Consider the following 72,089-nt stretch of genomic DNA (forward strand, 5'->3'; position numbering starts at 1 on the left):
GTGCATCAAAATGGCATATTGTGGTTAATGTAGCAGCATACTAACCCCCGTTAGAGCAATGTAAATCACCGGTCGTCTTCGTCTAGCTCATCTGACGGTAGGCCCCGGAAACTTGCTGTTCCGACAAGTTGGGTCCAGAGCAGGAGAGGGGTGTTGGATGAGTTGGTTTGATGGGACATGTGAAAAGTTAGTTAGTATCACATGCTCGACATATGTTTGGTATGTTGGGTCAATTGTGGATACGTAGGAATTTCATCTCTTACAATACCAAAACATAATTGTGCCAAGGTTACGTGGGTCTCTCGGGGTAGCTGGAGCTCTTCATCTGCTGTCGATGGTGGTTGGACTCCGATTACGGCAAGAGTCCACCGATGAAAGTCATTTATTGTCTGCCTAAACACTGTCTGGTCCAGTAGTTTTCGATTTATTGTGTCCTGGATCTCGTCGGAATACTTGGAGAGGCATGCCTGAGTGGCGGCTCTCGTTCAAGCAGGTGTCTACTTGGGCATCCTAGCATGCTCAATAGTTTGTTGTGCTTCTTCTGAGGGCGCACGTGTGCTATATTATGTAGGTGTCGTAGAGGGGACATCAGGAGGCATCCCATCGCAGTGTTTTGGCATGTCTGAAGCTTTGTCCACTGCATATCACTAGTTCCAGGTGACCGCACAGGTGCAGCGTAATTTACATCCTGCCGACCAATTGCCTTAATTGTCACCAGCAAAATTTCTTCGCCTTTGCCCCAAGTACTGCCGGCTAGCGATTTGAGGACCTTGTTGCGATTTGGGACTTTAGTGGCAATTGCAGTTGTAAGCGCAGAGAAGGAAAGTAAACTGTTGAAGATTAGTCCTAAAATTTTGGGGTCTACAGTCGGAATTCACGTGTCGTCAACTTTGATCTTGAGCTGTAGTTTGACCTCCGTTGTCCAGGGAGGGAAAGTTGGAGACTCCTCGCAGTGGGGAAACGAGAAAGCTTGGTGAGATAATCGTTCACTTTGCCGCACGGGCCATCAATGTCATTGCCCGACGCCATTATCGTGCAATCGACCAGGGCATTTTTGTGGTAATTGGGGCTGGGCTGTGTAACTTAAACAACATCTCCGCCACCAACATATTAATTGGAATGGCATTGGTTGGTGTATATGGTTGCCTAGTTGGACAAGAAATAAAATTCGGGCCGTGTAAATTCAGTACAACCTGTACCATAAAGAGGCCTTTTGATATCGAGACATTGGGTGAAGAATCAGAAAATCAGAGACAGTGGCGTGCTCTTTTCTAAAATGAGACAAGAACTATAACGAGAGAAAGCCTACGAAAGCCAATAAAAAACTGACTAACCGCCATAGAAACCAAATAAAAGAGGAAGCAACAAAGAGTTTTCAAATTCGACTCAAATAAAATAGAAGCTGGGTCTTCCAGCGCATCACACACATTTTACGCAACACAGATTACGTAAAATGAAAAAAAAACTGGCGTGCAAGTCTGCGCTGAAAACGCATCACAGACAAGTGCGTTTAGACTTCGCTCAAAAACGCATGCAGTGGGAAACGGAGTGGGACAATACTGTCCTCTTCGATGAAAACAAAATTCAACCTAGCCTTGGTACGATTTGCATAACAACCGTATACGTTTGTATGCCCAACTTTGGTGATGGCATCGTTATGATGTGGGCGGAATTTTCATCAAGAGTAAAAGCAAATATTTGTTTTGTGGCTAACAAAATGAATTCTAAAACATTCATGGAATTGCTGGACGATGCTCTCACTTCATTTTTGGATAACGAAATGGATTAAGCCAGCATTTTCCAAGAAAAATCATTGAAATGGTATGAAGAGCACAACAAACCGCTCATGAAGTGACCTTCATGCAATCCCGATTTGGATCCGGTTGAGAACTGCTGGTGCTGGACAAAACGAGGAAGGGCACCAGTAAAAGACTGTACTAGAGCTCGAATTGGCCATTAAGGAAGCTCGCGGAGATTTGGACCATACTTTGCTTCATAATTTTGTAAAAATCAAAGCCGAAACGTATTTTTGAATATATTAATAAAAATGAAGGACCAATTAATTATTTTCCTAAAATAAAATGGGTGTATTAGTTTGGGGAAAAAGAAAGCGAAACCTGAGTACTTTCTTTGATTTCATTTAGGCTGGGTTAGATGAGCTGTCTCTAATCACTTGCGAGACTGCGCTTAAATGGTACAAATTCTCGCAGAACTTATTCCTGAGGAATCTGCAGCTATACAAAAATGGTTTTGCGGTGCTTTGTCATAGGTTCAGTGCCTCGTTAGTTTTCCAATAGCAAGTCGTACATTTGGTATTTCGAGCCCCAATAATTTCAGTCTTTTTTGTTCACTTAGTGTTGGGTGACGAAAGCTGAGTACTTCAGAGGAGCTTCAGACTAGTTAAAGTCAATCAATGTTTACCTTATCTTTAACTTCCGAAAAGAAGAATAGGTTAAATACAACTACCTTTCTAAGACTCCTACCTCTGGCACTTTTCTCGGCCCTTTTCCTAAACAAGCCCTTTGCTTATGAACGTCTGTAGAAAAGGGCAGAAGAGTCTGGAGATGATTGGCAGTTGGTGCTGTACGAATGGGCTATCGGCAAACCCTACCAAGACTGGTATTGTCCATTTCATCAGAAGGAGGAAGTTTGATGGACTCGTTCTGTCTAAGCTAAAAGGAGTCACAATCCAGCTATCCGAAGAAATCAAAGCACTGGCAGCCTTTTGGTAGTGCAAAGGTCCCTTGGAAGGCACGCATCTGTGTTTCAAGCGGAGGTGTAAGCTGTTCAAGAAGCGATGAACTTTATTGTGGATGGAGAGGCAGATCTGTATGTGTGTGCAGCGACAGCAAAGCTGCGCTCATGGCCTTACACAGCCCTTTACAACCTCAAGGGTAGTTGAGTCCTACCAATCCAGGCTGAACTATGTCGGTAGACATAATATTCTGAGGCTAATATGGGTTCCGGAAAACGAAGGTATCGCGGGCAACGAGGCCTCTGACTCTTTATCTAGAATGGGATCTGAGGCCTTTGTCCTGAGACTTTTTATCCCGGAGCCCGTTTTACCACTCTCTTCTGCAGCCATCAAAGTCACGGTTAACAAAAGGGTTACTCCAACCCATAAGCGAGCTGGGCAGGCTGAGAGAGGCTTCAGATGGACACGTCCGACCGACTGTCGCAGATCCTCCTGTCACTCCAAGCAGAAGGGACAGTAAGCAGCTGGTTAGACTGATGACGGGCCACTTTTTATGGGCGAAAATGTGAGCATCTCAGACAGTGCCCAGCATGTGGAGAGGAGGATGAGGCGGCGGACCACTTTCTATGCGTCTACCCAGCCTTGACTCGAATCAGGCTTGAGGTCTTTGGCACTGATGTGTTAAGAAGCAACCACCTTGGCTCCTTGCCACCACAAAATCTACTCAGACTTCTTCGGAGATTGGGCAGATTTAAGGGAAATAAAAAAAAACTCGAGTGCAGTACAATAGACATAATTGTGTGGTGCTCCGAGGCACTTTAAACGTGTTTTTAATAATTCCGGACAGACGCACAGAAGGTGTTCTAAGGTTTCCTCAACATCCTCTCTACATTTCCTGCATTTGTCCGTGTTAGCAATCCCTATCTTGTACGCATGTGCAGCCAATAGATTATGACCTGTTAGCATACCTGGTTTACATGTGGTCAGATTAGTCCACCTAGCTTCCACTCGCTTTTTCACGTAGTCGTCCATTTCGTTGAATACTGTGTTTAGCAGTTGCTCAAAAGGTAGTCTAACAGCAATTTTTGCTATCTCATCTACTATTTCGTTCCCCATAATGCCTTTGTGACCAGGTACCCAGTAGATATGCAGCCTACTGTTTGCGGCTAGCCTTTCTATGGCCCCCCTGCTCCGTTGAATAAATTTGGACTCAATACATATGAACTTATTGCTTTTATTGCTGGACAGTCAACGTATATATTAATTGTTGAGTTCTTCCTTGTTCTAGTGTAGGCTAGCTCCGCGGCTTTCCCCACAGCAGAAACTTCAGCTTGGAAAATACTGCTGTGGTCTGGCAGCTTGATAAGCTGGCTTATTCATAGTTTTGAGCAGTAAATACCCGCTCCCACTCCGTCTAAAATTTTAGAGCTGTCTGTATACTTGGCCAGGCTTCATGCCTTTGTGTCATCCCTCCTCTTCAATTGCAGTGCGAAATCTTCTCTCCCAGTTAAAAAACGGAGTCATGTAGTCTGTGCGACTTGAGCTCCACTTTCCTATTGAGCTGTGACCGAAGGTTCTGCAGGTCGCTAACCTCCTCGCGGATTTCGCTGCCAGGTTTTCCGCCATAAGGTCAATAGGTGGCATGCTGAGTATCATTTCCAGCGCCGCCGTTGGAGTGGTTTTCATCGCTCCTGTTATGCACAGAGCAGCGAGTCGTTGAATCCTCTCCACTGGTATTAAGAATGTCAGTTTTCTTGTCGCAGTCCACCATACTAAGGCCCCATACAGCAATATCGGTACAACTACTGCCGTGTAGCACCAATGCATTAGAGAGGGTGATAGACCCCAAGTAACGCCCAGCATTCTTTTGCGCGTTTCTGGACTTTTTCAGCCTTTCCTCAACATTGCGCTTCCACAGCAATTTACTGTCTAGTATTACTCCGAGCTACCTCGCATGATCTTTGAGAAGTAGTTCGTTGTTGCCTAGCTTCGGGAGGTTCCACGCCGGGGTCTTGTATTTCCTGGTAAAAAGTACCATGTCCGTTTTTCCGCGTGTATCCCTAGCCCTGCGCGACAGGCCCATTGGTGTACCGTTTTAAGCGTGTTGTTCATCACATTACTGATGGTGTCCAGGTACTTTCCCGTAACTACTATAGCTATGCCATCTGCATATGCCACTAGTTTTGATGCCCCTCCGTAGCGGCGATAGTACCCCACCTTGCGGAGTGCCTCTGCATGCATATTTGGTGACGCTCGTATCTTATCTTTCTGCTAGCTAATAGCTGCCTTATCCATAGATAAACAACGGGTTGCACTCTAAGTGACTATTTAAAATAGCATCTTTTGTCACGTTGTTAAATACCTCTGATATATCTAGAAATACTCCAAGAGCGTACTCCTTATATTTCAACGCCTTTTCTATGTTTAGTACAAGTGAGTGAAGTGCTGTTTCAGTAGATCTGCCTTTGGTGTAAGCATGCTGCGCCTTGGATAATACGCCCGGCGCAATTGTATCTCTAATGTATGTGTCTAGAATCTTCTCTAACGTTTTCAGGAGAAATGAGGTCAGACTAATGTGCCTTCCTTCGAGTAGAGAGGGTTGCTTTTTACAGCTTTTGGAGTAAACAAAACTCTCGCTTCTCTCCACAATACAGGAATATAGCTGCACCTCGAGCATCCCCTGAATATCGTTCTTAACCATGGTACCACAAGATGGCTTACCTTTTGGAGCATGGCTGGGAAGATTCCATCCAGTCCTGGCGATTTATATGGGTCGAAACCGACAAAAAAAAAAGGAAAAAAGCACGCAGTTGAATAACAGGGATACGACCATCATAGTTTGATCATTCTGTTTGACCTACAATCAGCAGATCCCAGGTTACTTATCACTGCGAACATTTAAAAAAAAATATTTACTAATTTCGGTAGCAAAGCGACTAAGAATGGAAAACCTTCGAGTGCATTTCTGCCATGAATAGTCTTCACAGAAAAAATATCTGCCTTTCATGGATGGCATAAAATTGTAGGGACCTACTTTTATGGAAAAATTTAAAATTTAAACATTTATTTTTACAGCAGATTTTCATTGGTAACTTGAGCAGCTGCTGAAACACAACAACTTGAAAAACTTTCATTGCTATCTGGTTACCCTCTATAAGAATATAAAAGCAAATCACTATTATTATTATTCATATATGCCTGTATGTACGTAAATTACTCGCAATTAGTTGCACGCTCAAACGCAAATACGTGAATAATTGGTCGTAAAACAAAACAAAAAAGAAAACAACAAAAAAAAACTTCCTATATGCAGAGAAATATTCATTCCTCAAATGAAGGCTATAATTAAATTCTAACAATAATACTAAATTTTGAAAGTTTCATGAGAGTTTTTGTTGAATTTAATGAATTTAATTGTACGTACTCAGTTATTTATATACCCAAAATACATATGTACGCATGAATGCTTAGAGGACACAAAGAAGTGGAATATGAATTCACTAACGGCAATGAAGGTCACTGGAAAAAAATGAATTTTTCGAATGAAATTTGACTGTGAAATTTAGGTAAATACATTTGTTCATGCTTGTGTACAAATATGAAGCTTTATAAGCCAATTCCCAGAATTTTCACTGTACCCAAACGTGCGCGCATTTATAAAATTTAATACAGCCAACTAAAACACGCTGAATGCAGTAGCAACTGGGCATACATATGAACGCATTTTTAGGTACGTAACTTTGTACGCACATAGCTGCTTATTATGATGACAACTAAGGCAGCGCAATTTTCAAAAACCACAGCAAGCCACCAGTACAATACAAATGCATCCATATGCTCGTAGTTGAATGTCAAGTGTGCACCGGAGCGTATGAGTGATGTGAATGCTTGAAATGTGCGATTGGGATTTTCGTAATCCTACATTGGTGTTAGTGCACACAAATCTAGACAATGTTCGGACACATTTCATTCTGACATTCATTAATTTTGTCTCTACAAATTTGGGCTATGCGATTTTTGTGATTTCTTCATGCGTAAATGTGATTCTTATGACTTTTGTAGTTAGTCAGATTTATTTGAAAAGTTTGATTGACGAACATGAAGTAGGCTGCATTTTTATGGAAGTATACTCGTGTATTTATTTAGATACTTGTATATGTATATGAGTAGATTCCAAGCAAGCACTGGATACTGTTGAACAGAGGAAATGCTAGTTAATAAAATGAAAGACATGGAGATAAAAAGTTTGCTGCCATACTTGGATCGCACGAAATGGATGTGACTCAAAAACACACAAAAAAAAAAACAACCAGACATCACACGAGCATAGTGGTAGTAAACCGGTGCTAATCACTAATTAGAATTTCAATAGAAATACTCAACCACTTCAACAAAAACAACAACATCTCTCGCCTCTCCTCTGTCACTAGCACAAGGGGGTGACTCAAAGTGACCCACTTGCTTCAACTTTATGCGTGTTTGCTCTGGAGAAGATTAAACGGAAGTGTGGTATAGGCCTGAATGGCACTGCTCTAGTTTTCACGGGTCACATCGATGTAATATACAGGAGCACATCTGCTTTGAAAAAAGATTTTCTAAAACTTAAGAACGCAGTCAGAAGCCTGAGCCTCCGCATAAACGAATAAAAAATAGAATTTTTGTGCACTAGAAAATTTCCAAATAAATGAAAATCTGTCGAGAGTTACACTTTTCAGCGGGTGGCATCGCTCAAATATCTGGAATCTATAATCTCTGCATGCGCAACATCCAAACAAGAAGTAAGTGCGCGGCTCCAGGCAAGAAACGTGGTCTTCGCCAAACAAGGCTCTAAGTTCCTCGTTTCCCATTTAAACGAATGAAGTTGAAACCCTATAAAACTATAATTAGGTCTTGCGTTACTTATGCCACTGAAACTTGGAAGATGCGTTAGGTGGATGAAAAAAAGCTTAACATATTTGAGCGAAAAATCCTACGCTGCACCGGTGCGTATACAACACATCAGCTATCGCCTACGTTACAACGATGAATGTCTAGCTGAGCTAAATGACTTCCACATTGCCAACTGCATCAGACTTCAGCATCTTAATTGAGCTGGACAGTCGGTTTACTGACGATAGTTTAACGTGATAACGTCATAAGAAAATACTGATTGAATGGTTGCATTTTTCAAAAGAAAATTTTAATTTTATTTGTTTGATAGATATTTTGTATGGATATAGAGAATGAGTTAACATTAACATAACATAATATAACATAACATAACACAACACAACATAACACAACACAACACAACACAACATAACATAACATAACATAACATAACATAACATAACATAACATAACATAACATAACATAACATAACATAACATAACATAACATAACATAACATAACATAACATAACATAACATAACATAACATAACATAACATAACATAACATAACATAACATAACATAACATAACATAACATAACATAACATAACATAACATAACATAACATAACATAACATAACATAACATAACATAACATAACATAACATAACATAACATAACATAACATAACATAACATAACATAACATAACATAACATAACATAACATAACATAACATAACATAACATAACATAACATAACATAACATAACATAACATAACATAACATAACATAACATAACATAACATAACATAACATAACATAACATAACATAACATAACATAACATAACATAACATAACATAACATAACATAACATAACATAACATAACATAACATAACATAACATAACATAACATAACATAACATAACATAACATAACATAACATAACATAACATAACATAACATAACATAACATAACATAACATAACATAACATAACATAACATAACATAACATAACATAACATAACATAACATAACATAACATAACATAACATAACATAACATAACATAACATAACATAACATAACATAACATAACATAACATAACATAACATAACATAACATAACATAACATAACATAACATAACATAACATAACATAACATAACATAACATAACATAACATAACATAACATAACATAACATAACATAACATAACATAACATAACATAACATAACATAACATAACATAACATAACATAACATAACATAACATAACATAACATAACATAACATAACATAACATAACATAACATAACATAACATAACATAACATAACATAACATAACATAACATAACATAACATAACATAACATAACATAACATAACATAACATAACATAACATAACATAACATAACATAACATAACATAACATAACATAACATAACATAACATAACATAACATAACATAACATAACATAACATAACATAACATAACATAACATAACATAACATAACATAACATAACATAACATAACATAACATAACATAACATAACATAACATAACATAACATAACATAACATAACATAACATAACATAACATAACATAACATATCATAAAGCATTCACCAACAGCTTTCATTTGATACCCATATTGTACATACACGTCCGAAGGTTACGCGGGTCCACGTTTTGACCTATATCTCTAGCCCTATTTCCAAAATAAAATATAATCCATGTTACTCGTGGATGATGTAGCTTTCGAATGGTAAAAGAATTTTTAAAATCGGTCCAGTAGTTTTGAGCCTATTCATTACAAACGAACAAAGTTTTCCTCTTTATAATATGTATTAGTATAGACAACATATCTTATAAGATATATGGTAAATATTAAAATACATTTTTTCCTTCATATATAATAAAAAAATTAATAATACAATAATAACATTAAAACAACAGGTATTATTAACAAACTTGGTTTTATTTTAAATTCTTCAAGTGAATTAAATTAATAATAATCAATAAGAAGGCATATGCAAATACAAATACGTGAATTTATATATGTACATATGCGCATATACATACATATATACGCTCACTTAAGTAGGAGAGAGCAAGATGTCGAACGTTGCCGTTCGTTTGCTTTGTTTGCTTTGTCGTTCGTTCCGCGCTTTCGCTTGCAGTTCATGCAATGAGCAAGGTAACGACAAATGAGCAAGGTAACACTAAATAGCAAGGTAACACTAATGAGCAAGGTAACACTAAAGAGCAAGGTAATACTAATGAGCAAGGTAACTACATATGAGCAAGGTAACACTAAAGAGCAAGGTAACGACACATTTTTTCGTGCGTGCAGCCTGTTAAATCGAATTATAAGACGTTATCACGTCAAAAAGATCTAGAATAAAAAAGGAATTGCCCAAGAAAGACCTGAATTGTTACAGTAAATAACGACGCCAAGATTTCTAGACTGAAAAACTGGAAGATGTCTTCAAAGCATGTTGTCGGAGGCCATAACAAAACGCGAACCGTCACGCCAACAGAGACGATGATTTTACCTATATGAGCGAAATTTTTATTGATTTTTCATTTATCCCTTATTTACGAATTTTTGCGTTTTTTACTTTTTTATTTATTTCTATTTTTGTTTATTTTATGTCGCAATTTACATTCATGAAGCTAAAGTCTTTGTTTGTTCGCTGAAATACAATCAAATTATTATGCTTTCGCATTATGAATAAATGCAATGTATGATTTTTGGATTTATTAGGCTATTGAAATATAAGAAAACAGTAAAAGGAAAGGTGAACACATTTGGATGGCATAGCTGAAGCTCACAGGATTATTTAATGATGCAAATAATGTATTATTCACCCCACGCAAACAGAGCCTGCGTTATTCAAGTTCTTTAATAAATGGCATACCTCCTAAGGCCTATGCGAGGGTTAATCCAAGCGGTTCGTAATCTGGTAGCCCCCTTACAAAGCTTGAAATTGAATGGTGGGCAGGTTAATGTGGTCAGAACGCTTTAGGTCCGAGTATTAATTGTGTTGCCTAAATTTAGTTGAAGAATTCATATTGATCTAAAAGCGAATAATAATCAAAACAGCGCATTGAGCAACTGAATTCTTAGTGATAAAGGCCTACACTTTTCCACTATTAAGCATTTTCCATTACAAAGAGAAATCAAAATGGCCATCGTTCGCTAGACGATGTGAATAGGTGGTTAGTATCGTGCGGAGTACCTTCATAAGCCGAAATTATATTTAAAGGGTGGTTAAGATTCAAGGGCCGGTGTTGATTTTGAATAAAATACACATTTTTTTAGAAATTATTGTCATTTCTCTCTATTATGATAATATTAGTATAACTCAATTACATGTAAAACAAAATATCAGCCAAATGGTCGCCGCGGCCTCGGCGGCACACCTCCATCCGATGGTCCAAATTTTCGATGACGCTGAGGCATAATTGAGGTTCTATGCCGTTAATGTGCCGAATTATCTCATCCTTTAGCTCTTGAATTATTGCTAGCTTATCGACGTACACCCTTTTTTTTACAAATAACCCCAAAATAAGAAGTCCAACGGTGTCGTTGACGTTTAGATGTGGTTCACATTCAACATCGGCCCTTGAAATTTAACCACCCTTTATTTATTTATCTTATTTTAATAATCTACAGTTCAAATTACCTTACAGACTATCAATGTAAATACAAAATTAGACAACTTAATTTAAAATTTTTACAAAATAAATTTAGATAAAGCGAAATCAAGCAGACTGGAATTGCATAATGTATTATAGTCTCTAATTGCGCGAACAATGAGTGCATGCATCATCATCATCGGTTCCCGTTTCTCCCACTGGAGCATGGGGCCTCAGTAAAACACCTCCATCTGATTCTATTTTTTGCAAGAAACTTGATTTCGTTCCTAGTTGTTTCTCACGGCCAACCTTGTGAGCATTCAGTGCTTGGCGACACATTTCATTTGTGTCCTTGCGAAGCGTATTCCCAATCCACCTCCATGAGTGCATTACTCACAAATTTAGTCTTAAAGTTTTCCACATAAACGGGGTAAACATTTCGAAGACCTCTCTGGAGAACTTTAAAGCTTATCCGCTCAAGTAGAACTGGACAGTCGTCGATGCCATTAACAGCACTAAAAGTGAAAGGACTATCCGTCACTTTTCTAGAGATTAGCCTTAGCCAAAAATTATGGAAACATTTTAATCGAAAGTTGATCATAAGGTCTCCAAATGATAACTGCGTATTGTAAGTGAGAACGAATAAGAGCCTTAAACATCAGTTTATAGTTATACGGTACCCAGTACGATTTTGAAACAATAATTTGAATGTGACCATTGAAGGGGTTATATACAGATAGAATTTTCAAAACATCAATTTGTTTTATTTATTTTTCCTTAATGTACATATATTTAAGAATACACACGGAAAATTTAATATCGTGCCGGTGAATATTTTCGAAGTTATATGTAAATTTGAAAAGGCGCTTCAGAGTGCTCGAATATATTTTTTAGTAATTAATCGAAGATTTTTTTCCACCGATAAATAACTTTTTTTTTACAAACTATTTAAGACCGAAATGTTGCTCAAAAATCGAATTTTCGGTTTTTTTTTATTTTGAGAAACCGCCATTTTGTCAAAAAAAAATTATTTTGCTTATTCCTTCTGTTAATTACTAGATTTAACATTACTTTAACGAAATCTGTTTGGTTTTTTATTTTCAGAGGATCCAGTTCAGAGATATAGTGATCACTGCAAAACGGCTTTTTTGATACGAGCTCTCGGAGATCAGCGATAGCTCCTGTCCAAATAATTATTTTTACTAATACTAAATCTTAAAATACAATCAAAAGATAACATAATATGTGTACACATTTTTAGGTCAAAGAATTTAAAAGGCCTTCGAACTGTATATAGCCCCTGAAGGAAAATTATGTATCGAATAGAACTTCAAGATCCTTAAACTCTGTTACACTTTGTAGTACATTATTAGATATGCTGAAGGATGCGTTGAAAATGTACTGACGCCTCGAAAATGTTAAATGGAGACATTTTTTAAACTTCAAAGACAGATGCGACAGAATATTGTTCAAGTCGAGTTGAAGCTTCTGAGCATCCAGAATTAGAGAATAAGAAATGAACATGGGGAAATTTTTAAATCGTCCGAAATTCGAAAAGGAAAAATATTTGCATTGAGGGGGACGCCTTAAGTAGCAACAAAGTGATTCGGAAAACTCCATCAATTTTTACCACGCAGCATCTGTCCGCCAAATATGACTTAAGCCACTGCAGAAAGATGAAGTGAACACCCAAGGAAGCAAACTTTGTTAGTAGAATCTCTTGCGACGCTTTGTGAAACGCTTTAGAGAAGTCAGTGTAAACGCAATCACTTGGAGTTTTTTGGAAAACGAGGACATACAGAATGCACTAAAAGCAGCAAAATTAGTAGCTGTAGAGCGGCCAGTTACAGAACCATTTTGGTTTAGATTTTGTGAAGTAAGCTTAGAAGAAAGCAATGTTAAGTGTGCACTGGAACATCTGCTGGGTCATTGTCTCAGATTGCGACCTAGCTGTCTTAGTTCTACGCACTTCCGCTCATTGAGAGATGGTATGGACAGCAGAATTTGCAATTTACTAAAACTACAGTAACAATGCACGATGAATAGAATCTGTAGCTTACTGATTCATACAACCTTTTTACAATAGTAGAGACCATTTCTGGTCTTTGTGAGATGAGTGCTGATAAGTGAAGTGGAGACATCAAATTCCTAGCTAATAAACTACTAAACGAAGAAGGGAAGAGCTAAGACTATTCTGGACTTACCTTCGAGCACCTTCAAGCTCTTCAAGACAAGTATACCGTCAAGAAGGGAGTGGCAGACACCAAGGCCATGGAGAAGGAGGGAATTAAGTTTTTATACGGATGGTTCCAAGCTAGACGATAAAGTTGGCTATGGAGTATTTTCGAAGGAATTAGGACTGGAACTATCCTTCGACTACTTTAGCTATAGTATAAAAGAAGTGCCATAAGAAAAACTATAAAAATATATTCTCGGACAGCCAAGCGGCCATTAAACCAATGAATGCGGCTATACTAAGATCAAAGGTTGCACAGGAATGCCGGACAGCCATAAATGATATTCGCGTTGTATTCAGGGTAGCCTTATTTGGGTTCCGGGACACAGAGATATTGAGGGAAACTGTAAAGCTGTTGAGCTAGCCAGAAAAGGTACTGCTCTCCAACTGCTCAGTGATACAAGTACCATTGGAATACGCATGGTCACGAGTAAACTAATAATAAAAAACCACATTACCCATGAGGCCAATAGGTCATGGGAGGATGAAGATACATGTGTAACAGCCAGACTACTATGGCCGCAAAAAAACAAGAAAAAGACAAAGGAATTGCTTAGCCTCTTAAGAGAAGATATCTCGAAGGCCGTGGTTTGTGTAGACTAGGAGTTTTCTCTCTTGAATATTGTAGAAGTTGTAGAGATGAGGAAGAGGAAGAAACAGTTGAGCATTTCCTTTGCAATTGTCCAGCCTTAGATAAAATCAGAGCTGGTTGTCTAGGTAAACCCTTTTTCAATTCTCTTACAGAACTATTTTTCGCGGGGTATAGACCAATCCTGCACTTCATAAGAGCCTCAAATTGGTTTCACGAAAATAAATAAACAAGGTATAAGCATAGGAGGTTCAGACAACTCATAACCCTCTGTGAGTATAATCTTGGAATGCTCACGGACCTTTTCACAGGTCACTGCAGACTGCGTAGTTACGTACATAGGACTGGGATATGTTTTACTGACTCCTGTCGTTTCTGCGACCAGTCCCCGGAGACTTCAGCATACCTTCTACTCGAATGTGGTGCTCAAGCGCGAAGAAGGTTGAGACATTTCGGCTGGAAGAAAGGCAGTTATAACATAAATTTATAAGGGAACTGGGTTTGGATGAAGTATTTTTATGAGTTGAGGGCGCAAAAGACCATCAGGTTTAAGTGCAAACCTCTTTTTGATTCATTCATCCAAACAATTTAGTGGATTGTCATCGCTAACAATTTTTATCTGAGAAGACCTCTACTGAAATTGTTACCGAAATATTTTTTATGGAACTTTTCAACCCTCTATCGATCTTACCGATTTCATATTTTTGAGATTTTCAAAAAGAAGGTAACAAGCCAAGAGCTTGATTTAAAATGTGCCACAAAAATATGCGGAATAAAATTTTATTACCGAGTCTTAAAGATAGTCTTAATAATAAATGTGCTCAGGTCAACTTGAGACCAATATGGGAAACTTCAATACACTGTAAAAAACATTGTGACGATTAGTGATAAAACGACGGGTGGTCCAATATTTTACAAAATTGTAATCCTCTTTTTACATCCCATTTAGTCGCACAGTATAATGAGTCTGCAGTGTAGGTTCACCGAGTCACTCTTTGTCATAGTTTTCGTGTTTTGACAAGGACTTTCTTAGCATTGAAAAAAAAATCAATCGAGCTGAACCTAAAACTTACACAAAACTAATTTTCATTTGCCAAATGTGATTGCTCTAAAGACACGAAAAAGGAGGAAGTGCTGTATCTATCCTCTACTCAAGCAAAAATAAAATATAATTTTAAAAAAGAATAGAATACCCTGTTTTTTTCTCCTTGTTTTCTCCGCTCGCTTCAAGCTAAGAGCGTCGAGAAGACTCTTCCATCGTTCGTGGTTCCGGGCTGTTCTTTTTGCGCCGTCCCATGAGAGGTCGGCATCTGCTAGTTCGCGCAACATCGACCTTATCTTAGTGTTTTTTGGTCTACCGCTACCTCTGCTCCCTTGCCGGTCCCAGTCCAGTGCCATTCTTGTGATGCTATCTGGTGGTTTTCTCAATGTGTGACCTATCCATCACCACTTTCTGTGTTTGATTTGCCTAAGGATGGGTTCCTCGCTCGTTAATCTCCACAGTGCGTCGTTACTGATACTGTTTGGCCAGAATATTCTGCAGATAATGCGGAGGCTTTTCTTGACGTAAGACTGTAGCGTCTGTGTGATGGTGTTAGAAACTAGCCGTGTTTCACTTTCGTACAACATTACTGCTTTTATACATGCGCCGAATATTCGTAGTTTAGTGCGTCTGGATATTTGCGAACTCCCCCATACTATTTGCATTCGCCCGAATGCCGCCATTGCTTTGTTTAGCCTGCAGTTGACATCTTCATCTGCTCCACCATCTGCCGTGATGATACAGCCGAGGTAGCAGAAGCTTTCGAAAATTTCCACTGGGCATCCGTCAACCAATATCTGCCTTGAGTTATTGTAGTTAACTCTCATGGCCTTGATCTCAGCGATTTTGACCTCCAGTCCAACAGTGCGTGCCAGCGCGACTAGTTGGACCGCCTTCGCTTGCATGTCAGAGATTTTGTGAGAGAGCAGACAGATGTCATCGGCGAAGTCCAGGTCCTCAAGATGTCTGGTGAAACTCCATACGATGCCCTTTTTGTGCAGGGTCAGTGGGATCATGACGTCATCAAGGACGATGGCGAAGAGAAGGGGCGACAGGGGACAATCTTGCCTTACGCCTGCGTTGGTAGTGAATGGACCGCTGATACCGCCTTTGCGAAGCACTACCAGTTCGGAGTTCTCGTAGAGGGCTTTGATGAGGCGGATTATCTTGGCGCCTCTGCTCTCTTACGGGTTCCAATCCATTCCATTCTCACCCTTTATTTCTATGAAATTGTGTCTTGCAAAAAACTCAAGAGTCGATGCCAAATCGAAAAATGCAAGCAAAGTCTTTGTCCTTTATGTGAATGTGTGTGGAAATTGACAGCCAATGATAGCCCAAGTATATGGCAGTAATAAAAAAAAAACACGTAAACATTCATATAAAAATATCCATTCACTTGCGTCATTCGTTTCGAATATAACCTGTCATAAAAATAAACATTAAAACGCAGAGTTCAACATGTCCGAGCTGAAGCTCAAGGAAAAGAGGATGGAAAAAAGGCGTCAAAACTGCTTAACTGGGACAACAGCAGCAAAATAACGGAAGTTGAAGGGGCACAAATAACAAAAATAACTACATATTACAAGTATGAAGAAGCAATAAAAAAATTAAAACAACAAAACAAAATACGAACACAATTTTAGAAATTCCTTCAGCAACTTTGCTGCGCCACCAAGCAATCAAGCGAGAGTAAAAGCGTTGTTAACAAATAATGCCAATCGCTTTATGATTTAAGGTTGGGGATGCGTTGCTTGTTTTGCGACTAAGAGTTATACACAAATACATACATAAGTGTTTATGTAAATATCAGCATGCGACGGTTAATACGCAGCGGAAGCTGAAGTTCAACGGAAGTGCGTGTCTCCTTAACTCTGACTCTCGCACAAGGAAAGGGAAATTGAAAATTTCCAAAATAGGAAAAAAATTTAAGGAGTTTAACAGGAACGGGAATGGTAAAAAAGTAACTTAGAGTCGATGGTAACCTTTACCACTAGTGACCTCTAGGAGCTGATACTATGGCCAGACTCATTAGCAGATTTACTGACGCAAGAGGTGGGAAAAGTATAAAGACGCATTTTTCGCATTGATATACAAGGGACGCAAAACTAATCACCCAATTTTGTTTTTAAAGAACTTTTTTACAAAATATTTCTATTGCTTGAGTAATGGAAATCTTTATTTTGATCTTTACGCGCCCCATTTGCTTTTCTGTTTATATTTTTCGCACAGATCTCTCCATCCGCAAACCAGGTTTTGAGGGTTGTGCTAGGGATATATTTCCAAGCAGGCTGGATTGGAGAAGGGGAGTGTCTGCACGGACATGGGTAGCTTTGTTCTCACCGACGTATCCAAGATGGAATCTAAAGTTGAAGCGGAGCTTTTCTCTAAATAAGCCAAAATTTCAATATCCTTTAAACTGCCGAAAACTAGTAGTGTTTTTCAAGCAGAGGTCTTCCTGTCCTTGCAGGCATGCAAAATGCTTAAGGGATCACTGTTGGGAGAGAGACATAAATATTCTTGCCGATAGTTAAGCTGCAGCAGTAAAGTCCTCTCTCGACGAACAAAACTAACACTCTACAAGGCTATCATCATGTCCACCCTAACGTTTGGCACAGAAGCTTTGACGATAACAACATCCGATGAAGCGACGCTTGGAGTATTTGAGAGAAAGATTCTGCGCAAGATTTTTGGACCTTTGCACGTTGGAAACGGCGAATATCGCAGACGATGGAACGATGACCTGTATGAGCTTTACGACGACATAGACATAGCGCAGCGAATAAAGATCCAGCCGCTACGTTTGCTGGCTCATGTCGTCCAAATGGATACAAACGCTCCGGTTCTGAAAGTATTGGATGCGGTACCAGCTGGTGGTAGCAGAGGAAGAAAAAGGCCTCCTCTGCGTTGGAAAGATCAGGTGGAGAAGGACTTGGCTTCACTTGGTGTGTCCAACTGGCGCCGGTTAGCACGAGAAAGAAACGACTGACACACTTTTTTAAACTCGGCGAAAGTCGCGTAAGCGGTTATAGCGCCAATTAAGAAGAAGAGAAGTCAAGCTGTGATTCGGGTTCTGTCGTCGCTGTTCTAGTCAACTCCTGTGAGGTGGAAATCAAACCTCTTGGATGTGGAGGTAACATTTATGTGGTTTATATAAGTTTCTATCATTCCGCGAGGCAAAGGAATATTCCGGTGAGCTTGCCAGGAAGGGTCCATACAATCGGCTTCAGGTGTCGTCATCTCAGAACAAAACTAGTTTGGTCTCAGTACGACAAAAGCAGGATGCCCAAAGTGCTGGGAATTCCCCGCCGTACAATTTTCACTATATTAGCAGTGTACACCGCTGTTCACAGGGTGAACCGAAGTCATGTAGAGAAGCTTGGATATTTGAATCTTAGCCCGATGAGAGTAGGTCAGCTGAGGAAAAGGTGCTGAGGTGATTCCACCTCCAAAGACCATCAAATGTAAATAGTTCCTTATATAAAGGGTGGTTAAGTTTTAAGGGCCGGTGTTGATTTCGAATAAAATACAAGTTTTTTAGGAAATTATTGTTATTTATCTTTATTGTGATAATATTGGCATGGCTGAATTAATAGGTCTATTAATTAGTTCGTGCGGTTTTACAACAGATGGCGTAACTTGATTATTATTCCATCGATCCACATTTCCAAACATTCATTGGAGAGCTACTGTCGTAAGGCACAAACGTCAGTATAAGTTTTTTATTTGAAGCGTAAACAACAATATTTTTACCACACTTGAAAATGTCGAATTTCGTGCCAAATAATGTGTTTTTGCGGGGAATTCTTCTTCATTATTTTAATATGAAGAAAAAAGCAGCCGAAAGTCATCGTATCTTGGTGGAAGTTTATGGTGAGCATGCTCTAGCTGAGCGAACGTGCCAGAAGTGGTTTGCACGCTTTAAAAGTGGTGATTTTGGCTTGGAAGACGAAGAACGCGAGGGTGCGCCGCCAAAGTTCATGGATACCGAATTGGAGGAATTGCTCGATCAAGATCCGGCTCAAACGCAAGAAGAGGTTGCAAAAACTTTGGGAGTTGATCAATCAACCATTTCCAAACGTTTAAAAGCCATGGGAATGATCCGAAAGGTAGGCCATTGGGTGCCGTATGAATTGAAGCCAAGAGACGTTGAACGCCGTTTTATGGCATGCGAACAACTGCTTCAACGGCACAAAAGAAAGGGTTTTTTGCATCGAATTGTGACTGGCGATGAAAAGTGGGTCCATTACGACAATCCAAAACGTCGGGCAACGTATGGATACCCTGGCCATGCTTCAACATCGACGTCGGCGCAGAATATTCATGGCCTGAAGGTTATGCTGTGTATCTGGTGGGACCAGCTGGGTGTTGTGTATTATGAGCTACTGAAACCGAATGAAACGATTACGGGGGATGTCTACCGACGACAATTGATGCGTTTGAGCCGAGCACTGCGAGAAAAACGGCCGCAATACGCCGATAGACACGACAAAGTTATTTTGCAACATGACAATGCTCGGCCACATGTTGCACAAGTGGTCAAAACATACTTAGAAACGCTCAAATGGGATGTCCTATCCCACCCGCCGTATAGTCCAGACCTTGCGCCATCCGATTACTATCTCTTCCGATCGATGCAACATGGCCTGGCTGACCAGCACTTCCGTAATTACGATGAAGTCAAAAAATGGATCGATTCGTGGATTGCGGCAAAACCGACCGAATTTTTCACAAAGGGAATCCGTGAATTGCCAGAAAGATGGGAAAAAGTAGTAGTAAGCGATGGACAATACTTTGAATATTAAATTTGTAACCATTTTACGTCAATAAAGTTTAAAATTTCGAAAAAAAACCGCACGAACTAATTAATAGTCCATTACGTATAAAGCAAAACATTGGCCAAATCGCCGCCGCGGCCTCGGCTGCACACCTCCATCCGATGTTGCAATTTTTCGATGACGCTGAGGCATAATTGAGGTTCTATGCCGTTAGTGTGCCGAATTATCTCATCCTTTAGCTCTTGAATTGTTGCTGACTTATCGACGTACACCTTTTCTTTCAAACAGCCCCAAATAAAGAAGTCCAGCGGTGTCGTTGACGTTTAGGTGTGGTTCACATTCAACATCGGCCCTTGAAATTGAACCACCCTTTATTAGCGCTTTTAGATTCTCGATCATTTCACTCTTTGCATCCTTGTCGACATCCGATTGAATTTTGTCAATATAGAATTGTAGGAAACCGGTACGAGCGACCGTCGTAACCGAATTGGTTGGTGCGTGACTACCATTCAGAAGTGCACAGATTCGAAACTCCAGACACGAAACACCAATTGACAGAAAAAGTTTTACTTGTTTCCTAATAGCGCTCGCCCCTCGGCAGACAATGGCAAACCTCCGAGTGCATTTATCCCACGAAAAAAACTACTCATAAAAAACCATCTGACGTTCGGAGTCGACAAATTGATCGAATTCCATTCTTGCGCAGCCCTATTTCTTTTTCATTCATAAATTCTAACCTCCCTAATTACTCTTTTCTTTCTTATTTTCATCTGCCTTCAAACACTAACTGGCATATGCTACTATTCAGCTCACCCCTTTTCATCTTTATTTATAAGCAATTCATTAATTCAATTTTATTGATGCCATTCAAACTGTCAACTTTAGTTTTCATAATTCCCCTTCAATGAATTTGCTTAAATCAAATTCAAAGTGATAGGCTGTTTAACCATACAAATTTAGTGTATGTGTGTATGTGTGCGTGTGTATGTATGCATGTATGCATGTATGAAATACTCAGAAGCCGACTGGCAGACGGACTGATAGGCAGGCAACTATGTAGGGACGAATAGAAAGACATGGCAGGCGAGCAGCTGTTGCGCATAAGAGCAAAACAAACAACAACAACAGCACTGAGTAAACAACTTCTCAAGTGGGCAATGCGCATAAATAAAAACAGAGTACGACGAAAACAAACTAAAACTGAATCGCAAAAACAAAAACAAAGCACAAAAATGAAGCACAAAAACAAAAACAAAGCACAAAAATGAAGCGCAAAAACTAAAACAAAGCACAAAAACATTATCCACTTGTGGGTGTCACAAATAGAAGCCCCTGAGCCGCCGAGCTCAAATCGCAACACGTAGGCTTGACAACTTGCCAAAGATAAGTGGACGGAGGTGCACGTAGCGGGTGTGGGGTCCAGTCTTCTTTAATGAGCTCGATATAATTCATCTTGTCTTTCGGCTTTGTGCGGCTCAATGGCGTTCAATGGAAATGAATGAATTGAATGCAAAACAAAAGGAAAACGAATTCAAAGAAATCTCCTGGATACTCACTTGACTGCCTGAATGGCTGTCTGTCAGACTGTGAACATGTAACTACTTTTTTTTTTCTTTTTTTTATTTGTTTTTGTTTTTATATCCATGTGTGTGTGTACGTCTGGTTGTCGCAGAATTCGTGTAATTCCGTCTTAAAGATTTTTCTTATTTATAACAGCCACACATGCAGACAAATACCTTTGTCAGTCTGGATACTACAAGTATGAATAGAGGGTGCTCCAAATATAAGCATTTGTTTAAAAATTTAATTAAGGGTACTACATACATACTTATGTGCCTCTAAATTTGAAAGTGGTTTTAGTCACTAAATTTCTTGTTACGAGATTCTTACTCCATTTAGGTAGGTAGGTGAATTGGTTGAAGTGCCAGTCTGGCACTCCTCAAGTAGCACTGAAGTGCCGTTTTGATACCGTTATGAGATCTGTAACAGGCAGATATCTACAGCCAGCCGGAGCTGTTGGTATAATGGAGAATATTGATTTGATTTAAGCAGGCCCACTGCCCCTGGCTGTCGAAGAAAGGAGCTCCCAGTGACCTTAGCCATCTAACTGCCAAACTCGGACAATTGCAGGGCAATTTCTCAACAAAAAGATCTCCACAGCTTCTACAATGGGGGTTAAATGGTAAACCTAGCTTTACTGCGTAAGTGCCAATTGTCCAGTGAGCGGTAAACACAGGTAAGGGTTTGGAAACTGCCTTATAGCAGAACAGAATTCATGGAAGAGTTGACTGAAATGGCGTTTCCAGCTGCATTTAGAAAAAAATTAGGCATCTATCTTTCTGTTTTAAATCTACACCAAACTGGCACTTCTTGCTTTTGCATCGGTCACTCAGTAATGACATGCGGGTTATCAGAAGTCCAGCTGCAGCGAATAGAGTTACTTACATACAGACATACATATGTATGTATGGCCTTGGGATTAGTGACGATGATGACCATACATTTTACGACGACGCCGACGGTGGCTGATTTGCGTTCGTAGTTAGCCGCAACAAGCTACTGAAGAATTTCAACAAATTTATGATATTTACACCGGCTATATCCGTAGGCGTAGCGAAAAAGTAAGTGCCCAGATGTCTAAGTCTTTGCCAGACGGGAGTAGGGCTGCTGAGAAGAAGGTGTTGAGATGATTCCACCTCGTCTTCCAGACAGTTTCTGCAGAACGGACTTGAGGCAATCCCAAGTCTCACGATATGAACACCTAACGGATAATGTTAGGTAAGGATACCCACCAAATTCGAGAGCTGAGGCTTTGTTAGCCGTAGGAGTTCACTCGAGCGTCCCCGATCTACCCGTGGCCAGGAGGATCTCGTGACCTTGCACGTTTGCGCACTCGCCCAGCGCTTGCTGAGTTGATTCGAGGCCCATCTTTCCAGGAGCAGACCACAGGTTCTTAGAGGAACCCCAATTCTCTCACTTCGCGACGAAACCGTCTCCAAAGTTCCCTGTCTAGCCAGCTCATCAGCCCAGCAGTTCTCTCTATGCCGCTGTTACCGGGAACCCAAATGAGCCTGATGACGGAGTATTCGAATGCAATCGAGAGAGAGCAGCCAGACATTCCCCGACCAATCTCGAACGCACAAACAGTGAGCCCAAGGCCCTAATTACCGATTGGCTTTTGGAGTAAATATTCACTTCCTTAACGGTACTTACCGAAGTAAGCAAACAGTCCACCGCCTCCCTAACTGCGGATACCTCCGCTTGGAAAACACTACAGTGGTCCGGGAGCCTGAATTTAAGTTTGATGGGAGCCTCCTTACAGAGTACTCCCCCACCAACCCTTCCGCCCACTCATCCCTTGAGGGAATGTGAGTAGAAAAAGGTCCGCTCGGACCTAGCGTGGGTGTCCAGTGATCCAGCACTATGGGGATGAACTCAAAGTTTTTAAGAATGCTAGAGTGTTCGTAAGTTAAGTCTAGCCTACAGTTAGTTAAGTCTAGCCGGCCTAGTTACAGCAACAAGAACGTCCAGCTTTTGGTCGTACGCTAGTCCTTTTTCTATGCTCGACAGAACCAGTTTCTTGAAATTCTTTCAACAACCTTTGAGTTTTGAGTCATTTGGATGATTATTTCCACCAAAAAAATCACGAATTTTGCGATATTTTTCCCTTAAAAATGGACAATTTTCATATCACACCCGTTGACCTCCTTTCGTAACCGAAAACACATTTTGAGGTAGAAGAAAACTGTCAGTACCACAATATAATAGTCACCAATATTTGGACAACCCTGTGTTTATATGCACATATGTATGTATTAAAATTTCTTTCTTATAATCTTCAACTCTTATTTTTCTTTATAAATCTCTTCAATGTGTTTGTTTTTTCGTGTGTGTTTGTGTGTGCGTCCATTGATGCTTGACATGGCATTAAGTCAGATTATTTACAGCTGATCGGGCACGAAGCTGTTGTTCCTATTCATTGAAATTAATTTCATTTAGGACTAATTCATCGCGCTAAGAAAATAAATAGATTCCTGTATATGCGGAAAATGTCTGCCTTTTTCTCCCCAATTAATGGCTGCTCTTTATTGTTGATGTGGATAATTGCATAGCAAAATATTTAATTAGCGACTTTTTCTGTGATTGTTTAATTGAATTAAGGGTCAAAGAAGTGACATCGCATGGAAAAATTCCACAGATTGTAATCTAAGTTTGCTCTTGTTTCCATTTCATTTAATGTTATTATTAAATATTACTCAGAAGCACGCTTTGCGCCTCTTCGTACATGAAGGGCATTTTTTTTGTTTTTTGTCAGAGGCGGAAAGGCTTAGTGTAAATAAAATACAGAGAGATATTTTAATATCCAATGGTTTTATTTTGACAATTTTAATGTTCGAATGTTAAATGTTGCGGCGACTGGCCCCAGACGTTAAAATTTCATGCCGACTGGTGGTTTTCAAGTGCCCATATAAAATACTCCATTGTAGTTGAATTACACGAACGAAATAGCCAGTGATTTCACCACCCTATAAAACACACCAAACGGTGACTTTTTCTGGATGTAATGGTGCTTCAACAATACCATCTGAATTATCTTAGCAACTTTTACCATATTTTTTGCAAAATAAATTTTAATTGTGAAACGTTACTCCGGCTTGTATCTATTCATGATTCATTTCCAAGTCAAACTTAGCTCAAAACAGCCGAGAACTATCAAATAGCTTGGCGCCCAAAAAAAGACACATAAGCCCCCATTACTTGAAAGATTTACGTTCATATCGTAATATACCAGTAAGTATGGAATTTCGATGGATCGGACCCAAAATCAAAAATCAATCAGCCAGGGTCTTTGAACTGAACCCTCTGAGACTTTTGAAATCGTTGTTCACCGCCATTTTGAATTTTGAAAATTTGGCATCGGAGTATTCATTTTTTCATTTTATTTAAGCTAATGACTATCGAGTAGCCTGTAGATACTATTTTACTCAATAAGAGCCCTCGTAATAGGAGCAATGTAGTAGTTTGATTTAACTGTTTTGACATTAAATAGATAGTAAAAGCGTAAAGTTTTATGAGGAACTTTAAAGCCAATCTGATCAAGATCCCAGATTTATTAGCATGCACCGGATACTGTAGGGTGGTAGTGCATCAGAGAAATTAAAAAGTTGCAGAGCGAATCGAATAAAATTTCGTCGTACCATTTCAATTCTATTTTAAGGGACTGTAGAACTTTTGTTGGTGTACAAACAGGGCACCGCCTAGTTGCAGCGCGTGCATACGAATACAAGCTAAATCTATCACCTAACGATTCTTGCAGGAAATGTAATGTGATGAGGGTACAAGAGAAATTCTGGAGCATCTTCTATGCTACTGTCCGGGTCTCTCGAAAACTAGACTATGCCACCTGGGTGCTCTCAGTTTTGAAAGACTAGAATGTATCCCTGAACTAGAATCTGAGCGACTCCTGAAATTCGCGAACAGTACGCGCTCCTTGAGTGATGCATATTTACGCTATGACAAAAAAAAAACAACAAGGACTCTGGTCTGGTATCGCAATGGACCAAAATGGTCTCTGCGTGGCTTCGGCGAGCCAGTACAACATAACCTAACCTATTGTCGATCTTTAATATGATAAAACAAAATAAATTTTGTCTAAAGTTTTTTTTTTCTAGTTTAAGATAAAATAAAAAAAAATCGAAACATTTTTTTTTTTGGTAATAAGAATGTTTTTTTTTATTTTTCAAATTTCGACATTTTTGATTTTTTTTAATGTGCTTATATGTATGAAACTTTGGGCTTTTCCATTTAAATTATGCCTAACTTTTAATGACAGACAAAATTTCATAACTGATTTCGACCTTGAATGCACTCTTCCACCCTGGTGCGGTGCAATCGACCAACTCATGTATAATTAAGGGGACAGATACCTGTAAAATTTCGAAAAAAAAAAAAATTTTCATAAAATGTTAATATAATCCTTTAAGAATATGTCAAAAAATTTTAGAACGTAAATTTAAGTATTTCTTTTATTACAGATCGTCAACCGTGACGACTCTATTCTTTGCGTTCGAGCGCTGGGAGAGGTATAGTTATGTTGTATTCAAACTTTAGATGCGTTTTTCTCAAAACTATATTTTTCGAATTGGCGTAGACGATAACTCGAAAAGTTATTGACCGATCTCCCTGAAATTTTGCACACATCTTTTTTATGAAATTACTTTCAATGTGAATTATTAATTCGAAAACTTTTCGAAAAAATAATTTTTTGAAGCAAAAATTGTAGGAAAATTCGCCCCAAAATTCATTTTTTTTTTCAAGCATTTTATTCCGAGATTTTTTTTTCCATTTGCTTTTATTTCATATAGAAATTATGACATTAATAAACAAAAAAATTTTGGGTTTTTTGTATTCAAATCACTGACGCCGATGAGAAGCCCCTTTGCGACCTTCCTGGAAGAATTGAGTGTACATCCGCCATTTTAAATGATTAAAAAAAAAGTTATATTATTTTAATGTAAAAATAAACTGTGTGCCAATTTTGAAAGAATATATTGACTTCTTCATTTTAAATAATTTTAATGAAAATCAGGGAAAATATTACCGTTTACAGGTATCTGTCCCCTTAATGAGATTCCAAATCCACAATGCATAGTCGAGCTTAGAACGAACTAGGGAGTTATACAAAATTTGTCTAGTATAGGGGTCTTTAAAATCACTCGATAGCGCCTCAGAAATGCTAAATTAGCATAAGCTTTCGGCAATACCTGACTAGTATGATTTACGAATGTAAAACCAGAGTCAAATGGCACGCCTAGATCAGAAAATGCTTTGACTTTACAACGAACAGAATTTCATAAAATATAAGAAGAAGGAATAACATTCAGAGCTTTTGAAAAGGGGATTTGCAATCAGAGACCGCTGAGTAGTCAATTTTATGAGCTTGACTATTTTGTTTTTGTATTAAGCTATTATTTATATATTTTTTCGAGGCAATTTCGAAAAAGAAATTTTTTTATGCCCGAACGCTGTGTTCGATTTTTCACCTTTCGTCTAGTATATCGAAGTTTTTATCTCAAGCAGACAATTTTTTTTATTCCAAAGTTCATTGACCTCGAGTAGGGGGTACTAGTACTAAGGTGTCAGTTTCTACCACCCCCAGTTTCTTAACCCTAATGCCAGTAAATTAAAGCTCGCCAAAAATCATTAAATATTTGCTGAGAAATAATTTCAATTCGAAGACAATTTTCAAATTAAATTTGTTTAGGGAGAACATTTTTTTTATTCTTGTTCTTACCCACCATATCTCAGTTCGTACCAGGAAAAACATCGGTATATGACATTTTAGGATCCGATTGCAAATACCGAAGATACGACAAAAAATGTAAAAATATGACCCCAACGAGCAGCCAAAAAAAGCACTAAAAATTACAATTGCTTTGCAAAAATAATCCAAAACATTTGAATTCGGGCCCAAAAGTTATCCAAATTGCTGCGTTTATTGCTGCAGGCATTTTTAACGAAGGTTACACAGCTGTTTTGACGTTGAATGGACGTTGAAAATGGACGAAAGCCGAATCGAACGCGCAGAGCAACGTCACAGCGATTGCATTAAAGAAGCTCGAATTGCTCGGAGGGCAGAAAAAACTCAACAGAATGAGCTTCTCGAGAAGGCGGAAGGATGTCTTTATGGTCCAGGAGTAGCTGATTAGCCATTCATTGTTGTAAGTTTTCTATACATAACTCATCGTCTTCCGAAAACTGCAAAGCTCTTTATCTCAAAACCAGGTTTTTGAAGCTGGCGGGCAGGATTAAAAAAGCAATATTCAACCTATCGATGGGATGCATGGCTTTTTTTGTAGCTTTTTAGGTACCATTCTATGTGAACCTCCAAAAATAGTAGAAACTAACTGTTTGGACTGATATTATTGATAGAATATCGCGAAAATTACCTCAAAAAATCGATTTTCAGCTTTTAAAAGAAAAAAAAATATTTTTCAAAAGTTTTTTTGCTATTTTCGAGGTTCATTGATGACGAAAAAGGCTAACAATTAAGAAAAATACTTAATTGCATGTTTTAGACGAGACTCGTGGACGCTACGTGCGCGCTACGGAGCGCGCTACGTGCCACTCGCGATAACTTCGTCATTTAGCTAGTTTTTGAAGTGAAAAAAATACGAAATACACCTGATATGTTTGTCCAAATATTAATGAGCTGAGTTGTTTTTCTTTTAAAAAAAAAAATACCACAAAAAACACCTTTTTTGGCGTTCCAGATGGCCTGACCCTCTTAAGTTACTCACTGACGTACGTGGGGCTTGCCAGGTTCCATGAAACCAAAATATCCCAGAAAAGGCGACTTTGCCCTATGTTCCGACTATGAGCGAGACTAAATTGTATTAAATTTATTGTCAAGGAAATAAAAAAAAAATATTAAAAAAATTGGTTGATTATTTAGCGCCCCCCTGTATCATGAAATAAATTTATATAAAAAAAAAACAATATTAAAATTTATTGGTGATTTACTATTTTATCACACAAGATTCGACTTTCATATTGCTTTGATCCAAATAGTAAATAAATTAAGCAGCAATTCCACTTACCTGCCATTTAGAAGAAATTTAGAATTCGCCCACCTACACGCAAATGCGTCCATTCCTCTGTATAAATAGACATAGGCATAGATTCATTTGAGCTTTGCACTTCACGTTATGCCCTTTTGTGTCTCCTACTCCCCACAGTACATCATTTAGACCCAGTTCCCGTATTAAACTCAAGTCTGTGAGCATTATTTTCTCCCCAATTTTAGCGTTGGGAAGGGTTATGAGTTTTCTAAACTTCTTGTTGTCGTACCCTCATCTGCGTTTCTTTAAAAAGTTGCGAAATTATAGAGGCCATAAAGCATTTGAAGCGTAAGTTTATGAGTGCAATTGCTTCAAAGCTATAAATATGAGATTTATATTTATTTACTTTTTCATTGATCTTTATAAAGGTCGGTTCTGCCCAAGCTTTGGCGCATCTTTACGGCTTTTAATATCTAGCCATCCATTCATCGAATCAAGCACCGATCCTTAGCTATCGAATGACATTGAAATAAATGGCAAATGTCTACACTTCCCGTCACTAAAGCGCTGATATATGTATGTGTGTGCATACATGTGAGTCCATCTGTATGTGTGCTTAAGTAATTTACTCCCACACTTGATGTTTTATTTTTACGATACCACTAACCCTCACATAAATTCACAGATAAAGTTGCTAACGCCATTAAACACAAATACAAATACACTTACAGGGTACATATGAGTGGAAAAACACATGTAGGTATGTGTGTGCTTGCATACACAGTATCCCGTTGTAAATAAGAGAGACAGTCTCCTAAGGAACTAGTTTCATACTGTACCTATACTATATACTTCGAGCCCGCATCCGAACTAGTGCAAAGTGGCAGATGAGTGGTTTATTTGTATATGCGACAGCAGCGCCAGCAACTGTCTTCCTGATGTTGTGAAGTAAGTGGAAGGTGAAGAGAAGTAAGGCCATAAAATTTCATATCAAGAAGCAGCAGGTGCGTAAATTGACTAAAGCTTCGAATGCAGTAGCAATTTAGTTGAAATTAAAGCTGGTTTTGTTAATCTTAGAAAATTTTAATACAATAATGTTAAAATGGACATTCTTCGAAAAAAAAATTACTTTGCACTTTCGTTTGAGTTTGAGTAGGCCGGGAGATCATCAATGAAAACGCAAGTACTTAAACGTGGATACCCATTCGATTAGATTTAGCGAAACGAAAAAACAAGAAGCTTGTATAGAGAAAATGTGGATAAGCGTGAGAATTACACCCCTTAAAACAACTCTTATTCCGTTCAGGACCTGATAAGTTTGTCGAGGAATACAGAAATTAGGGAGGTGGGTAGGTTAAATGCAAAAAGTACCACGGGTACACTACAAGTAGCACCGTAGTGCCGCTTAGTAGTAGTAGAGTGCCGCTTTGATACCATAATGTTGACCACTACCTGCGGCCTCGGTAGTCTAGCGTAAGTGCACTAGTCTGCCATCCCAGAGGTTGTGGGTCCGAATACCACGTAAGCCACGGTCCTCGCTCTTTTCCAAACTTACCTACTTCTCCTAGTTTCTATATAAAAAAAAAGTTCATTCCGCAACCCCAACAACCTTATCCCTCCAACCCTTACGCAAAAAAATTAACGCATTACTTGCATTGTGGCTATTAAATAACAAAGAAAAAAAGACACAGTTACACATTGCATCAGTGGCGCTAGCAAGAGGAAGCGGGCAATCGCGCCAATAGCGGAGACACACCAAAGTTAGCGAAGACCTCAACCATCTGGGTAATCCTTCTGCCAGAAAAATGTGACACACAGATGGCGCTTCAAGCAGTAAAAAGGCATTGCTCCTAAGCTTAGGACTACCCACTACTTAGGACTGGTAATGACAGGCCAATCACCTACCCTGTCAGAAATCAAAATAGATTAACGAAACCAACGCAAGACTGAGTATTGTCGAGGCCCTATGCTCCCGAGAGGAGTGAACAAGGAAACAAAAAAAAAACCTGCGAAAACTTGCACAACTTAAAAGAAGAAAAATCATTTACAACCATCCAGTGCTCCTCCACTAAGGAGCGAAGTGGGATCTAGGCTGGAGAACTGCTTGAGGCTATCTACGAAAGACGCACTAAGGAACCTCAAGCGCCTAGCCGACAGATCTGGACATTTTCAAAGAAATTTTTCAACAGTCTCTTTCTTTCTATAGAGGTTGTACGGCAGTCCAAGCACCACCGCTGTGAGTTTGGGAATTGAATGGGAGGGAATCCCAAGCACTTCAAGCGTCCTACTTTTGTCGTACTTAGACCAAAATGCTGTTGAGAAATGCCCACGATAAGATAGAACTCCATCTGTCTTGCGCTTTTTTAAGAAAGAAATTATGGAGTTTCCCTTTAATAACGATCAAGGGGACACCGATGTCTGAGATGGGGACTACGGAAATCGGTTCTGTCGACTGCTTCCTGGAAAGCTTATTGGTAATTTCATTTCTCCCTATGTTCCTGTGCCCTAAAACCCAGGTAAGGGAAATTTTTCCTACACGTTCAAGATGTTTCATCTCTCCTTACAGGTGTTAACCATATCAAAGCTGCAACATGGCGGTTACAGGTCCTATCGGATTCCTAAGCGTTTTGCATGCCTACAGGATCGCGAAAATCTCACTAGTCGCTCTAGACGGTTTAAAAGGGACTGAAATATTGGCTGATCTAGAGAAAACTCCGCTTCAACTCCAAATTTCATATTGGATCCGTCGGTGAAAACAGAGGAACCCATGTATGTCCGTGCAAGCTCTCCTCTCCTTCCAATCCAATCCTGCCTAAAAAGATAGCCCTGATATCTGTATGAAGTACAGAGGAGGAAAGCATTCAGAAATTAGCTGATTAATTATCGATTTGACTTGAAAATGCACCACTTTAGTTTAGCAAATACTGTACTGTTACTAAACTTATGTTGTCCCAAAGGATTGTAACCCAAACTAAATTCACCTGGTTTTATAAAGGCATTCGCAGAATCGTTACCATTGGGCAGCTTTACAGCTCAGAGTGAGCTTTAGCAGCATTCACGATTCGTTTACATGCATCTCGATCCTCAGTAACTGTACTCCAGTTCCTTATATCCAGTGTTCTCAGATCCATTAGAACTTATTCAAACCATCATAGTCTCGGGAGTCCTCGAGCTTTACGCGCTACTGGTTTGTATGACACGATTGATTTGTATGGGCGCTCATCTCTCAGTCTTTGGGACTTGACATATTTAACTATGTCCTCGCCATTGCATTTTTTTCCTTATTCACATCTCTCGGTAGCATAGAGCCTCGACAAGACTTTTCCATCGTACACGGTTCTGTGCTGTTGTTTTGCACCGTCCCATGAGATGTCGGCATCTGCTAGTTCGCGCAGCATCGACCTTCTCCAAGTGTTTTTTGGTCGACCGCGACCTCTGCTCCCTTGCGGATTCCAGTCCAGAGCCATTCTCGTGATGCTATCTGATGGTTTTCTAAGCGCGTGACCTATCCGTCGCCACTTTCTGCGTTTCTTTTGTCAAAGGATGGGCTTCTCATTTGTTGATCTCCACAGCGCGACGTTGCTGATGGTATTCGGTCAGAATATTCTACAGATAATGCGGAGGCATTTGTTGATGAAGGAATGTAGCCTCTGTGTGATGGTGTTAGAGACCAGCCATGTTTCACTTCCGTAAAACAATACCGACTTCACACATGAGCTGAATATTCGCAGTTTAGTGCGCCTGGAGGATTCCTTCAAAATTTGGATCGATAATTGGATCTGGGTTCCGCCAATTCATTAGCTAGAATGTTACCCTGAATACCACAGTTTCCTGGCACGCATATAAATAAGTTAAAGCCGTTTTGCCACGATTTTGAAACTTAGTCTCAACTTATATTTATAGATATTGTTTGAGCGAGTATGAACACTTTCCAATGCCTTAAGAGCAACTTGGCTGTCAGCATAGTTTCCTTCTGTGCGCCCTCATCTCTCTTACCTAACTACGCTCCACTGAGTATTGCGTCGAGGTCATATTAAGTGCGGAAAGGAATCTGCGGCTTATCTCCGAAAGACATCCATCATCGGTTTATTTTTCGGTGGTTGAAGTTAGGTGTGATTGCCTTTAATTTTTTGTTATACCAAAGGCAGACTGATGCTGTATTTCTTCCAGAAGGGTGAATGTATCATTAAAGGCCAGTGACAGAAGGAAACTGCCCTCAGATCTTTTTAAATAACTATCTGCGTCTGAAAGCCCGATTCTCGTGCCATAAAGAATTCACGTCCACTTAATGACATTCGTATAACAACATTTTTCCTCTATTCCCACCCCCACTCCCTAAGCAAACTGTTTCCTGTGTCTACCATTGAATGAGATAAACGATGATGACAGATGACTTCAATGTGCTAAGCAGAGGTTTGAGAACTGCTACCGCAATAACAAGTTTGCTTAAGAAAAATATGTAAAATATTAAAAATAATCAGCCTTTCTGAAAAATCAAACTCAGAATCGGCCGAGTATCAAACCAATTTTCTACCCCGTTGACTGCCATGACTGCTGCCACTGGCAAGCGCTAAGTTACAATTTCATTTTTTCTTCCTACGGAAGTCTTTATAATAAATTAATTCCAAGGAAGTGAAATCACAAAGCAACCCTCGCTCTATTTGGTAGGTTATTACCTTGAATACGCAGTTTGTCATAAGTATTGCAAAAAGTGTTGTGCGGGCGAAATCCGGTACCCTACCCCCAAAGCGTCGGTTCTACGCTAGTTGCAAACTAATTTATTTTACTGCAGGGTATTTACACTTCATTTCTGCACCAGTATAGGCACGCGAATGAGCTGTTATGTATGCGTTGTGCTTGTTTATCTGTCAGATCATATCGGCATACAAGAAAAGCGCACTAAATCAAACAAACATCCAATGTTATTTATTTATTTTTATATGTGCGTATGTGTGTGTATTTTCGCACAAGCTCACAAGATTCAAAAATGCCCCATGTATCGAGCAGAGCCGGCATTGACAGCAATAAGTGTCAAATTTCAGACATGGAAAAGGAATACCAAACTACCCAACCAGGAGGAACAACAAAAAGTGGAAGCAGTTACATTCATAGGAATCTATAGATATTTTAAACAGAAAGTAATAACAACGAAATTCGAAAATTCGAAAATTGTATACAATAAATTACGATACAATAATGAGATTTTGTAATTGAGAACACGGAAAGCTTTGCTTTCTATTCTTCGCCAACAGTCAGCTTAAGGCAATTGCAATTTGCTGTAGCACACTTTTGGGGGCAAATCGACATGAAGTGTATGAGTAGTAATCCCTGTCGGGGAAAAAGCGAAACAAATTGACAGTGAATCGATTTCGCCAACAGATGTAAGTGTATATGTAAGTACGGTCGTATCTGATGAGTTTTCCAAAATTGTTTGGGGATCTTCGTGCGTGTTGAAATGGGTAATAGTTTTCGGTAATCACCTGAGCAAGAAATTGGGATTTACAAGTAAATCCACATACAAACTACTATCTGATGTAAACTGTTTACTGTGGCAATAATTCAGTCACTAATTTGGTTATTAAGTTTATCATATCGCCTGTGTTATTACGACATAGTTGTTATTATTTTGTATATAAATGCAATAGAAACTCGATTCGTGCACGTAATGAAAACAGGGATCGGTGCAAAGTTCGAGGTTGTCACAAGTTGGCAACCATGTAACCTAACCAGTCCCATTTCAGTTAATCTGGTGGCATTGGTGGTGGAGGTGTTTTATGAGTGACACATCACATCGCCAATTAGCACAAAAGATGCCATTTGCTGTGGTTTATGCAGTAGAGCCATAAATAAAAAGTAGTAGAACCATCTTGATTTGGCTATTAATCTGGCTATGTTGTTTATTTTCTTTTCTGCAATTTCTTTCAAGTTGACCATCAAGAATTCCCTCAGCATTCTTTGTCGTAGATCAGTCAGACTTGGCCACTCCCACAGATAGTGAAAGACTGTTTCGTTAGATTCTTCTCGATTGTTTCTTCAGCTTCTACATCTAGCGTTGTACACCCAACCCATCTTCTTGGCATGGCCTCCCAAAGGCTTGTGGCCGCTTATTGTTGAATTAATTCTGAATATGACTGCTCGTGGCTTTCTTAACAACTCGTCAGTTCTGGTTTAGTCAAAAGTGGTCCCTCGTTTGATTTCGTTATTTTGCAAGTATTCGCGTTAGTCCATCTGTCAACGGTCTGCTTCTGGAATAGCGAGCAGATTTCCCTTTCCCGCACGCCTTGGGGGCAGCCTATTTCTACCTCTTGGGATTCATTTTTTGATGCCCTTGTTTGCCAGCTCCTTAGCTTTCCTTCGGTTTGTATTAGATTAGACTCAGTTAGATTTGTGGGGGGTTGGATAAGTCCAAGCACTGAGTCAGGAGACCACACCCGAATAGAATTCAGTAGAAAGAATAGAGATAGGAAAGATAAAATCTGGGTGGTAAGACGGAAAGATTAGTTTGAGGTCACTCTTCCACAAATCTCTTGAATTCATTGATGAATTTTAAGAGATCCGGAAGAGGAAAAGTATGAACTTAGTCCATAATCAGTATATTGCAACCCAATATCCTAAGTCTGATTCTGGAAAACGCCGGACAGCTACAGAGAAAATGCTCTGCAGTCTCGTCACCCTCAAGACAGGATAGGCATATCGGGCTGTCGACGACCCCTATGGCAGCTATATGCTGACCACAGGCGTTGTGCCGCCCTGTGATTACACCTACCAGTACTCTCAGGTCCTTTCTGCTGAGTTTTAGGAGAATGATCGCTATTTTCCTGTTTGGTTCCTTCACAAAGCACTTGGCTACTCAGCAGGAGCCCAATTTAAACCAACGTCCTCTATAAGTAGACCTCATGAAGTCGTCAATCCATAGTTGAATCGATACAGAATTGACACCTGGAAAGCGTTCAGGGCCTAGTGGCGTACATGCAAAGCCTTAATTAGCCTGTTCACCAGCTAACTCGTTCCCTGTAATACCACAGTGTTCAGGCACCCAAATAAGACTAACTTTGTTGTGTTTTGCAACACTGTTCAGCTTTGTGTTATATTCACCGACTAACTTCGAAGAGCAGCGTGGGTTAGCAAGGGATTTCAGTGCAGCTTGACTGTCACTACAAATTTCAATACTGCTACCCCGCCACTTTTTTTCAATTATCCAGTATGCCAAGTTCAAGATGGTCGCTTTGTATATTTCAACTGTCTATCGTGTGAGATGCTTCTTGAACGGCAGAAAAGAAAAGATTTTCTGCATGATCATATCATATAATCACATCATGTGATCTCATCAGAAGTTCACGTCATATGATCTCATCACGTGATCATGTCATGCGATCACATCATGTGATCTTTATATTCACAATCAATTAGTCATGTAATATTTCTAAAATGAATTATGAATGCATTAAATCTCAATTGATTCAATCGTTGTGTAGTTGTTGTAGGTAAGTAAACAGATAGATATATAGAAGTGGCGGTCGGTCTTTAAAGCAACTCACTTAGACCGTTTCCAATGCAATGTAATACCACTCTGATATAGGTATATGATATATGTATATTCTATGTTTTTTTAATCATTTATTTTTCCATGTTCACTCCTCTCAGGAGCATAGGGCTTCGACAAGATTCAGTCTTGCATTGGTTTCATTAATCTATTTTGATTTCTGACAGGGTAGGAGATTAGCCGGCCGAAAAATGAAAGTATTATAACTCAGGGCGACACTAATTTTAAACCAGTTTTCAATCCGATCCACATTTTCGACGGTTCTTTACGCGTTAAATGCACATTTTGACTCAGAATGGGCACCAAGATGACAAATTTTTGAGATGTACTGGCTCAAAGTTGCCCAAAATTAAGACTTTTGGTTGTATTTGAGGTTATGTAGCATCAAAAATATATATATTTTTTTTTAGATCTGATGTCAATACTTCAAAGTTTTCATTCCTTTGATATAAAAAATCTGTATCTGCTTTCGGATTCATTCAAACTTCACCACTTTAGGAACCTTTGGTAAACTGTACTCTACTTCTTGGTTCTGAATGTTAACTAAATTCTATCGGCCTGCCTAAACTTTCACACTTTCTTCTTTAAAGTAAATCAAAATTTGTTTAAGGGGGGAGCCTGGTTTATAAGGTCAAAAAAATCAATTTTTTTTTCGTTTTAAGCGATTCCTAATATATTTCAGAATATTCACACAAAGTTACAGAGCCTAATTCTCAATATTTCCGTAGATACAAAGCCAAAGGTAGGCGAGCGTTAGGTAGTTACGCTGTGACCTGACAGCTATAGTACAAACTTTATCTTCTTTTTTCGACTTTTCATTTTTATAATTTCTTTGAATTGGCGTACATGAATGAAAAAAAACTAATGAACCTTTTGAAATGAATCATAGCTTGTTCCCTTCAGTATTAAAATTCTCTTTTATTTGAACTAACAAAATAGATAAAAAAAAATTTTCAAGATTTTTAAACCAAGTTGAAGTGAATTTTTTTTTTATAGAACGGCATTTTTTTCTTTAAAACCTCCAAAAAGTTGAAATTTTGGAATTTCTCTCAGTTTTTTTGGTTCATCTAGAATAAAACATCATGATAATTAGAAATCCATTTGAATTTTTTGCTTTAGATAATAATTACGAGCTGTACCTTGTATGCCAGTGCAACTCCAACGTTGCAACGCTCTACTAATTTCTATGTTAAACATGTTTTTCAACTTCTTTTAAGCAGTACAAAAATTTTTTATACTTTTTAAATGTTCATTAAAAGATAGAAAAAACTTTGCAGTGCTAAATTAATTTTTTCCTTAAAAAAAATCGCAAAGAGATGCAATTTTTAGACCTCATAATCCAGGCTCCCCCCTTAAACGCTTTCGTGTATGTTCCACCAGTTTTAAAAGCAACTGCAGCAAAGGACTGATTGGCCGAGTAGGCTTCATATTTTGCTTTTTTTTCTTAATTTTTGTTTAGTACTAAATACATAGCAGCACAAATACTTGCAAGTAAATAAAATATATGCAAATCAGTAAAATGTTAAATTTTCACTTACGCCCAATTCCACATAAATCGTGTAGATGGGATATGGCAGCGCAATCACCATGCCAGTCAGCCAAGTCGCGCAGCAACAAACAAACGCCGGCAAACGGCCCTGCAAGGGATCACTCAGCCAGCGCATGCGGTCCCAAGCAATGAGTATATGCGATATCATGGCAACGTGCAGCGGGATGTCCTATGGCAGGAATAGAAAAATGGAATTATGTTATTGATTGTATGCGCTGAAAAATAGGGAAATAACACTGGACAATGGCAAACATTTAAGCAAAATAAAAAAGTTATGACAAAGGCTCGCGATAAAGAGGACGATTTAATAAAAAACTGTCACTCCGGTTTTTAAGCTCGCAGTTTAAAGTTTTTATGAGGAATCAGCGCGCGCTCTTTTTTAGGATGAAACGGCATACGAAATCGTTACATCCTTACACAACAACATCCTGGCGCAAAGTAAATTTTGTTTTTGAATAATTTTTTTTTTTTCAAATAGAAAAAAATCTGTCATAGAAAATCAAATAAAAATAAAAAAATAATTTTGAATGATGAAAATCTTTATTTAGACCTTTACGCGCTCCATTCCTTGCCTGCTGGTATACTTCAGCTGTTCGGTTCACAAGTGTCAAATAGGATTGAGGTACGACGCCGTTTGCAAAAAGTATAAACCTTCAAATAGGGTGATTGATTTTGTGCCACATTGCATTAGTAGTAGTGGATGATAAAAATTATTATATATATATATATTATATAATTGGCACGTACACCCTTTTTGGGTGTTTGGCCGAGCTCCTCCTCGTATTTGTGGTGTACGCCTTGACGTTGTTCCACAAATGGAGGGACCTACAGTTTCAAGCCGACTCCGAGTGGCAGATATTTTTATGAGGAGCTTTTTCATGGCAGAAATACGCTCAGAGGTTTGCCATTGCCTGCCGAGGGGCGACCGCTAATATTTATTTATTATTATTTTATTTATTTATTTTTATTATTTATATTTATTTATTTTTATTTAAAATATTTTTCTTAATTTTGGTGTTTTACCGAGATTCGAACCGACGTTCTCTCTGTGAATTCCGAATGGTAGTCGCGCACCAACCCATTCGGCTACGGCGCATAAAAATTATTGCATTTACTAAAATTTGTGTTCGCGTGTTAGGAAACACAAAGACTACAAGAAGAAGATGGTACAGATGCATATCTTTGCTCTTCTCTCCACTCCTCCAAATGACTAAATTTAATTTCCTTTTGTGCGTTAAAGTTTTATTTATAATTGCAAATTGAAAATGTGTAGGCGAAGGGGCGTAAGAAATTTTGGGGCCAATTATAAAAAGTTGTATATACGAGGTGTGTTCAAAAAGTATTGCGAATTTTGTGTTTTTCTTGTAATATTTATTTATTCATTAATATCTATTTCGTCCCCCCCCCCATGAGATGTTACGCACCTGTGCCAACGTTTTTCCAATCTTCGAAGCACTTCAAAAAATCATTTTTTTTTTTTTGTCTTGTTCAGCTTCTCCTTCGATGCCATCTTTATTTCGTCCATCGTAGCGTAGCGTCGTCCTTTCAAGAGCCTCTTCAGTTTCGGGAACAAGAAAAAGTCACAGAGGGCCAGATCTGGGGAATACGGTGGCTGTGGCATCATTAGTGTGTTGTTGTTGGCCAAAAAGTCGCGCACAAGGAACGATGTATGAGCAGGGGCGTTATCGTGATGCAAGAGCCAATTTTTGTTTTTCCACAAATTCAGGCATTTCTGGCGGATTGCTTCGCGAAAATTGCGCATAACTTGCAGGTAATATTCCTTATTGACGGTTTAACCCCGTGGCAAGAACTCATGATGCACAACCCCCTGCAATCGCAGAATCGAAGAAAACGTTAAGCAAAACTTTTACACTCTACTGAACATGGCGCGCTATTTTCGGTCTTGGTTCGTGCAGCAGCTTTTATCGAGATGATTGAGCTTTGGTTTCCACGTCGTAACCATAAACCCACGATTCGTCACCAGTAATGACTCGCTGGAGCAAATTTGGGTCGTTGCGGACAGAGTCCAACATCTCATTAGCAATGTTCATGCGATGCTTCTTTTGGTCGAAATTGAGCACTTTTGGTACGAATTTTACGGTGACACAAATCTAGGTCCTCAGCAACTTCTCTAACAGTGATTCGACGATTGGCCAATACCATTTTCTTCACTTCATCAATTTTTTCGTCTGTTATTGAAGTGCTCGGGCGGCCGGCCGGCACATCTTCTCGGCCTTCTCAGAACATTTTGTACCACCGACAAACGTTGCTTTGGTCCAAAGTAGTTTCTCCGTATGACACAGTCAACATTCGGGATGCATCCGCGCCCTTAATTTCGGTTTTCACACAAAATTTGATACAGGTTCTTTGATCCATCTTTTTGAATAGGTAAAAATCGAAGACGAGCCGAAACACGTGCAACCAAAGCAGCTGTCAACAATGAACTGAACATTCAAAATGGCCGAACTCGTCGGAATGAGTGAGAGACATGAGTACCAACATTTCGCCACGAAAAAATCGAGATTCCAATATACGTAACCTGCGAAAATTCACAACTCGCGATACTTTTTGAACACAACTCGTAAATCTGCTCTTGCTTTTATGCCACCAGAGCGTAAGCTAAAACAATTGGCAGATAGATGAACTCAGAGAAGGAGCACAATTTTAAGAACTGGCGTTAAGGGAACACTAAAATAAAAGAGTGTAGCGCGTGCAATTTCGAAGAGCTTAAGCCGGGCTGCTGCACACCTGGTGCTATGCTTCCACCATTTAAGCACCCACCAGGGACCTTCGCAGTCCTATTAAGCCTCATAATAACTGAATATTTATCATGAAAAGTCTTTTTGCGAGTAGTAACACAAAAAACAACTTTGCTTTGATTGAATATTTTCCCATAATTTGGTATATTTTTTATTTTTTCTCCAAAAAGTTGGTGTTGCATCCACAACCTGCAAAGTAACAGCCAGTTGGCCACTTCAAAGCTCACTCGGCTGTGACAACAACGACTGCAAATAATTACGAATTCCAGTCAACACTTGAGTTAAGGAAATGAAAAAGCACCAAAAGCCATAACGAGGAGTGCGAAGCCAATGGCAACAAAACTAAACCAGATCAGGTCACTGAAGTACAAAGAGATGCGTCAAAGGCGGCGCACATCAACCAAGGACCATAACTTGAGTTGCTTATTATTATTATTATTATTATTTGTGGAGAATGGCAAGAATTTTCACTTCATTAAACTATTACAACAAAAACAACAACAACATAGCTAGTGATTACATCTGCTATGTAATAAGCAACACAGGCAGGCAACAGCTGCCGCACGACCAAACTTCATGGCCATAAGCGACTAACTAAGTATTAAAGGCTCCAGCGCATCGCAATGCCATTGGATTAACTTAATTTGTGCTTTTCTTTCGTAACTTTACAAAACACTTTTGTTCACGAAAAGCGTAAAAAATGCGAAAGCAATTATCGTCAAAGGTATAGTAGTATATTGCGCGTATCATAGCAACAACCGCCGGAACTGTTCACCAGACTCGAGGTGTCGAGAAGCGAAAGTGAGCGTTAATAAATATATATATTTCGCTGTTTTTTCGCGTTTTCGCTTTTATGCAGGGTAGCACGTGGGGTCGCAAAACGACAAGCTCTAACAATATGCCACATCACTCAACAGCAAAAAAAAAAGGAAAACAAGAGAAACAGAAACACAAGCACAGAAGCAATTTAATGAGACGCTGTGGATAGACGGTCAACCGGATGATGACGCAGCAACAGCGGGAGACACAAAGCAACGCTGCGTGATGCTGAAATTTTATTTCAGCACCACGTTTCACTTCTCCGAATTCACTGTTATAACTCAATTCTATGCAGGCGCAAAAACGTGGGCTTTCCGTAGCAGGTGTATGTATGTATATAGATACAGGGCGCGCCATTTTAGTCGGGTCAATGAAAGTATTGAATAACTTTTTCATGAAGTTTATCATTTTACAATTTATCTCAATTCGAATTAATTAACTGTATAAGTGAGGCAAGGCAATTTGGTTAAAGAATTTTCAGATGCATCCCCGGAAATTCGTCTAAAGCCACCACGTATTGACAAGTTTTGACTATTTAATTACAAATTTTTTAATTTACATATAATTTTTTTTTTTATAAAAGCAGAAACAGCACAAATTAAAGTTTTTAACTTTGTATACAATTTATGAAAATTCGTCAAATTTTCACCAAAATCTCAATATATTTAATCAGTATTTTTGGAAAAATATTAAGTACGTATTTTTTTACAGTCCATTTAATTCTAGTACCAAAAACTGGAAGTTTGAAGTGCTCCAATTTTTTTTGATTTTTTATAATTTTTTCTCCTGATGAATGCACAACTAAAGTACGAATGTACGAGTAAAGCACAAAATTGTTTGTATATGGAAAAACTGCGAAACATTTTTAAGGTAAAAAACTATGAAAAAGTTTTTATAAATCTTAATAGAGTGACAGTTTGTGGAAGGTTTTTTTTCAGGAGTTTGAAGCTTAACTTATTTTGGAAAATGAAGGATGATTTTTACATTTGGGGTTTTTTTTAAGTTTTTCACAACTTTCAAATTCTGCAACATTTAACACGATAAAGGGAAATCTACAGAAGGAGCTCTTCACTTTCTCGTATCAAAGATAGAGAAAGCTCATTTTTCTAAGGAAATCGCCTTATGCGCATTTTTAGATATCGAGGGTGCATTTGATAATACAGATTATCGCTCGATTGATAGAGCATTACAAAATAAAAACATTGACAAGCCGACCATAGGGTGGGTAAAGGCAATGCTGGAAAGCAGAGAAATCGGCTCATCTCTAGGAGATGTATCAGTCTCAGTCAAAGCATTAAAAGGATGCCCCCAAGGTGGTGTTTTGTCACCTGTATTATGGTCCCTGGTTATTGACGACCTCCTAGTCAAACTAAGTGAGTTAGGCTTGGAGGTAATTGGCTATGCTGACGATATTGCAGTGATTATTCATGGCAAATTCGACAGAACAATATCCAGTATTATGAATCAAACATTAAATTTCATTCTAAACTGGTGTCGTGCAGAAGGACTTTCTATAAATCCCAGCAAGACTATTATTGTACCCTTCACAAACAGATATAAGTTGGACCTTGGTTCAATTACTGTCGAAGGAACAAATATAAACTATTCCAATGAGGTCAAATATTTAGGAGTTGTTCTGGATAAAAGATTAAATTGGAACTCTCACCTTAAATCGGTGATAGATAAAGCCACCAGAGCCATGTGGGCATGTCGCAGTCTCCTGGGGAGAACATGGGGTATTGACTCCAAAATGATTCATTGGATGTATACAATGATGATTCGACCAATCATCACCTATGCGTCCCTTGTTTGGTGGCCCAAAACCACACAAGAAACAGCCAAGAAATTACTGGCAAGTCTTCAAAAGCAGGCCTGTTTGTCTATAACAGGTGCCATGCGAAACTGTCCCACAACTGCAATTGAAGCGATAGTAGGACTATCCCCACTGCATATATTCATATGGAAATGTGCAGCCAGAAGTGCACTAAAAATGCAAATCTTGTCAAATAAGGATTACAGTGACTTTGGTCATATGAGTATTCTAAGAAAAATACCGGATAAGGATATTAGCTGTTCAGTAACAGACTACATGATTCCGAAACGGGTCTTCAATAGAAATTATGAGATAATTATCTCAGACCGTGATGAATGGGAAATTGGAGGACCTTGGGTTAACCCAAAAAGTCTAATATGGTTCACTGATGGTTCAAAAACAAATACTGGAGTTGGTGCCGGGATCTTTGGACCCAACACAAAAATTTCAGAACCCATGGGCAAATGGCCCAGTGTCTACCAGGCCGAAATCCAAGCGATTTCGATCTGTGCACTGACAAATCTAAAAAGGGGTATCAAAGGGGCCCACATAACTATATATTCGGACAGCCAAGCGGCACTGAAAGCACTAATGTCTCACTCTTTGGAGTCGAGACTAGTGGAAGAATGTGTAAACAATCTTCAAAAATTAAGTACAAAAAATACGGTTGTACTTTGCTGGGTTCCAGGTCACTCTGGAATCGAGGGTAACGAAATTGCTGATGAACTGGCAAGGGCTGGATCGACATCAGACCTTATAGGACCAGAACCATATTGTGGTATCAACTGGGCGGAAGCTAAATCCAGGGTAGACCAGTGGGAACATACTCTCAGAATAGCTTACTGGGAAAATAATCTGAAACTTCGTCAAGCCAAGAGGTTGGTTAGACCCTTTACCTACAAAAAGGAACTGAATAACTTACGAAAAGTAGATATCAGGAAAATAGTAGGCTTTCTTACGGGCCACTACTATCTAAACTATCATCTTAACAGAATTCAACTCCTCAGGGACACTGAGTGTAGACTCTGTCTTGAAGATGATGAAACAACGGAGCACTTATTGTGCGAGTGCGTTGCACTGGCTAGAACCAGAATGCAAATTTTCCACCGTGATCAACTGGATCCGGAAGAAATAAAGAAAGCTCCTATTACAGATATACTAAGGTTTATACGTATAGCAGAAAAATTGTTGGAAGAACATGGCTTTCAACCAACTCCTTTCCAAAGGCAGAGAACAACTAGGCAAACTAGAACCTGAAGTAGTGGTCGGGCAACTTTCGCGGATGATCAGAAGGATCATCCATATTAAATTAGGTAGCTTGACACAAAAGATCTTTTAGGTCGCAGTGTCGGTCATTGGACCACCTACTAGGATAAATTATCATTATTATTAACACGACTTTAAGATTTGAATTTTTTTTCTGTAATTTCTCAAAATTTTGACATTCTGGAAGATTTAAGGTGATTTTTACATTTGATGGTTTTTTTTAATTTTTCAAAATTTTCAATTTGTGGGAGATTAAGGACGATTTTCACATTTGAATTTTTTTACAAAGTTTTTCAAAACTTTCAAATTCTGGACATTTAAGACGACTTTTAGATCTTTTTTCTGTAATTTTTCAAAATTTTCACATTCTGGAAGATTTAAGGCGATTTTTACATTTGATGGATTTTTTTAATTTTTCAAAATTTTCAATTTGTGGAAGATTTCGATTTCCACATTTGACTTTTTTTACAAAGTTTTTCAAAACTTTCAAATTCTGGAGCATTTAATACGACTTTATGATTTGAATATTGTTTTTTTTTTGTAATTTTTAAAAATTTTCACATTCTAGAAGATTTAAGATCATTTTTGCATTTGAATTTTGTTTACAAAGTTTTCCAAAACTTTGAAATTCTACAACATTTAAGACGACTTTAAAATTGAATTTTTTTTTTTTTTAGAATTTTAGAATTTTTTTTTTATGTTTTTTAATTTTTAAAAATTTTCAAATTCTGGGAGATTTAAGACGACTTTAAGATTTGAATTTTTTTTTAGAATTTTAGAACTTTTTTTTTTGTTTTTTGTTTTTTAATTTTTAAAAATATAATATTTAAATTCTGGGAGATTTCGACTTTAGGATTTGAATTTTTGTTTTTAGAATTTTAGAATTTTTTTTTTGTTTTTTTTTTAATTTTTAAAAATTTTCCAATTCTGGAACATTTAAGGTGACTTTAAGATTTGAATTTTTTTTTAAATTTTTAAAAAATTTCAAATTCTGGAAGATTAAGGACGATTTTCACATTTGAATTTTTTTACAAGGTTTTTCAAAACTTTTAAATTTTGGGAGATTTAAGACGACTTTAAGCTTAGAATTTTTTTTTTAGAATTTTAGAATTTTTTTTTTGTTGTTTTTTTTTTATTTTTAAAAATTTTCAAATTCTGAGAGATTTAAGACGACTTTAAGATTTGAATTTTTTTTCAATTTTTTTTTAAATTTTCAAATTCTGGGAGATTTAAGACGACTTTAATATATTATTTAAATTTTTTTAATTTTTAAAAATTTTCACATTATTTGCAGATTTGAGATGAGTTTTACATTTGATTTTTTTTTAACCATAATTCTGAATGGACTAAATATTCTGTGCCGTCGCAAGTTTTAGAGCCTGTAGAAAACAATAATAATCTATAATCCAATCGATCACCTCAAGTAAATTAAAATTAAATTAAAAATAAAAACTAGAAGATGGAAGCTCTTGACCGAATTAAGTGGAAGAAGATCGTTGTGGAAGCTAAAGTTCACCCCGAGCTATAATTCTGATGGATGATGGTGAACAAAGCAATTGTAAGACCAAAGGGTATTGAGTTTTGTTCATTTTATTTAATTTTTAAAAGGATATTTACGCTTGGATCACCTTGTAAACTCCTCAAAATGCCGCACAAATGTGTTTCTAAGGCGGTTTCTTCACAAGGAAACTACCGTTAGTACAAACGACGAATAACAAAGTGTAGCTGTCACATATAACTAAGGTTTGTGTATGTATTTGTGTTTTATGTGCCAAGCACATGCCACAGGGCGTATACTCAACATTTTAATTTTGTCTTCCAATTTCGGTCAGCCGGCCTGAACACATTTTTTTGCTGAGAAAATCTATGGTTAAACGCATGCCAATGGTTAAACGTGAATCGAAATTTTTCTTTAGTATTTTTTCCTTAAATTTTATTAGCATTTTAGAGAAAATCTAATCACCAGCAAAATCCCGTAACCATTAGCCAATTTTTGTACTTCTTCCCATTTAAATATTTTATAACAATGGCGTCTAAGCAAAAAATAATAATTTATTAATAAAATATATAGTTTAATAAAAAAAGTGTGCTTCAGAGATCCAGCAAACCATTTTTCCAAGGACATAGGTAGACTAGGTATAGTCACTGTAACTGAGTTGGGGACAACTGACATTCAAAATCGACAGTCCTCCATTTCTTAGAGATCTTCAAGGCACATAGCATTTATTTGAGTAGGTGTCCGCTAAGCACCCAACTTTTCTCGTCACTTCATTGGTTAAATTACACTGTTCAACAGCATAAAACAGAAAAGCGGCTATGTAATTCTGAAAGTTCGTTGAAGACCTTGCTAGCGATGCCGAATCGGCAGTAGGAGTAAACAACATGAGGCAGCTATACCGCATAGTTGGCCGCCTAACCAACCAGCGGAGTAACAGAAACCAGCCGATCAGAGATCTGAATGGTGCTTTGCTGACTTCCAATGATGACCAGATTCGCAGATGGAAGGAACACTTTGAAGCACCTAGCAACATCGCTCTTAGCAGTTTATCTAGCTTTGAAGTGGGCGGCACAACAACCATCAATAAAATAAGAACATCCTGCCCCAGCCAGCGGAGATAAAGGATGCAATTAAAAAGCTGAAGCTCCACAAAGCTGCAGGCGGAGAAGGCATACAGCCTGAACTAATGGCTGTCGCCCCTTCTCTTCGCCATCGTTCTTGATGATGTAATGAGCCAACTGACCCTGCACAAAAAGGGCATCGCATGGAGCTTCACCAGACATCTTGAGAACCTGGATTTCGCCGATGACATCTGCCTCCTCTCTCACAAACTCTCTGACATGCAAATGAAGGCGGACAAACTAGTCGCGCTGGCACGAACTGTCGGACTGGAGATCAACATCGTCAAGATCAAGGCCATGAGAGTTAACCACAATAAGGCAAGGGAAACATTGGTTGACGGATGCCCGGTGGAGTTCATCAAAAGCTTCTGCTACCTCGGCTGTATCATCACGACAGATGGTGGAGCAAATGAAGATGTCAACTGCAGGTTAAACACAAAGCAAGGGTGGCATTCGGGCGAGTTCATACACTAAGGGGAGTTCGCAAATCTCCAGGCACACTAAACTACGAATATTCGGCTTATGCGTGAAGTCCGTCTTGTTGTACGGAAGCGAAACATCGCTGGTCTTTAGCACCATCACACAGACGCTACAGTCTTACATCAACAAAAGCCTCCGCATCATATGCAGAATATTCTGGCCAAACACCATCAGTAATGACGCAGCACTGTGGAGATGAACGAACGAGGAACTCATCCTTAGGCAAATCAAACGCAGAAAGCGGCGATGGATAGGTCACACATTGAGAAAACCCCCAGATAGCATCACGAGAATCGCACTGGACTGGAACTCGCAAGGGAGCAGAGGTCGCGGTCGACCAAAAAACACTTGGAGAAGGTCGCGAGAGGAGTGAACATGCAAGTACATGAAAATGTTCAGCCTACTTTTATAGAATAAAGGTATAGTCCACCAGGTCTCAGTTTTTTTTTACCAGTCGATCAAAATGTCGTAATTTTGGTCGCGAATATTTTGTTTTACATGATAAAAATGTTATAAGTTGATTGCTGATAGAAATATCTTTGGCACATTCTGTCATAGAATTTCACGAAGATTGTTCTTGTGGAACAATTTAACCCTCTGGCTTCTCTTTTAACGGATCAATTTGATTCCTGTTTTTAATAAGAGCCCAACATTTACAACGGCAGGTCTTTGACATCAAAAACTCATGAAAACATAGAAAAGATTAGTCAATAACCCAAAATTAACCACCAGGGAGCTGGCAGAGGACTGTCCGTTAAGAACAGATAACAATTAGGATTTGCGGCGTATTGCAGCAAATTGCCGGACCCGAAATGTCATATGTCCAGAATTTCATGGAAAACGGGGACCGCGCTGATATCGAATATCGCGAATGACATGATTTCCAAGGCTGAATCCAATTCAACGTTCATCAATCGCAACATTACTGGAGACGAGACATGGGTTCTTGAGTACTATTACGCAATCCAGCGGTTAGGCGAGTAAATGGAGAGGTGCGAATGAAGCAAGAGTAAAAAAACCACGTCGTTTTCAGTCAAACAAGAAAGCGATACTCACGAGTTTTATGGATTATACCGTTGTACACCAAGAATATTTGAGAGAAGGTCAGACAGTTAATAAAAACTATTATTTGGGCGGTATGAGACGTTTACGTGAAGTGATTCGCCAAGAAAGAGAGGGTTTGTGGGAAAACAACTCGTGAATTTTGCTCCATTATAACGCACCGACGCACAGTGCCATGAATTTCCGTGAATTTTTGGCCAAAAACGAGACGAATGCCATCCAACAGTCCTCGGATAGCCACCTGATATGGATCCCTGTGAATTTTTCAACCACCACGAGGAACGGTTTTAAATAGCCGAGAGGAAGTAATGGAAGAAATCGGAGACGACTCTGACAGTCATACCGAAAATAGAGTTCCCGAAATGTTTCGGGAGCTCAAGCAAACACTGGCAAAAGTGCGTTGCAGTTGATGGGCAATACTTTGAAGGCGATGATTTCACTTTCGAGGAATAAATTTGTATTTTGATTTTTCTGAATATATTTTGGATATTTTTCATCAAGGTGGTTTTATAGTTCCGATGGAAAGGTAGTATAATTTTTTTATTTTCTATTTTTTTTATGGTGATTGATGAACCCACATACTTATATATTTAAATAAATTTACAATATTAATTCAAGTAAGAATTGTATGCTCACCAATCGAGTATGCAAAATACGGCATTGGAGTAAATATTTGCTTATAATTTATAACTAAGTACGAAAAAAAACAATTTTCACCACCAAAAAAAACATTTTTCTCTACTGCGATGTCACATCACCTTCAAATTTACATAAATACATAAATACATATAAACAACTCCTGGTGTACCCGCTCACACTCACCTGCAACATCGGCAGAAAGAAGCACAAAAATTGTCCGAAAATCCAATTCTGTATGAGCATCACCATCAGCGATATGGGCAGCACAAGGGCGCACTGCACGAAATGACACAAAGCCAGATTAACGATGAACGCGTGCGTCACATCCTTGTAGAGGCGATGGTACATCGCATAAGCTATTATGGCCACATTCATCGCCACGCCGCTCAACGCCAACGCTGCATACTGGATGAGAAAAATCCAATAGACGGACTTAATGCTTGCCTTCAGAATGGGCCCGTTGACATGGTCCATTGCGTCGGTGTCATTGAAATCGCCAGCGAGGAAATGGGCAATTACCATCAAATACTTCTCCGGTATATCTTTCAGTTTGAGTTCAATTTCTTGTTGTTGCTGTTGCTGATGATTTGTACTCACAGCGGCCGCTAAGTGATAGTCGAGCGCTCCATTGTTGTCCTCCTCTTCGCTCACATCGTTGGCGTGGTGATAGGAGTAGGGTGAGGAACGCATTTTGTTTTCGTGTGCGTGGCTTATTTTTTCTTTACTGTTATTGTTTTTTAGTTGAATTGTTCAATTGTTACATTCGCTATTCACCGAATAATTGCGCGCATGTATTTCAAATTAATTTCAGTTTGGGGCAAATTGGACATTTGCACGGGGAGCTGAAATGATACGGAGAGAAAAATGCGTGTGAGAAAAGTGGGATTGTGTAAAATTGTATGTAGATGTGAAACTGTAATTCGTTAAAAATATGTGAAGCACAGTGTTCCTCGGATATAAGCACCATCTAAAATGTACGATATTCGATTCCTATAAGAAAATCTTGAAAATCCTCCTCATAGGCATTATCGTCGCATCTAATTGCACGAAACGATCGATTTCTCTATGAAATTAAATAAGTTTCCATTTCTAGAACAAATCGATAGTTCATTTATTTAAAACAAATATATGTAAGTGCAATAAATTTCAAGTTTACAGAGATCAATAAAGAGTTATACGGGATTTTGGTTCATTCCTTCGGCTCTACGCATTTATACTATGTATGAATTGGTTAGTTCATAGTTAAATGTCTGTAATTTTCGATGAATGCTCATTGCAGCGGAGCCGAAATAGTGACGCTCAATATTATTAAAGTAGAGCATAAATTTGTTTGTATTGACAAGTAAAAATTTAATTTCAGTTCAATAAGAAGACCAAATTTTCGGTGCTTTTAAGAGAGAAATGCTTATAAAAATAAATAAAATAAATAATTGGCGCGTACACTTCTGTTAGGTGTTTGGCCGAGCTCCTTCTCCTATTTGTGACAAGCGTCTTGATGTTGTTCCACAAATGGAGGGACCTACAGTTTCAAGCCGACTCCGAACGGCAGATATTTTTATGAGGAGCTTTTTCATGGCAGAAATACACTCGGAGGTTTGCCATTGCCTGCCGAGGGGCGACCGCTATTAGAAAAATGTTTTTATTAATTTTGCTTTCACCGAGATTCGAACCAACGACCTCTCAGTGAATTCCGAATGGTGATCACGCACGAACCCATTCGGCTACGGCGGCCGCCGAGAAATGCTTATAAACGGGATAAATACTGTCTATGTATAATTATACATTTATAAAGTCCCACAATACTATGCACATGTTCGTTAATAACTATGAAAAGGATGCTCCGATTTGCGCAGAGTCTTTTTCATTCCCCTGTAAGGTTCTTTCCGACATAAATTACAAAAACCTACAAAACAGGCGTGTTTATAAGCCAAAATGTGTTAAAAAATCATAAAATTGATTTTCAAAACGCAACAAATCAAAAATGTCTCAAACGATTCGAGTGCTGCTTCTTTGGTAGACAACTTTGAAATGTTTGCTATCACTCTGCGTGAATAAAATTTGTCAATCTAATTTGTATTACTATTCAACTTTTCAAAAAGTAAACATTTTATAATAAATTGCTGCAGCTTCCCTTAGTACCAAATCCACTATGCGCGATAAGCAAAAATAAACAGGCAAAACAGAGATGAAGTATTTATGCTCTTTGATTTCTATATCTGCTAATTTTTTATTATGTTGCTCACTATTATTTCATATATATAAGTAGTATAATTGGCTTCAACCGCAGACAAAAAAAATTAAAAAAAAAATTATCAAAAATTATCAAAAATCAATAAAAAAAAAAATACCAGCCTAACGGTTAGACGCGATAGAAAACAAACTGAGAGAGAATGAGACGAAGGCAGCATTAGGAGCGGGATAATTATAGGTTCATTATAATATTGCTATAAAGTTCATATTTTATTCATCCTGAATGTTTGCAATTTCAACAAATGATATGAGTGGCTTATGATAGCTAAAATATGATACAAATGCTTTGGTTTCGATGTTGTCAACATATCTTTGAAATACCGTGTCAATTGTTGTTTTTTTCTGTCGATATTCACGACACTTTTCTGCATTATTTTTCGGCATAATTGCGGTAAACATTTAAAAATGAAAATATTTACGAATATAAAAATACGGACGCAATACAGCACACGCGGTTGCTAATATGAGCGTCGTACCGCGTATATTACACAGACATACTAACATACACACAAACATTCGTAGGACGCTTGGTTTGAATTTTTTATACATATGTATGTATGCTATACTATGGCCTAGCCTATGGACGTACATACATATTTGTGTTCTGAACTTCCAGCAAAACAATGCTTATTAATATACACATATGCATCTACATACAACCGCACACACAGGCCACTCACTTTATTCCTGTAAATGCGTATGTCGTCCAAAGCTAAAATTCTATGCCTAGCGACTACAAGAACAAAATGCATTAATAGGCGCAGGCGTAGCGGCCATCATCCTAGTTGCCATAGCGCTGAACAGTCGCGGCGGCGCCGAACAGTTTCAACTATTGTACTGTGCAACAAAAACTCATCATCAAAAAATTGATTTATAAATTCGAGCTCATAGTTCTAAGAGCAAGTACTTTCATTCATAAAACGAGCCGCCCACATTCTAATTTTCTCGACAATTCGAAAATAGTCAATATTGGAATATTTCGCGTAGAATTATTTGCCAATATTCAATTTTTGTCAAGTCGAGTGCCCGCGGCTCCGTAAATATGTTTGCACCCATATATGTATGTAAATATATGTTTCTAAATGCTCGACAACCGCAGCTGCCTGTTCAAGGTTACTGTACATTAGGCCGGGTCGATTTGTGGGAAGGCAAACAAATCGCCCATTGCTCTGTGAAAATCATATTCTAGGGATCAGAATAAGAAATTTTGCCGAAGGAACCATACCTCTAAAACGATTTCTGATGTCCCCCAATATGGGTCGAACTTTTTAGTTTCTTTTCTATAACTCACATTCATTCATTTACATATGTTCTGACTAAATAAATTTCTTAAGAGAAAAAATAGATAATATTATACAATATAAATAAATAAAAATAAAGAAAAAACATAGCCATTTAGCTGATTTTTTCATGTAAAGGCCAAAAATGGTGATATTTTGAAATTGGGGGACATCAGAATTCGTTTTAGAGGTATGGTTCCTTCGGCAAAGTTTCTTATTTTGATCCCTAGAATACGATTTTCATAGAGCAATGAGCGATTTTTAAATCGACCCGCCCTACTGTACATGCAACGCTGTGCCTATGAATGCGCGCTGGATTTCTTGAGAAATTTTACCGTATGTTTTGCTGTGGCGAGGCACATATGTACATACACACAACATATATACATATATCCGTATATATATATTACATACATATATAAATTCACAAATTTAAATTTGCTTATGCCATCCTTCTGTGTGCCTGGTAATGAAGCATTTTCTATACATACATATATATACGTATATCTTTTTTCTTGTTCTTTTTGGTGTCGCTTTTTCGTTTCACTTTTTCTCAAATCACTCCCAACGATTCTAAAGAAGTTTTCACTTCAAAAATTCTAACCTATTTTAATGGCGGGGCTTCTACTTTCCACTAAATGAAAATCATTGAAAAAATGATTGTGTTATTTTATAACTGAATTAAATTTAATTTCAAACGCTAGATATTCAGACCTTTCAAATCTAAAGTTAGTGGTCTAAAGGTCACACCACATATTGTCAAGTTTGACTATACTTTTTATATTAATGAAAGATGCAATAATATATAAAATATAAAATGATACACAAATACATAAAGTTTTTTTATCTTATTTTTTTATAAAAACATACTTAATTCTATAATAAAAACTATGTAAATGCTTGAAGTTTTGTTAAACTTGTTTAAACGTTCATCCAATTTTCATCAAAACTGCTCACTTTTGATTCAGAATTTTTCCTTTAAATTTTCGGGTACGCAGTTTTAGATCCTCTTCATTTGCAGTATAATAAAGTGCAATTTTGAAGCGATTCAGAATCCTCTTTGATTTTTGGCAATTTTTTTTAAATGTTATACATTCGTTATATGTAGAAAATGTGCAACGCCGTCAAAAAAATTATCAAACAGTGAAATTAATTTTGAGCTACTTCGAACAAACTATATTAGAAATGCTGCTAAACAACTATTTGTTATTGTACATATTTTATTAGTGTACAAAATGTTTAAAAAGTCAAAATATAGAAAATTAAAACGTTTGGAGAGCGCCCATCTGAGGTTACACCGAACCAAACCATTACTTGTGGCGGGTGTTGCCTTCTGGTGGCCTATCGATGACTCAAATTCTCCTATGAGCGGTCGGTCAAATAAACTCTATAGTTTAGGGAGTTTACGAATTGCTCAACTTGAAAAAGTTTCGGAAATTGATCGCTTTCGGCCAAGCGAAACAACTCCTTCGCTCTCTCAAGTCTGACTTGTTGCTGCTTTAGTGTGAGATCATGCGCCTTTTGGATCGTGTAAGGCATTTTTCAGTATGCGGTGGATGCTACGGTAAGATATTTTTAGTTCTTTCGCTATTTGATTGACACTTCGTCGGGGATTTTGTCAAGTCGCTACTTAACTTTTTGAATCATTTCACGTGACGTTGTAGCCTTTTGCTGACCACCTCTATGAGGTTTCGCGATGCTACCAGTATCCGGTATCGTTTTATGGTGCGATAAATAAAAACTTTATTAACTATAAGTTGCTCGAGCTCACGAACAATCACTGGCTGTGATGTCCCAGCCAAATATAATGCAATCACGCTTTTACGTTTGAAATCCATTACTGATTTTCTTTCTTCGCGTTTACTCTAGACAAAATGCTTTCGCGCGCTTATATACAATACTCTGGGCTGGCATTTAGCCAACTACATAACAGACAGAGCTGATGCATGAAGTTGCTTTCACTTGAGACCTACTCATATACTCAGAGGCATAAGCCTGAGACATAAATCACAGCTCAATTTGTTTTTGACGAAAGTATGACAAATTTTTACAATAGAAATCTTTCGCAACGCTTGAAACTTGTCATATGTGGTGGCTTTACAATTTTGCAACGGCATACAACCCCTTTGAATGTTGTTATCGATTTCATTGAGTGCGAATGGCAAATTTATGGTCGTTGATTTTACGCAGAAACCAGTTGCCGAAGCTAAAAACATGTCATTAAACGCAATATTACGCCATACAGTGAATTTTTTACACACTGAATTTCTTTTTCCGAATAATCACCCACTCGCTTATTACTCGAATCCCACCTTTCACCCAAGTAAATAGAAAATAAATTTAATCAGCACCAACAACAGCGATATAAGTGCCACCTACCACCTAACGACCTGGGATTTACTGAAAGCCAACTTAAAAAAAAAACAACATTTTTTTCTTAGAAAAAAAAGTACGACTATGCACACCACTCAAGTCGCACTCTGCTATGCACGGAAATATTTATGTAGAGCAGCTAAAGTACGAACCTGTGCTCAGCTGCAGCCGTTTAAACTTATGCCGAGGTGAAGCGAGCAAAACAGCGCGTGAATTATAGAGAATGGCGCTTTTCCATGCATACTCCAGTCAATTTATGGCCAATTTAGGTACAAAACCGTAAGAACGAGCAAACACAGCAGAAAAATGCTTTTCCCAGAATTTCAATTCCAATTCTCAAGTGGCTCGTAGAGAAAACCCTTGCGCGCGGCGGCTATGCTGGAGTCAGCACCAGCTACCAACTGCAAGCGCCAATCAGTATAGCCAACAACAACAAAGGTAAGGCATTTCCGTTTCCTTTACATTATACATTTAGTTTTATAGTTTCCTCATCCGTTTTACTTTTGTATGTGGAAATTGCAGACGGAATAAAGCATTTTCTAGGCGCACCGCAAAAAGTTGCCAACACTTCGCGCTTGAAAACATGAACCAAAAAAAAGGCAAAACAAAAAAATGCTACAAAAAAAAACAACAAGGAATTGGTTAAAACCCTAAAATATGCGGTGGCACCAAATAATGCAAATGTTGAAACGCTTAGTTGTGGCCAGAATTGTTGAGTCAACACGGGAATATTTACAATCGTGCGAACAAGTGGCGGAAAACAGAGGCACGTGCGACTTTCTGAACGCCTTTCGCAAATTTTTTTCGCCACCGCAAAAACAGAAATAACCGCAAACTGTGCAATAGAAATAAAAAGCAATTTTTTATTGATTCTTCAACACTTTTTTCTCTATGAGGAGCTTGCGGCTGTTCAACCAAAGAATGCCCAAAGGTATGTTTTTATCCCTACCCGGCAACTATTCACTAACTGTACATTAAGAGCGTGAGTGTGTGTGTCTTTTCTTCTTTAGCTTTGCTGCGAAAAGCGGCAACTTCCGTTCAATTTATTGCTCTTAATTTGTTGCTTTCTATTTGAGTGCCTACACCGCACAACCACTTTGGCTTTTCAGTTGCCCACATGTCCATGCATGTGTCAGTGTGTGTGTTTGTTCGCTTTCGTATTGCTTGTCAGCCTGCAGCATGTTGCATGCAGTGGCCCGTATGAGTCCATATGTATGCGTGTATGTTGGCCGGGTGACCCGTCAGCGCAGGCGAGTGCAACGACCTCTCAGCGCATTGTTGCCGCAAAACCGCCAACGTGCCCGTTGCCAACGACAGCGCCAGCAAAGACCCGGGAAATCCCATCGAAAAAAATCGACTTAAAGCAGAAAAAATGGGTCTGCCAAGTTTTCTTCAGTGGTTTTGCTTTGCCACTTTGTACTGCGTTTTGTGGGTAGTGGAGTGGTGGGCAAAGAGCTTGGCGCTGCCTGCCAACATGCAAGTCACCACAAATTTGGGTGGGGCACGTGACGTGCCTCTTGGCAGTCGCTGTACTGAAACAACTGAAACACATTACAGTCAGATAAGTACTTTTTCCATAATTTTGAAGTTTACGACAAGTAAAAGGGTGGGATCAAAAAGTTCGCGACATGAAGTGGAGGTGGGGCATAAAATGAAACATATCAAATAAAATGAAATATATCAAACAATTTTTTTGCTTTTTGGCTTTGAATGCAACCTTTTTAAAGCCGAATGCAAACGCTTCTGGGATCTTTCACAGAATTAATTTGAGCCATAAAATCTTTTTCTGGGTTTTCAAAACAAGTAAAAATAACCAACTTCAGTTCACTAGTATCAGTAAATTATTCCTCGAAGCTCGAAGAATTAAAAAAAATGGAAGCGCTAAATTTGCGCTTGAAATCTCCGAAATTTGCAGCCAATTTGCCGTCAGGTTCCGAGACTTCGGTTGCTGGAAGCTACAACAAATTAGCAAGGCGATTTTGTTCACTTGTTGCTGAGATTTGAGACAAGAGAAATAGAGGAAGAATCTGAGTACAACCTTTCTTCAACAAATTTCAGGAAAAACTTTCACAAGCGTCCGCTTTAGAAGAAACGTGAAGAGTCATGAACTGAGCTATGGTCGGCAAGTACTAGAACGGCTGCTTGAGATGCCTTGAGGTCAATGAGCTTTGAAACAAAATTGAAGGAAAAAGTAAGTCACATTTTAAGATTCGACATGAAAAGGCGAGGCCTACGTTCGCCAACAAAAACAATGTTTTATTCGAAATTGCTTTGAAAAAGTATGTAAGATTCAGGAACAGCTTATTTAAGCGATATTCTACGAAATCGCAAGCTCAAAATGTTGCGACTCATTCCGGAATGTAAAATAGAAGGAAGATGAAGTATTGGAAGAAAACAAAAACGAAATATTGGAAGAAAACAAATAACATGGCTGCGTAATATTAGACACTGGACAGGCATAGGAAACTTCAGAGAGTTGTGGAATGTGGCAAGAGACAGAGAAGCTTTTAACAAAATCATAAACAATATGTTGGTGCGTGACTACCATTCGGAATTCACCGAGAGAACGTTGGTTCGAATCTCGGTGAAACACCAAAATAAAGGAAAACATTTTTCTAATAGCGGTCGCCCCTCGGCAGGCAATGGCAAACCTCCGACCAAAAGGGGTGTGCGCGCTAATTATACATATATATAAAAGTTATCGCTGTTTGTGTGGAGTACGTTTCTCCAGAATTCCCTTGCGGTGATCATCACAAGTCCTTGGAGATTCATCTAAAATCAATCGGACAGGAGAAATTAGTTTTATTAGTAGAAAGTCTTGTGCCTGATCGAAGTTTTTTTTTCAAAATTTACAATATGGCGGCTTCAGAAAATATTTTTCAGATTTTCGAGAAAAACCCGACAATTAATTGGGTAAAAAAATCAAAATTTTGAAAAAAAAATCCTTCGATCAAGAGTTTTTTAGGTTTTTTCAAAAGCAGTGCACATTTTATTTAAATCTACCGAACGGTTTTTAAGTAACAGTGATCATCAGTTCAAAAAACATAGTTTTGAGAAAAACGCATTTAAAGTTTTGCAGCTGCTAGCTACTTTCTCTCAAACGCTCCGGAGTGCCCGAGTGCATTTAATAAGAGTCAGGAGGATGCCGTTGACTGGGCAGGAAGTCTCTGGAACCGATTTAGTCCTATTTTTGGTAAGTTCATCAGCAATGTCGTTTCCCTCTATGTTGCTATGCCCTGGAACCCAGATCAGAGAAATGTTATCTGCACACTTACGAGATTTGATCTCCTCTTTACAGGAGTTTACTAGTTTGGTTCTGCACCTTAGCGTCGTCAGAGCCTTGATCGCGGCCTAACTATTGGAGAAATTGTTAATATCTGCCTTGCTCCAACGTTCCCTAAGCATTTTGAATGCCTGCAGGATCCCAAAGACTTCTGCGAAAGAAAATAGATAAATTGGCTGATTTAGAGAAAACTCCTGCTCCAACTCCCGATTCCATCTTGGAGCCATCGGTGAAGACAGAGGTGCAATCTTCAGTGCAGATTTTCCCCTTGATCCAATCCTGCGTATATGGAAAGATTGCCCGAGCACGACCCTCAAACTCTAGCTTACGGAAGGAGAGATCTCTCCGAAGTTCGGAGAAAGACGGTTTTTATTGTCTAAAAATGCTACCGTGTCCCTTGAGAGATTCTCTCTAGAGGCCAATCTCCTTTACACCTTTTTATACCTCCTCTTTTACCTCCTGTATGCACCTTGAGCAGCCATGGAAATAATGTAGAAGTCGATGAGAAGTCAGTGCAAAAGGACATTCAGGGCAGCACTTCGGCGATGCCGATACATGCACGCTCTCCGTTCACTTTACTCGTTACTTGGTCACAAATCAGCATTGCCACTAGACAATAAAGTCCTCATATACCAAACAGTTCTTAAGCCAATATGGGCGTACGGAACCCGGCCTCAAAATCTAACCTGGAAATGCTGCCGAGATTTCAGTAAAAAAAATGTAACCCTCTTAGCAGACACACTTCGATTCTTGCATGTGTTAGGAAAAAGTTATATTTTGTTGCACAGTGTAATGTAATAAAAAATGCCATGCTCTCAAAGTAGTTTTGCCTCACCCGAGTGAATAACCCATTACGTGTTTACTGTCATTTACTTGCTAACAATGTTCTACAACTTTTTAGGTTCACTTATTTATTTTCGCTATTTCTCTATTTTTCTTGTAGTTCTTTTTTTCCCCCCTTATCCTATTTGCAATACTTTGTGTGGCAGAATTTCTGTATAGCGTCAACGTCTATCACGTCACTCTGACACATATATGTCTGGCTTGTTCGCTCATTTAGACCGCACATGCACACAAACAGTCATACAATCGACCATGTGTATATGTGTGTGTGTGCGTGTACATGTTGACACAATATAAATTGGCTAAAGCATGCATTTGTGTGCATGTATGCGAGTTTGTGTGTGTGTGTAAAAATTCATATACGAAAGGAAGTCGAGTAGCTTGTTAGTCAATTCTCTTCATGTTGTTTTTTTTTGTGGTTTTTTTTTTTTTTGTTTTGCAGCAAAGCTGCTCAGAACTCAGAACTCAGAACTTAATAACTCACATTCTAGGCGTAGAGCAGCTTTTTGACATATGCATGTACTTGTATCCATGTGCGCCTGCATACATACACATGTCTATGAGCTTATATGTATGGAAGTGCATAAAACATATGCAACACTTTGCTATCACTCCAGTTTATTATGCTGGAAATGATTTATTTGCTGCAATTTTTATGTCACGAATGCCAGTTGCAAGGCTGCAAGCACAGTTGGCATACGATAACGGTAAATGTGCAGCGACAACAGCAGCGCAGAAGTTAGTAATAGCCATGGCTTGTGCAACGACAGTTGCTGTAACTCCAGCTACTTACATACGAGGTACGTTTAAAAAGTAAGGTGATTTTTCGCATTTCGCGGGCAATGTAGGTATATTCGATTTTCATTTTTTTCTTTTCTTTTTTGATTTTGTTGATTTATTTATTTTTTAACTTAAATTTTTAAATATATATCGCTAATATTATAATAACAACAGTAATAATATTAATATTTTTTTTAATAAGTTTTATTTTAATAAAAATTAAAAATTTTTTAATCAAATATTTTTAATAAATTTTATTAAAATTTATTTTATTTTTTATAAATTTTATTTTGATAAAATTGTTTTATAAATTTTATTTTAATACAAAAATTTAATAAATTTTATTTTAATAAAATTTTTTTAGCACATGTCTTTTCAATAAATATTTTTTAGTACATGTTTTTTCAATAAAAAAAATTTTAATACAATTTTTTAATCAAAATTTGTAATAAATTTTATTTTAATAAAAAGTTTTTAGATCATGTCTTCTTAATAAATATTATATTTTTTAATCAAATTTTTTAAATAAATTTTTTTAATAAATTAAGTTTTATTAAATTTTTTCAATAAATTGTATTTTGTTTTATTAATTTTAATAAAATTTTTTTAATCAAATATTTTTAATGCATTTTGTTAAAATTTGTTTTATTTTAATAAAATTTTTTTTCATAAATTTTATGTTAATAAAATTCTTTTGTAAATTTTATTTAATAAAGAAATTTAATAAATTTTATTTTAATAAAAAAGTTTAATAAATTATATTATAAAAAAAATGTTAATAAATTGTATTATTTATATAACAAACTTTTGTTAATAAATTTTATTTTAATAAAATTGATTTAATAAATTTTATTTTAATAAAATTTTTTTAGTACATGTCTTTTCAATAAATATTTTTAATCAAATTTTATTTAAATGAAACTTTTTTAAAGTATGTCATTTTAATAAATTTTTGTAATCAAATTTTTTTGATAAACTTTTTTTTATTAAAATTTTTTTGGTAATTTTTTTTTATTAAATTTTTTTAATAGATTTTATTAAATTTTATTAAATTTTAATATAATATATAATAAATTTTATTAAATTTTTTTTAATAAATTAAGTTTTATTAATTTTTTTAAATAAATTGTATTAAATTTTTTTAATTCTTTCTTATTTCAATCAAATTTTTTTATAATATTTTTTTTTCATTCATTTTATTATTGTTATAATAAATATTTTTAACAAATTTTATTTTAATGAAATATTTTTTATAAATTTTATTTTAATACAAATTTTTGTTACATGTCTTTTTAATACATTTTTTTTTAATTGGCTAGTTAGTTTTATAGCCCACATATAACAAATTGAAATTCGAAGTGGCTCAAAATTCTCGTTGATTTTTGATAATTTTTTTCCCGGACGATAAAAAATGCATGTATTCCTTATGATATATAGATTTATGACCAGAACGGCGCTTTATTGCTACTTGAGGAGTGCCACAGTGGTATTTCAACCATTTCATTTCACTTTGTAGTACACGAGTTTACTCTGAGTGAAAAAAAAACGTTCATAATTGGTACAAGTCCCTCCAAGATGACCAAGAATATGCCAATGAATCAGGATACCTCTTTCTGTACTCCGCAACACATCGGCAACAGATGAAATCGTTGAAGAGGTGAAGAATGTTTTTTTTTTTGGAAAATCGTAGCATCACTATTAAGAAATTGATTCCGAAACTGCTTCATTTTGACCAGAAACACTGCCTTTTAAACTCAAGAACTGTTGAATGAAGTCAATGGTGATCCTAATTGGCTCAGAAGGGATGAGCCTTGGCCCCTTTCGAAATTTTCAGGTTCCCAAAACTAAGTAGGCACATGAAATTATGAAGAGATTTATAACAGTGGAGTAGATAAAAACCGCATCGCCGGAAGAAACCAAAGCCACACCACCAAAAACTCATATCTCATAATTGATTCGAAAATTTAGCAGTGGCACAAGTGCTCTGTACCTGAAGAGTACTTCTATGAGGTTGACAAAAAAAGCATACAATTCATTGACAAACATTTTTCGAGAAAACTAAAAAGCCACCTTAATTTTTGAGCACACCTCGTACATCTTCCTATCTATTTATATGTGCGTGCGTGCACGTGTCTGTACATGCCCATCAAACTCAAATGTGTACTGCTGCAGCGGCAACATTGTTTGGCATATGGAACGTCACGCTTGAATGACATTCAATAGTTTTGAATTTATTTTCCATTATTTTCTTTAGCACTGCTTATGGCTTTTAAGTTTGAAATGTTTTTCCAACGCCATGCTAACATAAATAAATGTGGCATACACTCAAATAAGTTTGAGTGTGGATGTATGACGACAAGTATCTGTGCATATGTGCTGATGCTCCCCAACAAGCCGTTTTCTTTGATATCAATTTGAGATGCATTTGAAATGAAAAAAGTTTCTCAAATCTCGAACGTTAAGTCTCAACAGCATCACATAACCATTGCCTTGGATATCGAGATACCTCCGTCATGGACAATGGGTACCATTGGTAAACTTCCAAAACAGACGACTTAAACAACTGTGACAACTGGAGGGGAACAACTTTGACAACTGAAGAGAAATAACCCTGCTAAACGTAAACTATACAAGTCTCAAAAGCGGATCTAGCAGCTCTGCTTAGATTCGCCAAAAGCGCTGACATCCTACATGATGTCTACTTTCAGTATTCATAGAGGTCCTTCTCCATCAGGTATCGCTAGGGACCAAAAGGTCTATACGTGGCTTATTGCCAACCAGACTAACCTAAACTATACATTAGCCTCAACAATTCAAGCAAGCCTGCAGCCTGTTGAAAATTCTCTAAGAGACGAGCTGTATTGAAGAAGAAAACACTCTTCGCTTCGTAGTCGAACAATCATTTGAGTGACGCTCCCCGTTTTACATGCTTTTTGTGGACTTCAAGAAAAACTTCGATTCTAGAAAACAATGCGCAATTTGGCTAGCAATAGAATAGGAGTCGCCCTAAAAATTATGCGCCTCATCAGAGCGATGTATAAAAATTCCGAGCTGGTAGTATTAAAAAACGATACTATACGCGAACTCTTCTCCACCAACATAGAAGTAATGCAGGGATGTCCACTGCCATCGCTTCTCTTTGTAGTTGCTTCATAAGGGAAACATAATGAGGAAACTCACAACTCAGATTCGTCACAAAGCACAGAGTTAACAGGCTGCCGCAGCTATATAGTACGTCGTGCTGACATCCTACTGAACATGAAACAGGAATGGGCTCATGTGGACAATGTTTGGGGCATGGGTTGACCATTACTAAGGAAATAGCTTTGCTACTGAAGCAGTAACTTTCACCACGTGACATACAAGAGGCATATCGCTGTCTACGCGCACTCGAAGTACCACATTTCCATCATGAATTGTTGTATTAAGCCCTAGTCATGACACTTGAATCCTTCAGCCATACAACTGAGGAAGCCATGTGTGAGCTACTCAAGTCATTGGATCAGGCATGCTTGGTGTTGCCAGCCGGCATGGAAGAGATGTGTAATTGAATTGTGGAAATTTAAGCGAATCCATCTCTAAAAAATAGGGAGCGTGATGTGTCGATCCGTTGTTTTATTGTTAAAAATAAAAACTGATTCAAAAAGAATTTATATTTAAAGTTAAGAATAAGATCGCCTTTGACTCCTGCATCACTTTCAACCATTTAAAAATAAAAGCTTTTTTAATATTTTTTTTTAACAAAAATTTATATGTACTTTAAATCAAAATAACTTTTTTTTTAAACAATTCTGATACTTTTCTATACAAAAACGAATAAGAAAATTGAGATTTTACATAATTTTCGAAAATAACAAAAATATGTTAAAAAATATGAGGAACGCATTTAAACCAAAAAAAAAGGTTTCACACATCTAGTGGACTTGGACTTCGCTGATGAGAACTGCCCTCTTTCATATAAGGTTTCTGACATGCCAGCAAAAGCGGACGACTCAGTCACACGGACACGCACTATCGAACTGAAGATCAACATTACCAAGACCAAGGCCATGAGAGTCAACCAAACCAGCTCACGCCATATAATGATTGGCCCTTGCGCAGTGGACTCTTTCGATAATTTCTGTTACCTTAGCTGTACAATAACAATAACCATCAGATGACGAACGAGACGTCAACTGCAAGCTGAGTAAAGCAAGGACGGTGTAAGGAACAGCTCGCACAGGCGACAGGCGAACGAAGCTTCGAATATTCAACTCTTGTGCAAAGTCGGCATTGCTGTACGGAAGTGAAACATGGCTGGTATCAAACAACATCACACAGAGGCTCCAGGCCTTTATACCGCACAGAGGAATCTTGCTGATGAAGAGCCCATCCCGCGGCTGAGAAAACGCAGAAAATGGCGATGGAAAAGCCATATCCTCAGAAGACCACCAGATCACTTAATCGAATTGCGCTGGACTGAAATCCTCAAGAAGGTTAAAGTGCGTGAACGACCCAATACCAGCTGAAGAAGATCGATCTTCCATGAGTTAACCGCAGTCAATATCATGTGGGATAGGCAAAAACTACAGCAACACATCGTATGAGATGGCGAAACCTTATTGAAGCTCTACGCCTCCAAGTTGAATGATTAAGGAATAATAAAATCTCAGCAAATGGATTTTAGTTTACTCTACTTCAAAGACCATTTTTTACATGGAGAATTTTTATATGTAAAGTTTTGAAATTATTAGTTCTCCAATTAACCACAAAGGGGTTCAGCACAGGCATTAAATGAAATAATCCTTTTTTAATTTATAATTTTAATTAGTCTCTTATTTTACATTTTACTTTCAATAAATTATTTATATTAAAAAGTAAGGGTATAACCTTTTTAAGCAAAAGTTCTGCTTATAAAATTTGTATTGAAAATTGCATTGAAAATTGCTGCAAGAAAGAGAGACGCTTTAAACTATTATTTTTTTTTACATTTTTTTTTAATTTTTTTTTTTTTAATTTTTCATTGCAAAGTTTAATTCCTCCAATATTCCACAATATCAGTACAATGTTGGAGTAAGTCTTGGTCCAGGGGAATAAGTAATTGAGAAAATGCTTAATATGAAATGATGGGGAATGCCGAAACCCAGCTTGAGAAGTAAGGTTTTATTAAACGTTGTTGCGTTTGCTGGGTCTAATGCTTAGTCAGCCAATTCAATTTCAGTTAGTCAAAGTTTCCTCCATTCAATCTCAGTTACTCAAAGTTTCCTCCATTCAATCTCAGTTACTCAAAGTTTTCCCTCAATTCAATCTCAGTTTTCTCCGTTTGCATACAAAAATAGACTCCTCAAGCAGATGCCAATGTTCGCTCACATGTGGAGCTCTTCTCCTCACAGATACATACACCCATTATCATGCACTTACGCACGCCAAGGCAGCTAAACATTTGTGCGTCATGTGAAGTTTTCAAAGAAATTAATTGATTTTCACTAAACTACTTTGCCAAAACTATCTTTTATGATTGAAATCGCCCCTGATTCAGAGTACTTACAAGGGCACTGTAATTGTAAGCTGCATACCGGAAGAGGCAGTTGCTGTTGTATTATACAATGGAAGCTCTCATAAACGGGCAGTGATGGTCGGCTGCTTTTTGCCCACTTACAAGAAATGTCGGCTTATGGAAAAGCCATGCGAAATAATATTAAAATTCAAATTAATAAAAATCTTTACATAATTACATTTTTACATTTTCGCAATCAGCCATCAGACGTCGTAAATATATCGTTTCATAGCTGCTTAGCGATTTCTATTGCCTTAGTTATATCCAGGCCAATCCAAATTAAACATTTGCTGAATAATGCTGTGCTGCATATTTTCGCCTTATTCTTTAATGCTGTTTATTTTGTAAATTTGTGTTATTTTATGACATTTTTTTATTATTTATGCTGTTAAATTTAATAACTTTATTGTTGCTTGCGCTTGCACATTTTTCATGCAGTTAGTCGAGCAGAGGAGTGGCGAATAGAAGAGGCCTTAGTTTTCCTTCATAAATTTCTCAACGGCAATATTGTGATCTCAACATGCCGTTTGACACTATTGCTATCCTTTTCGCACCTCAACCAAGTTCTCTTAAACCAGTCTCAAGGCAAATTTATGTAAGGCGGTGTTTTTTCATCAGCGGATTCGTGCCTGATTATCAAAGTTTTTCCATGAAGCAATAATTAAAGGTGATGTAAGTAGCCTAATTTTCACCCTGTGTTAGCCATCTTGAAGCTACTTAATAAATCCGTGTTGTCCTCTTGGAAAAGCTACTTTTTATTTCAGAGCAAATTCTAAAGAAAAAGTACTCAAAAGCGTAGAAATTAAAACTTTTGCTGAAAAAGTTAGCAGGCAATACTGTTTTGCCTATTCCATTTTGCTTAGACTTTCGCATCTTTCAATTCTATTGAAAGTTCTGTGAAAATGACATTGATAAATAGCTGCCAAATAGCCACATTTAGGTAAGTCTTTTGTTGCAGATTATCAATCTGATTTTTTGTTAATAACTGCTTAAAATTTATATACACAGATTAAGATTTTTCGTGAAATATCATTTTAAGTAAATTAATAAAATTGAGATTTTTAGAATACTTTGTTTATATTTAAAGTACAATAAAGGAAAACACTACAGTTTTCTTAACAATTTTCGGGGAAGATTTTATCAAAAATGCCTGTGTTTTCTTTATTATTCATTTTTGGATTGAATCTTTTAACAGACGAAATATGCCAAAACCAAGCTGTGTTTTGTGCCACAAAACGTGGCAAAAGAGAAAGTTAAGTTTGTTCATGTTCCCAAAGACGAACACCACAGGTTAGGTTAGGTTAGGTTGATATGGTTGCCCAGGGAAAGGGCACACTTGGACGAAGAAGGATTCGTCCTTTGTGATGCCATTATGGAGGGGTGAGGCGGGAGAGAAAGACCAATGGGATACAGGGAGAGGGCGGGGAGAGGTGGTGCTGGGGTAGTTGGGAGCGTGCGGATTACTAAACTATGTTTGCGTCAACCGCTTTATGCTGCTGATGAAATTCATCAGATTTTTAATGTCAGCGCCAGCTATATCAGCAGGCGTGGCAAAGAAGTAAGAGCCAAGATGCCTGAATCTTAGCCCCCCCCAGAGCAGGGCAGCTAAGGAGAAGGTGCTGAGATGATTCCACCTCATCCTCCAAACATCCAGCGCAAAAAGGACTCGAGGTGATTCCAAGTCTCACAGCATGCATTCCTCGCGCATTGTGTCCTGTGAGAAAACCCACGAAATTAGAGAGCTGATATTTTGTCAGCCTCAGAAGCTCGCCCGAGCGCCTGCGGTCCACACGTGGCCAGAAGGATTTCGCGACCTTACACGTTTGTGTAATTGCCCAGCGCTCGCTGAGTTGGTGCGATGCCCATCTTTCCAGGAGCAGACCGCAGGTAGTCAGGGGGATCCCAATTCTCTCCCTTCGCGGGGAAATCACCTCGCATGTCCCTTGTCTGGCCAGCTCATCCGCCTCACAGTTTCCAGCAATGTCGCTGTGACCAGGAACCCAGATGAGGCTGATGTTAAAGAATTCGGACGCAGTCGAAAGCGAGGTCAAGCATTCCTTGACCAATTCCGAATGCACCGTCGTAGACCCGAGGGCCCTTATTGCCGCTTGGCTGTCGGAGTAAATGTTTATTTCTTGACCGTTAATACGCATTTGAGCAGCCAATCGGCTGCCTCCTTGATTGCGGCTACCGCTGCCTGGAACAAACTGCAGTGGTCCGGTAACCTGTATTTGAGTCTGATGGGGAGCTCCTCGCAGAAGACTCCTCCGCCAACCTTTCCTTCCAACTTCGATCCATCCGTGAACAAGTTCACCAGGCCCTGTCCCCAAGTGTAGCCCTCCCTCCACTCTTCCCTTGACGGAATATGAGTGGAGAAGGTTCCGGTTGGACTAAACGAGGGTATACACTGATCCGTTGACAGAGGGATGAGCTCGAAGTTTCTGAGAATGCTTGAGTGCCCATAAGCGAGGTTAAGCTTATAGCTCCAGCCCCTCAGTCTGATTGCGGTACGCGAGGCGGCAATTCTGCCTGCGATGTCTACGGGTACCACATTTAACATTGCGTTCAGCGCCAGAGTAGGAGTCGTTCGAAGCGCCCCACTGATTCCAATGAGTGCCGACCTCTGGACTCTCTCCAGCTTCTTCACCAATATCGTCTTCTCTAGTGAGTTCCACCAGACTATGACTCCATATAACAAGATGGGCTTTACAATAGCAACACCACAGCAAGTGCAATCCGAAGGTGTTATGCGTTGGGGCTCGATATGTATCAGCCCATGGAAACTGCAGAGTTCATTGATACGGTGAATGATTGGTTCGATATTTTCAATACAAAGTTTTCGAATTTTCAAACTGTTGCTGCAAAAAAGCCCTATGGGATGGACTTGGGCCAGCAGGATGAAATTATAAGTAAGATGGACGCCTTGAACGATGAAACACGCGCTTATGGACGAATTTCAATGTTGCCTTTTCAAAGGGGCATACAACTAAGCAACAAGTCCCTTAGGGACTTATATCGTTATGTTCAGGAAAAGTACTGCTTTCAGTACATTCTGACTTATCGATTAAATCAGGATGTACTGGAGCATTCTTTCGGGGCGATACGTGCCAAAGGCGGGTTGTATGACATTCCTAGTCCTATGGAATTTAAATATGGATTACGAAGATATTTATTAGGTGAATGAATGCATATATTACTCATTTCTGAATAACTTAACGATTTCTATTAACAGCACGAAATACTTCAATATTAGTTGATCGGGGCAATGTTGAGGCCGACGAAACTAACTGGCTCCGTCTCAATGATACTTCTTTAGAAACTTTACAAAGTTTGCTAACAGAAGATGAGATAGTTTCAGACGACTCTCTCTTCGCCAACGATTCATTAAATGAGGACGCTGACTTTGATAGCTTACACGGAGATGCCCTTGAATATATTGCCGGTTACATAATACGCAAATTAAAGTTGACCGATTGTTCATGCAATGAGTCTACATTTACTTGGGTTGACACTTTATCTAAGGGCGGATTAGTTAAACCAAGCACCGAGTTCTTGGACAAAATTAAAATGTTGGAATCAGCGTTTAACCAGTTCAACGGCAGGGAGCTTTACGGTGGGATATCATTTTTACAAAAATTGTTCAGATTAAGTGAGAACGTGAGTTTACGCCGGATGCACTATCGAATAAAGCATCGTAACCGGTGCAATAAACAAAAGAAGAGAACAATGAGCATTCGATAAGATAATTGTAAGTAAAGTATGCAATGCTTTGGGCGTCTACTTGTGTTTCTGCGTATATATAAATTTATCTTTTTTTAACACATATTTTATACTTGTAACTTTGCAGGTAATCTCGTTAAAAAATCAAATGTATGATTAGCGGACGTGACGAAATAAAAGTGGTTTTTCCTCGTTAAGAGTTTCCACTATTCTCAAGTTATTGTATTTATTACTTCAGTGTAGGTTTACAAGTGGCACATATAGATTCCAATCCGATGCATGGTCAAAATACATATATATATGACACAAATCCATGGGAATAGTTAAGTTAAAAATATAAATAATTAAGTACCACTTATAAAATAACATACAATTATTCTATGGCTTACAACGGCCTTTTTCAATTTTTTACTACATTTTCAGAAAGGGGATAAACTTATGCCCTTTTTTCTCTTGCTTCCAAATTGCATCAATGGATTAAGTAGCATCCGAAATCAGTTGTCAAACTTTACTTAACCTTGTATAATTGAATCATGAAGTTTTTCATTCCCCCATAGTGATTGAGTGAAAAAGTGAAAATATTTATATTTTACTTTCCTCTTGTTGGAGTAAGGGCTGGGATATACGGCCGAGAGTTCGACCTAAGGAAGTCGTATAAGCTTCCAGATTACTGGAGTGTATTTAAGGCTAAAATATTCGCAATTGGAAAGGCAGCAGACCGAGCTTGAGATACTAAAGTGTTTTCCAATAACAGGTGTTATTTAAATATATAAAAGGCTATCGAGAGATGATTAACGATTTTTTATGACCGGAATTGGATGGTATTGATCTGGACAACGTTTATTTTCAACAAGACGGCGCTACGTGTCACACAAGCAACGAAACCATTGATCTTTTACTGGAAAAGTTTCCGGACCGTGTTATCTCTCGAAAAGGTGATCACAATTGGTCGCCGAGATCTTGTGATTTAAAACCTTGTGACTTTTTTTTTTGAGGCCACGTAAAAGAGAAGATCTACACCAACAGCCCAGGGGCGATTCAAGACCTCAAAGATGGAATTCGTGAGGCTATCGAGGACATAGGGCAGCCACTTTGCAATTCGGCTATGGAAAGTTTCATGAAAACGATATTGTCCTATAAGCGTGGGCGTGGTGGTCATTTGCCTGATGTTATTTTCCACTATTAACGGTATGCCTTCCTCTTTATAATGAAATAAACATCCAATCATTTATATCACTACACAGCTAAAAATGGTCTATAAAGGAGGGCTTTGGCAATTCCGTGGTGTATCAGCATCACAAGTAGCGCAATTTTCGGAAGAAGAAAACTTTGTAAAAGTAAAACTATAATAAGTTAAGTTAAGTTAAGTTAAGTTAAGTTAAGTTAAGTTAAGGGAGACTAGGGTAAGCTATGTTAAGTCCAGTTGAGTTATGTTATGTAAAGAAAATCTAAGTCAAGTTAAGGAAATTTAAGATACATTAAAAAATAGCATTTTTCTTTGAATATCAAAATAACACCTCTTACTGGAAAACCCTTTATAAGGACCAGCTCCTAAGTTAACTTTTACATAAATAGTCCGGCAGCCATTAAATCAATTACATCATTTAGTGTTACGTGCAAGATCAGAGCAGGGAGGCAATGGAAAGGTTGACAGCGAAATGTGCTTTATTTCTAGTAAACGATATATTTTTTTTCTGTTCATTCCTCTCGGGAGCATAGGGCCTCGACAAGACTGTTGTCTTGCGTTGGTTTTATTAATGTATTTGATTCTGACAGGGTAGGTGATTAGCCTGCCGCTACGATATAGCAAGAAACAATGAATGAAACAAAAATATGCTTAGAAAATTCAGGATAAGATGTAAATTGCTGGAATGGTAAGAAAAATTATGAACATGATGTTCACAGTCGTACTCGATTTATTCTTTCACTAACACCAGGAGGTTGTACTAGAACTATGATGGGCGTGCTGACGGGACATAGCCAGATAGCAGCATAGGCTTATAAGAAAGGAATCTCGTGCCGCGATGAATGATGGAAACGCAGGGAGCAGAATTCACGGAATACTGTAGAGAATCTCCTTTGCGAATGTCCTTTGTTATTCAAAACACGCTTAAAACATCTAGGAGCACCACAGTTTGGTGAATTGGTAAATAACTCAGTAGTGGGTTCGAAATGTCTCCTTGAATTCGTAATAGAAACAGGCACCATGCGGGTGGGCTACTTGAAACCACAAACACATAACTAATGAACCACATCTGGTATCGCTATGGATCGAACCGGTCTCGGCGTGACTGCAAGTCAACCAGTTCAACCTAACCTAACCTTTCGCTTTTCTTCCTAAAAAAAAGTTAAAAAGGGAACCCGATTGCAGTACAATGGATTTAATGTTGTTTGAGTTGACCCGAAAATACAAAAAATTGTTTGAATTATTTTATAATACTTAATTTGGAAATAAAATTGAATCAAAACTGAAATACCATATATGGCCTCATATGCGGTAGGGTCTTAAGGCAAACTTGGATTCAGCGCAAACGTTCGCAGGTAAGATTATGACGCAACTTCGTCATATTGATTGGGAACACAAAGCGTTTCAGCAACAGAGAAGGCGCAGGTAGAATTAGCCGAGGTGGAGGATTGTTATAGTATTAGCGGAAGCGTGCCCCACATACCATTGATGTGACGACACCTTTGAGATATTTCTAACATTTTGATTTCAATCTCCTTTAACAAAAAAAAAATAAAAAATAAAAAAAAGGAGAGCGGAGGCTTAACAGTAACTGAAAGCCTAAATATTTTGCAATCTGCGTGTGAGGCAATAGGGAGGTTGGATCATCAAAATTGCTATAATAAAAAAAAACAATAAAATTCAACAGTATTACAATGAAATAATGGCTATTCGCATCTTGTCGGAACTGGTGAAATAGTCCATTAAAATGATACTCATATTTTTTAAATAGCACATGGGCTGAAAAGTCCTGGACCTAACAAAGAAAACACATTTTATTTTTATTTTATTTTTTTGTTCAAAATTAGCTTCATTAATTTTTTGCTTGGA

The 72,089-nt window shown here is 38.0% G+C and overlaps 1 protein-coding gene across 1 annotated transcript; it reads right to left on the bottom strand.

Moving 5' to 3' along the window:
• Positions 1-31,972: 31,972 nt before the first annotated feature.
• On the bottom strand, positions 31,973-49,659 carry LOC129238059 (neuropeptide receptor npr-1-like). The gene is made up of 3 exons (XM_054873099.1): positions 49,153-49,659; positions 37,502-37,681; positions 31,973-32,026 (listed from the first exon to the last, which is right to left on the bottom strand). Exons 1-3 carry the CDS (start codon positions 49,657-49,659, stop codon positions 31,973-31,975), a joined length of 741 nt encoding a protein of 246 aa, XP_054729074.1.
• Between the last annotated feature and the right edge of the window lie 22,430 nt (positions 49,660-72,089).

Source organism: Anastrepha obliqua, chromosome 2, assembly GCF_027943255.1.
Source record: "Anastrepha obliqua isolate idAnaObli1 chromosome 2, idAnaObli1_1.0, whole genome shotgun sequence".
Lineage (NCBI taxonomy): Eukaryota > Metazoa > Arthropoda > Insecta > Diptera > Tephritidae > Anastrepha > Anastrepha obliqua.

Bases quoted from the DNA above. Each gene is read 5' to 3' on its own strand.
- LOC129238059 (XM_054873099.1), bottom strand. From the start codon at position 49,659: ATGCGTTCCTCACCCTACTCCTATCACCACGCCAACGATGTGAGCGAA. The intron at 37,682-49,152 runs GTGAGTGTGAGC...TTCCTGCCATAG, and splicing joins TCTTTCTGCCGATGTTGCAG to GACATCCCGCTGCACGTTGC. The intron at 32,027-37,501 runs GTAAGTGAAAAT...CATTATCTGTAG, and splicing joins CGATTTATGTGGAATTGGGC to AATATTCTGACCGAATACCA.